This window comes from Hyaena hyaena, unplaced genomic scaffold (assembly GCF_003009895.1).
Source record: "Hyaena hyaena isolate Hyena2069 unplaced genomic scaffold, ASM300989v1 scaffold_53, whole genome shotgun sequence".
NCBI classification, from domain to species: Eukaryota; Metazoa; Chordata; class Mammalia; order Carnivora; family Hyaenidae; genus Hyaena; species Hyaena hyaena.
Window position 1 is genome coordinate 2,896,152 of NW_024080686.1, and position 71,433 is coordinate 2,967,584.

The following is a 71,433-nucleotide window of genomic DNA, read 5'->3' on the forward strand; positions in this document are numbered from 1 at the left end:
AGAATCCCAAGCAGACTCCGCACTGTCAGGGCAGAGTCTGATGCAGGGCTTGAACTCACAAACCATGAGATCATGACCTGAGCTGAAACCGAGAGTCGGATGCTTAACCGACCAAGCCACCCAGGCATCCCGGGAGTATTAGAGGTTTACTGGGGGTAATGTCTGTTGAAACTACAAGACCAGGGGGCAGGAATGGGTGGGGAAAGACTCCACACCACAGGGCAAATCTGAGGCCTGGGGAAGGAGGGAGAGATGGAAACCGGGCAGAGAGAGACGCAGACTGAAATGCCTACCTGAAGTCTTGGCCAACCCAGTCTGGGAGCTGCGGTACAAGGACGGCTCATTAGGGGCGCCTGGGTGTCTCAGTTGGTTTAGCATCTGACTTCGGCTCAGGTCATTATCTCGCTGTCTGCGAGTTCGAGACCCATGCCAGGCTGTGGGCTGACCCCTCAGAGCCTAGAGCCTGCTTCCGATTCTGCGTCACCCTCTCTGTCCTTCCCCCACTCACATTCCATCTCTCTTTCTTTCAAAAATAAACAAACATTGGGGCACCTGGGTGGCTTAGTTGGTTAAGCGTCCGACTTTTGCTTAGGTCGTGATCTCGCGGTTTGTGGGTTCGAGCCCCGCGTCAGGCCCTGTGCTGATTGCCAGCTCAGAGCCTGGAGCCTGTTTCAGTCTGTGACTCCCTCTCTCTCTGACCCTCCCCTGCTCACGCTGTCTCTCTCTCTCCTAGAAATAAATAAAACATTTAAAAAAAATAAAAAATAAACAAACATTAAAAAAAAAAAAGATGGCCCATTAGGGGCATCTGGGTGTCTCAGTTTGTTAAGTGTCCAACCTTTGTTCGTGAGTTCAAGCCCTGTGTTGTGCTCTGTGCCTACAGCTAAGAGTCTAGAGCCTGCTTTGGATTCTGTGTCACCCTCTCTCTGTCCTTCCTTTCTCTCTCTCTCAAAAATAAACATTAGAAAAAAAAGATGGCCCATTAGGAGAGGCTCCCCCTGGGCAGCAATGGCCAGCTGTTAGGGCCCTGGGGTGCTTCATCGTTAGCCGAAGGCTGCCTGGGAAGAACAAGGCCTTGACTCCAACACTGACAGATTCTGAAGGCTCAACGGCGAGAGGATCCCAGCGAACTGCACTCCCTGCGGCAGACTGGCACGCTCTTCGTGAAGGGAGTTGTGACAGGCACCTTCCCTGCTTGCCCCCCGTGGGGTGTGGTCTAGAAAAGACTGAAACTCCAGGCGCACGTGTCTCTTTGGCCCCATAGACTCCTCGCCCTTCGTGTAGGGATAGAGCCAAAGGAGAAAAGAGCGGGACCCTCTCAAGTGGAGGGGACACGCTGCTCTTGCCCTGAACTGAGGATGCTACTGCGTAGACACTGCTCAACTTCTTGGCAAAAGCTCCCACACACCCACAGCCACTAGAGCGCCACCCAAAGTGGACAGAATGTAGTGCAGAGGAAGTCTGAGCGGAAGGAGCCAGTGGTCTTAACTGAGCGTAGTTTTGAAACATCTGAAATTTTGCATATTTTAGAAAAACTGAATCCATAATCCATTGCTTGGTTCTCTTCCAAAACCCTTAAAAGTAAGGGCCCCTGAAACATAAGCCTCATTAGCTTTGTGGTCAATCCATCTCTGCCTTAACTATTATCGTTTGCATTCTGGGAAGTTTCTGGAACTGGAGGTTCTTTTTTTTAATTTTTTTTTTACATTTACTTATTTTTGAGAGACAGAGTGAGATAGAGTGTGAGCAGGGGAGGGGCAGAGAGAGAGGGAGACACAGAATCCGAAGCAGGCTCTAGGCTCTGAGCTGTCAGCACAGAGCCCGACACGGGGCTCGAACCTACAAACTGTGAGATCATGACCTGAGCCGAAGTCAGATGCGTAACCTACTGAGCCCCCCAGGTGCCCCAGGCTTTTCTTTTTCAGATGGTAGCTGAGGCTTCCTACCCCAGGGAAGGGAGGCCACAGGCAAAGGCAGACCACCGAGAGGACAAGTCTTGGTTTAAGTTTTTTTTTTTTAATTTTTTTTAATGTTTTATTTATTTCTAGGAGACAGAGAGAGAGAGAGAGAGAGAGACAGCGTGAGCAGGGGAAGGTCAGAGAGAGAGGGAGACACAGACTCTGAAACAGGCTCCAGGCTCTGAGCTGGCAGTCAGCACAGAGCCCGACGCGGGGCTCAAACCCACGAACCGCGAGATCATGACCTAAGCGAAAGTCGGACGCTTAACCGACTAAGCCACCCAGGCGCCCCTTCGTTTAAGTTTTTAATTATTGCCACGGTAGAGAGTAAATCAAAGTTTTTGAAGAGAAAGGGCCCCAGGTTGCCCAGATCTAGACTTTGGAGCTTCCAAATCCTAATCCTTGAATGACTTAGAAGATAAAGTTGATGCATGAATAGTATATTTGGAAACAGAAACATACCAGGTTCCTCAAGCCATTCTCCAACACCCCAAAGTATTCGTTGCTTCAAGATTCCACAGGCCGAAGGCGGTGGCGGAGAAGGAGGCCGGCCAAGGGGAGGGGAGCAGGAGAAGCGAGAGGGTTGGGTAGATATCACCACGTGATCCCAAGAGAAGGACCCTGGAGCGGCCCCCAAGGGAAAGGGCACAACCAAAACTCCAGATCCATTTGGGGACTTGGCTCTGCAGAGAACCGTGGCCTCGCTTCCGGAGTGGAGCCCTGACCTGGCACATCTCAGACAATTCCCCCACGGGTCCAAACGAGACCGGTAGATCGAGAAGGCTGCACACTGACACACACACTGTTCCCTACCCCCCTCCCGCCCATCACCAGCAGAACGATAGGACAACACCAAGTGTTTCTGAGCTTTCATACGGGTGAAAGAGAGCGGGACCTAGAGAGACCCTAGAGTGGGGACAGGCCCGCATGCACCTGATCTAAGGACAAGAGATGAGGTGGGAGCAAGTTTGCCTTGTAAGATGTCGATAGGGAAGCAGGGAGAGAAACCGCCATTGCCCGGGCATTCTGGGAGTCACGTGGGTGTATGCAAAGGCCCTGGGGCAGGGGTCTCCAGGCCTACCCTGTGCTGGGGTCCAGAACTGGCTGAAGAAACCATGAACTGGCTGAGACAAAGTTTCTGCCACCTATCAGAAGAATGGAAACCCTGCATTGAAATGAGATTCTAGAAACACACAGTTGACTTTTACACACATGCACTGGCGACCTGAGGTCTCATACCTACTGCACAGGGTCACAGCGAGGATTACGTGCGATGGTCACAGACGTCCCTTAGGACATTTTCTGCTGTGTAATAAGCACACCGCAGGTCACGGCAGGACATTTTCCGTCCCCCTTCTACGCCCTTCTCCACTGGGAGATATCACCCGGCTGTGGGAAGCTGACGTCAGGGACGGGAACACCATACGGGGTGTATTTGCCCTTTGGCTTCCAGTTGGGTTTGGCCCACGGGAGGCGCCAACCGACAGGAAAGGGGGGGGTGGGAGGAAAGAGCGATGGGGTGTTCTCGTACGTGGTGGGCATGCTCTCCCCAAAGATCCATGCTCCCCCTCCTCACCCCTGCAGGCCTGTGGGTGGCAAGGGCTTTCCTGACTTTGGTGGCCCCGGGGCTGCTTGCTTCACTCTCTTCACACACCGTTGTGAACGGTCCCCTTCCTTATGCTCCTGTGAGTCACCTCTTTGAAGAGTGCCATCTGTTTCCTGCGGGACCCTAGATGCTGCAGCCCTTCCCCAGCGTCACTTTCAGTGGAGAATCAGGTCTGATTTCCTGCGGGTGTTTACCCCTTCATCGGAGCCCCAGTTCCTTCAACTGTTAAATGAGACTATAATACCCCAGCCTTTCCTACTTCCAAGGGATATTGTGAGACATCAGAATATAGTGAAAATACTCAGGAAAAGAAGGTGGTAACTATGACTCTGATGATTAAAAATGACAATAGTTGTAAGGTTCCTGCCTGGAGCTCTCTTCCTCTCCCCTCTCTTCTCTCCAGCACTGGAGCGGTGATGTCATCTTTGGTGCCCAGCAAAGCTGCTGTCCTTTGTTGTGAAGTCCCACACCTGTGGGAAGATGACACTTTGTGACCAGATATGGCACATAACTCTCGGGGCCGCTGCCACCACCTGTTGACAAACGATGGTCGTGGCCCCAAGGCTGCGCTGCAGGCCCTCTGACCTCTGTCTCCCACTCATGAAGCCACTAGCTGTGTTTTCCGGGAGCTCGACACCCCCGCTGAAGCCCCGTGTGCACCACGGTCCCTCTCCGGGGGAGCAGAGGGTGGGCCAGGCCTAACTCAGTGAGAACCAGTGGGAATTCAGGCTGCTCCACGCTCTGTCAGAAAGAAAACTGTCAGTGGTATCTTCATGGCCAGGTGGGCTGCGACTGCCCGAGAGCTTTTAGTTTCCCGTACCCATATTTTAAAAATATTTATTTATTTTTGAGAGAGAGACACACATAGAGTACAAGCAGAGGAAGGACAGAGAGAGAGAGGGAGACACAGAATCCAAAGCAGACTCTAGGCTCTGAGATGTCAGCACAGAGCACGATGCGGGGCTTGAACCCACAAAACTGTGAGATCATGACCTGAGCCAAAATCAGACGCCCAACCTACTGAGCCACCCAGGCGCCCCTCCCACACCCACTTCAAAACAAGAGCATATATATTCCTTGGCTTCTCCTGCCCTTCCTTCCGGCCTTTTACTCCATCAGGTGCATCCAGTGGTCTTTCTACAAAGCCCGTCCCATCCACCAGTCCTGACGGGGAAGGGACACCAGGATCAGCAAGGCCAATCGTGGCCTCCTTGCGATCAAGACATTGAGGACCCACGTTGTTTATAATCCAAAATCAGTACCTCAGGAGCTACAGAAAGAACTACCATGATTCAGTTGAGGGCTGTGTTCTGCTGTATGAAGCAGACGCCTGCCTACAGTGGATGATTCAAGGAGGTTCATGTTTTTCTTTTTCCTTTCCTAATTGTAAAAAGATCTACAGGGAGGCAGCCCTGGCCTGTTGCAGCTACTCAAGGAGGTGTTCTGACGGCCACTCGCCTCCAGGAATCCATCCCATTTGCCTCCGAGACAGAAAGAAGAGGGTGAGGCCAGGGGCGAAGGGCTAAGTGAAGATCCGGCCTTTTTTTAATTTTTTCTCTTTCAGAATGTGACTCCAAACTCTCACCCAGGCTATCACTAGCACATCCGGATTGCATGGGTTTTTCTGGTCTAGCCTGGGAATCTAAACCTCATTAATTCTATGGTGCCCATGGGAAAGTCTGCCCGGATCTCCAGCGCCGTGATGCACTTGAGCTGCTGGACGTGGACCAAACTTACACTGGGAAATACCTGGGTCAACTGGAATCAGATGTGTCAAATCCGTCGGTGAGGCTGGGCTGGGAAAGCTGGAGTGGGGTGGGGGTGGCAGAGGGAGGGGAAGAGAAAGAAAGGTAGGTGATGGGAGCTGTATGACAACACTGGGAAAAGGGGGGGGGGGGGCGGCGAGCCGTAGTAGCGCCAGACAGCTCGAAAGTAAAGGCTTCCCCGGGCTCATGTCTATCGAGAGACTCCTCACTGAGCGTCCCTTTTTCTGTCTGGCTCGATGTAATGGAAAACAATGTCTGTGGCCCACTCCCTGGGCCTTCTCGTCATAAGCGGCTATGGGGGCAGGAGTGTGAGACTGAGGCCTTCCGGAGGCTTCCAGATTTAAACCAAACCCACAGACATGCGACAGAACTGCCTATAGAGAATTGTATTATAGCCAAGCGCCAGAGTATATATTTATCCGTGCCTGAGGTTCTCATCTCTTTTTAAAGAAAAAGCCACACATTTGGCCGAAAGACAAAGTGGAAAAAATGTACTCTTGAACAAATATTCAGGATCGTTGCTCAGAATGTTTCAAGTGATGAACTGTGGGGGAAAAAAAAACGGGCCTGTGGCAAATTGTTAGCAGGCTATATTTGGGGGTCCAAATCCAAGGCCCCCGCCAACTGAGTTCACCCAGCCCCAGTGTTTTTCCATGTCTATTTATAACTATCCACACATTCACACACAAAAAATGCAGTGGACGTTCGACTCAGTTTCTAGATGACTAAAATGTTCTAATATATCAGATTACAGCACGTGAGAACCCTCGGTGGCGCCCGCGATTAGCCTTACTGGAGAGGGGAGTCATCAATGTGCAGAAAACAACGAAACACGATCCTTTGGGAATTTGCAAGTATGAAAACAACTTTTCGTTTACTTCCTTTTAAAAAAAAATAGTGACTTCACCAACACTTGATCGAGCTCCCACCCTGAGAATGGCTAACTTGAGACCTGCCTATGACGAAGTCACAGTCCCCAGTTCCAAGGAATTGTTGGGGGGGGGAGGGTACAAATACTGGAATAGAGTACATTCAACGGATGATCGGTGCCTTCACACAACTGTGGACAAGGCTACTGGGCACACACTGGGCACAAACTGGGCACACCGCAACGAGCAGGTCGCATCTCCCAGCATCCTTTCCTTCCGCTCCCCTTGGGGGAGACACCGGGTTCGAGGAAAATATGGCGGATGTGGAGCACATGACCTGGGCTGGCCAATCAGGGCTCTCCGTTCCCCCTGGGCACGGTGATTGGCTCCTGAGTGACGATGCTCTCTAAGCTGGACCAATCAGAGAGACGGTCAAGCCTTTGGCTGGGGAAGCGACCACAACCTCTCCTTTTTGTTGGAGGTGAAGGGGGAGGTCGCAGGAGCTGCTTGAAAGCTATCGTGTACCTTTGAGGTGAGTCAGCTTCAGAGGGGGCTGACCGCAGAAGGTGAATGAAGCGACAAAAATAAACCAGTCCCTGAATCCCCAGAATAGTCCTTACCTAACACCGTTTTTATTCTCCATCAGGCGCTTGAGGTAATAAATTCCTGTCGTTGTCGACGTCAGCTTGAGTTGGCTGTTTTCGAACTTCCTGTTTAAAGCATCCTTAGTCATGGAGGATGTACTTCGTGGAGGAGGTGGTCCATAGCGTAAAACTTGACGATGAGGAGGACCCGGACCGGTGAGACGGGAGAGGACGGGGTTATTTACGGTGGCTGAACAGTGGATGCCGCTGGATGAGGGATGAGCCTGTTCCGACCAAGCTGACCCTGGAAAGATGGGGCTGGGCCAGAGCGCGATGCGTCGGGAAGGACGCAGTAAGGAATTTCGCCTTAATTTTGTAGGCAGTGTGTGTGTGGGTGTGATGGGAGATGGCTCCCTGCTTTCTCAACCCCTTCCCCGGTGCCAGGAGTTCCCACCTTACATTAGCATTTGCTACTCAGAGGACTGAGGCTCAAACTTTCTAGCGAATGTAAAGAAAAAAAGAATGTTCCAGTGAAAAATCAGAGACCATATTAGTTTCGTGGGGCTGTCCTACCAAATTACCACAAACTGGGAAGCTTCAAGCAACAACAGCAAAAAAGCAATGGTGCACCTTGCCGGACCCCCGGCCTCCCGTGAGCTCCCCCAGGAGTCCCCCCTTAATACTTAGAATAACTAATTTATTGGGAACTCAGCAATGTAAGATTACTGCCCTAAAAGCTTCCCCTTCAAGTGTAGGCACTCCGCTTGGCTTCTGACGGGGCAAGGATGTACTTGACAAGTTCAGTGAGAAAATAACAAAGGTGGGGCATGCCGGGGGGCCCGAACCCCACGGTGCAGATTCAGCCGAAAGAAGCAAAGCGACTTAACTCAAAGAGAAGGAGCCCTCTTTCTTTCTTTTTAAAATTTTCTTTAATGTTTATTTATTTTCGAGAGAGACAGAGCACAAGTGGTGAAGGGGCAGAGAAGGAGAGGGAGACGCAGAATCCAAAGCAGGCTCCAGGCTCTGAGCTGTCAGCACAGAGCGGGACACAGGGGCTCGAACTCAGGAAGGTTAGATCGTGAGCTGAGCCGAAGTTGGACACTTAACCGACTGAGCCACCCGGGTGTAAGGGACACTTTTTCTAACTCCACACTTGTGTCTTAAAGCTCCGTCTTAGCACTTTCTTGGCTCAAGAAAAGTAGAAGCACGAAAGTTGAATGAATTACCTTGACTCTTGCTATTCTGATGGTCAAGCAAAGGGAGAAAAAGAGAAAGCCACGGAGCAGTGTATTTGAAATCCTTTAGGAGCACAGCGCTGGACAGGAGTGAGCCAACAGGAGACTGATCTGATGCCATCAGGACATTTTGTTTCTGGGCTGATCCGTGGTGCGACAGTAGTTGGGGGGGAGGGGGGGCAGTGAAAAGGAATGACTTAGGTGGACATCACTTAATCTATAAATATAAAAAAAGTAATGACTCTTTTTTTTTTTTTTTATGACTCACATTTTGAGAGGGATCCAGGAGAAAGACTTTGGGTAGATTCTTCTCTGAATCCACTAGGCTAATTTGTTTTTATGGGTCAGAAGTCTAAGCAAGGGGCACCTGCGTGGCTCAGTTGGTTAAGCATCCGACTTCTGACTTCGGGTCAGGTCATAATCTCATGGTTCGTGGGTTCGAGCCCCACACCAGACTCTGCTGGCAGCACGGATCCTGCTTGGAATTCTGTCTGCCCCTCCCCCACTTGTGCTTGCTCTCTGTCTCTCTGTGTCTCTGTCTCTCAAAATAACTAAACTTTTAAAAAATTGCCATTGCATTTCTTAGAAGGTCTTCCTTAAAAACAAAACAAAAAAAGGCTAAGCCAGTTGGGACATGGTTTCTTAGGGTTTCGGAAAGCAACCAGAATATATTATTCTTCTCTTGTGCAAAATCCCAGTGCCTTTGCACCTGGCATTCTGTGTGCATTTCTTTTTTTTTTTTTTTTTATTAAAGAATGAAGTTCTTGGGGCACCTGGGTGGCTTAGTCGGTTAAGCGTCCGACTTTCGCTCGGGTCATGATCTCGCGGTTCGTGGGTTCGAGCCCCGCGTCGGGCTCTGTGCTGACTGCCAGCTCAGAGCCTGGAGCCTATTTCAATCTGTGACTCCCTCTCTCTCTAAACCTCCCCTGCTCACGCTGTCTCTCTCTCTCTCTCTCTCAGAAATAAATAAAAAACATTTAAAAAAAAAAAAGAACTTCATTCTTTTTTTTTTTTTTTTTAAATATTTTTATTTATTTCTAGGAGAGAGAGAGAGAGACAGCATGAGCAGGGGAGGGTCAGAGAGAGAGGGAGTCACAGACTGAAACAGGCTCCAGGCTCTGAGCTGGCAGTCAGCACAGAGCCCGACGCGGGGCTCGAACCCACGAACCGCGAGATCATGACCCGAGCGAAAGTCGGATGCTTAACCGACTAAGCCACCCAGGCACCCCTCTGTGTGCATTTCTGGTGGTCTGATCTCAAGAAAACTCCTGGAATTGCTCATTTGTTTAGGTCATGGGAGATAAGATCCCCATATAAGGGGATTTTCCAGGTAATTGAAGATTAACCAATTGAGAACTAACTAAAGCATTTGAATTTTGACCATTTGGGGAGGACTCTTCCTAAATGGCCCCGCCCCTCTTGCACCTTCTGAGACTAGGAGGTGAAAAGATGAGTTGGGGTCACTAGTAGGCACGTCACTTACCATGCTGTCATGTAAGGCAATGCTACAGGGGCTGGATGGCACGGTGGGGCAGTCTGGGCTTTTGAGTCTGGCTGACCCGGGTTTGAATCCAGCTGACCCCCCCTGCCCCCCAGCCAAGCCATCTTAATAGAACCTCTCAGCCAGCTTCCTCCTACACAAAGTAGAGATAATAATTCTTCCCTGCTGGGGCTGTTGTGGGGACAAAATGAGATCGTGTATGGACACGACATATGAAAAACTTTTAGGAGCACACCTAACAAATAGAGTGCACTTATCTCATCAGCATTATTACCGACACTCTAAAAAGTCAGCTATTATTATGGCCCGTGCGCCGACTACACCAAGACTGTTGTTTTCATCGAGTTTTATGTCTGTTTTGTATTTTTTAGGTTTTTTTTTTCTGAAGGGGAGAGGTGATCTGCTTCCGTCCTTACTGCCAGACCTCTCCCTGCCAAACATGCTTGTCGAAAATCGCCTTCCTCGTACTTCCTCATTCCATTCGTTCATGGACATCCTCTGGTGACAAAATACAAAGAGGAAAGCACATGCCAAGCAAGAGCTCCAGATGCGGTATTTTGAGAACTGAGGGAGAGGGAATGAACAAGGAATGAGTGTGAAGGAATTGAGAAGGAGGTCAAAAGAGCTAGAGGACAATGACAGAGGACATTCCACGAGCCCGACAGACCCCCTCCCAGAGCGCACACTTGATTTCCCAGTGTCATCAGATAGTGTCATGGCGTTTGCTTGTGGCATGAGCGAAAGGTCTGGAAGAATCTCAGAGGTCCTCGGGGCCATATCCTTCAGGGTGCAGTTATGTGAACTTCGATGCCTCAAAGTCAACAGATCCAAAATACTAAATGTATCACGTTCACACCCACAACAGCCCGTCCTCCTTCCGAGTATGTTTCGTAGGTCAGCAGTACATCCAGCAACACTGCGGGCGCATCTGCGAGACGTTGGGGATCTACCCCCACGCTTGCCCCCCAGCACCCGTAGTCCCAGAAAGACTCTCCTCTCTGGTCACTCCTCTGTCCCCGTCTGTTTCCGCTCCTCCCTCTGGTCAGGGTTCCTTTGATCCTTTACTTAAAACTTGGCTCATTCCTTCTAGTGAACGCAATATGTTCCCTTGGGGAGGAGGGACTCGGAAGGTGGGGCCACAGAATCAAAGGTGCAGAGAAGAACGAGGGCTGGGAAAGGTCAGTCTACGTGGCAACCGGAGGCCACTTGGGTTGGTTGTGATCTACAGTGGTAGTTTTCGTTCAAAGTGCAGTTTGAATCAGGATTATACTGAAATTTCTACGCACGTGGTGACAGAGCATCAGATCTGAAAGGATTAAGTCTCCAACCCATAGGTTTCATTTTGCAGAAATGGAAATTGGGTCCAAAGAACTAAGTGTCTTGCCCAAGACACGGCAGAGTCTAGACTCTCAGGGTCCCTGAGTCCCACAGAGCGTAATGTTTTGTTTTTTTTTCCCACTAGATCAGTGGTCCTCGGCCTGATTCATATTAGAATCACCTGGAGAGCATTTTCCAGAAATACCTGTCTTTCCCCAGGGATTCTGATGTAACAGGCCTTGGATAGAGCTCAGACCTCCTTTTTTAATTTCTTTATTTTTAACCTCAGTTGAAAACAGCTGGACAAGAGCTGGACTCACCCTTTTTCCTGGCTGAGCCTCTTGAACCTTCTGATTCAGCTCCTTGAAGGGAACTAAAGAAAATAAAGCCTATTTCAATTCAGATGAAAAGCAGCAGTCGGTGAATCGGAAAACTTTCCAACCAAAATGACGTTAGAGATAACGTAGTCTGGTGGATTTCAAAACACTTTTAACTGTGGGTCCCTTTCTCGAAATGAATTCTGAAGAGGTAGCCCGCTATTTCAACAGTTAAGGCTGGAACTCATTGGGTTGCTGTGGACTTGGGGGCGCCAGAATGGGCACTGGGGACAGCAGACAGAAGCCAGAAGCACCCTCCACCCCCCATTGTAGGGGTGAGAGGAGTGCGTCAGCACCTGAGTGTCCCTGCCCACGGGTCCGGGGAGCTGGAGAGCCTGGAGGAGAAAGGGAAGGCTTGGGAGTTACCGTTCTTCCATCCTCATGGGCTGGAGGTTATAAAATGTACTGTTGATTTAATCACAGCTTTGCGGGGACTGAACCAGTATATGCTACTGTCCACAATTTAAGAAACATTAATGGGGGGGCACCTGGGTGGCTTAGTCGGTTAAGCGTCCGACTTTCGCTTAGGTCATGATCTCGCGGTTCGTGGGTTCGAGCCCCGCGTCGGGCTCTGTGCTGACTGCCAGCTCAGAGCCTTGAGCCTGTTTCGGTCTGTGACTCCCTCTCTCTCTGACCCTCCCCTGCTCACGCTGTGTCTCTCTTTCTCCTAGAAATAAATAAAATATTAAAAAAAAAAAAAGAAACATTAATGGGTAGGTGCGTACATTTCTCGGTACAGTTAATTACATGCTACTGTCCTTTTTATTGTATAGTTAACATTTTATTTAAACATATCTCAATATTTTCATTGGATAGTAAAAATTTTTATGTCAGCGCATCCCGACTTTGGAGATTTTTATGAATTGCTCTTGGCAGGGCTACACAGCACCCAGTGGACATGCGACCTTTATAACCCTGAACTTGATGACCACCTTCAGAATTGAGCAGCATATTGAGATTATATATCTGCATTTCCTTTTTGGTTAAACTCCTAGTTTAGCTCTCCCCCCCACCCCCATGATTGTTGTTAAAACAATTGTCTTGGTAATCAGTCAGGAGTTTTTTATTTAAAGAAATTTTTTAATGTTCATTTATTTTTGAGAAAGAGACAGAGCACGAGTGGGGGAGGGGAAGAGAGAGAGGGAGACACAGACTCTGAAGCAGGCTCCAGGTTCTGAGCTGTCAGCGCAGAGCCAGAGCGGGGCTCGAACCCACGAACCGTGAGATCATGACCCAAGCCGAGGTCATGACCCAGGCGCCCCATGGAGCTTTTGATTGATGGTTGTTCTAGCACCTGAGAAAAAGTTACCTTTCTAAGCTAACCTTGCTTAGCTTAGAAAAATCCAAGATAGGAGTGCCTGGCTGGCTCAGATGATGGCGCATGCAACTCTTGATCTCAGGGCTGTGGGTTCAAGCCCCATGTTGGGTGTAGAGATTACTTAAAAATGAAAAAAAATATTTAAAAAAATCTACGGGGTGCCTGGATAGCTCAGACAGTTAAACATCTGACTCTTTTTTTATGTTTAATTTTTATTGTTGAGAGAGAGAGAGCACAAAGTCGACTGAGCCACCCAGGTGCCCCAAGGACCCAACTCTTGATTTCAACTCAGGCCGTGATCTCACAGTTCATGGGCTCAGGCCCCACATTGGGCTCTGCACCGAGAATGCTTGGGATTCTCTCTCTCTCCCTCTCTCTCTGCCTCTCCCCTGTTCATGGTCTCTCTCTCTTAAAATAAACAAATAAACTTTAAAAAAAAAGAGAAAACCCTAAGATATATTCTGAGAGATCCGGTGATTTCGATTCCAATTTATTGCGCTAGTATATGAGGGTTACTCTTTGGCATATAAATAACTTCCGTCTCCACGCTGCGGCGCAGTGTAACGTTCCAAAGACATTTTTGATAAGAGTTCGGGATCCACACCGAGATGAAGACTGCAGTGTGGGACACAGCCAACGCAGAGGACCCAGCTGCAGATGACGGGCTGCAGGGGTGCGTCCCGGGAAGGACGACCCTGCGCACAGGCGGGTGAAGACCGTCACACCGCTGGTAACAACCTGGGCCTGGATATTCCAATGGTTGTACTTTCACTTTTGGCATTCCTTGTGAGATACACCCTCTCAGTACTGTAAATTATGTTAAGAGAATATTAGGTAAATATGGAACTTGAACAGGGAGTCAAGGGAAGGAGCTTGGACATGCTGTGCTTGGGCAGGTGGGGGTGGTGGGGAAGTGGAGTCATTACAATTGACGTATGTCCTTAGTTGTCTGCTTGCAATGGAGGACACATCAGATATGGTGACATCACATGTGTAGTGGGGATGAGGCATGAACAGTTTCTTGATGCCTTTTTCTACCAACTGTGTTTTTAGTTTTTAAGACCGTTGGGGCGCCTGGGTGGCTCAGTCAGTTAAGCATCCAGCTTCGGAGCTTCGGCTCAGGTCATGATCTCACGGTTCGTGGGTTCGACCCCTGCATCAGGCTCTGTGCTGACAGCTCCGAGCCTGGAGCCTGCTTCGGATTCTGTGTCTCCCTCTCTCTGCCCCTCTCCCACTCATGCTCTGTCTCTCTCTGTCTCAAAAATAAATAAACATTAAAAAAATTTTTTAAAAAAGATCGTGAGTGAAAAGTCCAAGAAATCACAAAATCGAAAAGGAAATGACGAAGCCCCCTGTGCGGACTTGCCTTTGGAGGATTGCATGATCCCATCACTCCTGAGCAAGAATCTCTTCCTGCCCTGTGGTGCCAGGGAGAGCGAGCACTACTTCTGAGACTCAACACAGCTGAGATCAAGATGAGCCGCTACCCCATTTTTGAGATTGTAGTGGGTTGGATGGGGAATTCGACTTACCTCCATTTTCAAGGGTTGCCCCAAAGGACTAGAGTCAGAAAGGAAGCAGTCTTTTTAATCTGCAGGAAGGAATGGCTTCACGGAAGTGGGGCTGCCATTGGGAAATTAGATGCAAGATGAGAATTAATTCTGACCCAGTGATACGGTAATAAATAAACTATTAATAGAATGATTTCCATTTTGTTCAGTAACTTTATATCTCTGAACAGAAAGGTCACATTGTTTGGCTCTCCAGTGGCAAAGTTCTGGGGTTCTCTTGATTAATCCACAAGGCTTTCTGTGTGATGACAAGCCTGGCTTTTTTATGCATTTCCAGGCAGCATGTTCAAGAGTGTGTTTCTTGGGTGTTCTTCGCCATCATTTGGAGCCACTATCTTGGCCGGTGTGTGGGGATATCCAAATCGATACAGGAAGAGGAAGGGGTCCCAGAGTTGAGATAAAATCCTGCGTTGTATGGGCTGCATGAACCCAATGTGACCACTTGACATTTTGAGTCTAAAGAATCAATTTCTCAGATTCTGGCAGGAATAGGAGAACATCTTGGATGTTTCTAAAATTCAGTGACCCCTTTAATTCATTCCACTGGAAGGAATAGTTGAGAATTTCTGGGCCTCAGTTTTCCAAGGCTTTCCAGAATGGACATGTGCCATCAGCTCCCCCTGCAGGTCTCAGTCTTTCCTGCCAGGAAATTCCCGGATGTCCGCCATGAAAATGGACTCTGGAGAGAATCTAAATCGTGTTTCACAGATGGAACACTTCCACTGCTCATACTTGGCCCACCTTTCTTCTGGGAGATGCACGTTCTGGGAAAACACCTAGGCGTGAGCTCACATGTACGTGATATGCAGCAGGAAAACACAGAGCCAAACAGCAATTCCAGGACCCATTTAATGGGTTCCTTGCACATGAATTTTTTAACACTCTATTCTCTCTCTCTTTTGTAAACACCATAGCCTTTTGGTAGATGCGTGACAGTTAAAATTCCCCCTGTGAGAACCATGTGCTAAAAAATGACATGAAATTATCAACAATAGCCAAACTATGGAGAGACTCTAAATATCGATCTGCTGATGAATGGATAAAGAAGATGTGTATACATATACATACAATGAAATAATACTCAGCCACCAAAAAGAATGAAATCTTGCCATTTGCAATGAGGTGGATGGAGCTAGAATGTATTGTGCTAAGTGAAATAGGTCAGAGAAAGACAAATACCATATAATTTCACTCACGTGGAATTTAAGAAACAAAACAGATGAACATATGGGAAGTGGGGGGGGGGGGAGAAGAAAACAAACCGCAAAAGACTGTTTTTCACAATGTTTATTTATTTATTTATTTTCAAAGAGGGAGAGATAGGGAGAGATTCCCAAGCAGGCTTTGCACTATCAGTGAAGAGCCCAATATGGGGCTTGAACTCACAAACTTTGAGATCATGACCTGAGCCAAATTCAAGAGTTGCACACTTAACCAACTGAACCACCCAGGGGCCCTAGAGACTCTTTTTTTTTTTTTTAAGTTTATTTATTTATTTGGAGAGAGAGAGAGAACAAGAGGCAGAGGGAGAGAGAGAATCCCAAGCAGGCTCCATGCTAACAGCATAGAGTAAAATGTGGGGCTCAATCTCATGAACCATGAGATCATGGCCTGAGCGAAATCAAGAGTCGGACACTTAACCAACCAGGTGCCTTGCCACAAGGGACTCTTAATGATAGAGAACAAATTGTGGGTTGATGGAGGGAGGAGGGTGGGGGATGGGCTAGATGGATGATAGGCACTGAGGAGGGCACTTGTGATGAGCACTGGGTGTTGTATGTAAGTGAAGAATCACTGATTTCTACTCCTAAAACCAACATTGCAGTGTATGTTTACTAAAATTTAAATTTATGAAAGGAAAAAAATGGGAAAAAAGAAATCACATGCATGCTTAATGGTGTGTTAAATCCACACATTGTTTTTCTCAAAAAGTTTTGGATTGTCCCAAATTTTACATGGTAGTTTTTTTTTTTAAATTCATTCACTTATCCATTCAGCTAATATTGTGGTTGGCATTGTGATATGTGAGTGATATGTGGTAGGTCTTGTTTGGGGTGCTCTGGATAAACAAAGGACTGAGACAGAGTAAGGTTCTGTCCTCATAGAGTTTAAGTACCAGTGGAGAAAACACTTCACAAACAAGTACATGAACAGATGTATGATATAATTCCAGGGGGAGGTGGCAGGCTCCGGATTGGAATGACTGGTGGGGTATACTCTTTTTGAGAGAGTGGTCAAGGTTGGTTCAATCACAAAGGTGGATAAGGTGGGACGACAGTCCATGCCAAGCTGTGGGTGAAGCGTGTGTCAGGAAAGCGAACAGCAAGTGCAAGTGTCCTGGGGCAGACATGAGCTTGTGTGTTCCCAGAACAGCAGCAAGGCCATCGTGACTGGAACAGAGAGAGTTTAAGGAAACAGTGGTAGGAGATGAGATCCAAGAAGTAGGCGGGGCCCTTCTGAAATATATGAAATATATGTAGGATCTTCTGAAATATAGTAAGGAGTTTGGATTTTATTATGAGGTAAGCAGCCATTGGAGCTCTTTGAGAAGTGGAATGATATGATCTGCTTTGTGGCTTTAAAGCTTCGCTGTGTGGAGAAGAGACTCGAGAAGCGTTAAGAGTGGAGACGGAATCTAGTCGGGGAGGTGAGGTGATGAGAGGGGATGGTGGCCGGGGGTGGTCACTGACGTGGTGAGAGGCAGACCAATTCTGCATGGATTTTGAGGGTAGGGCCATGGGACTCGCCGGTGACCCAGACAGGGAAAGAAAGACATCAGAACGACTCAGAGGTATTTGGCCCCAGGACCTCGGCAATTAACTGACTGGGTAGGCTGGGGGGGGGGGGGGGCGGAAACGAGTGTGAGTGGGTGGGTAGAATCTAGAGTCCTGCTTAGACAAGTCAAGTTGCAGACACTTATTAGTCACCATCTGGAGCCGTGGAGCAGGCAGCTGGGTGTGCAGCACACGCGTGACGCAGGAATAACGAGGGGAAGCTATTTATGGGACGAGGAGCTCCAGTCTGGGAGATGCTGGGACATCGCCTGGTCAGTCTGCTCCTTCCCTGCGGCTCCGTTTCCACGACTGTCCAACGGCGGGCCGGCGGGCCTCTAAGGGTCCTTTCTGCGAGGCAAGTGTAAAATAGAACATTGGCGTTTAAGCTCCCGGGCAGCGGGAGTGGGCCGAGCCTGCCGTCTGGGGACAGAAGACCCACACGAGGTAGAAACCCGGTAGCTTATCTTCAGGATCGGAACTGGAAATGGGTCCTTGCAAAGCAGCTATAGTGGCTGCCTGTTTCGAAAGCAGGGGTGTTGGGGGAAGGAAACACTTTAGCAGCAGAGGATGAACTTGCTCAAAGCAGCCCAGCGTAACCCTCGGGGGGTGGGGGTGGGGGGGTAAACCGGCTCCGTCTGTCCCCTGTGCCCTTACCACCGAGACCCGTAGGTAGCACGGGTGTGTGCTGGTTGCTTTGCAAAGCAAGAAAGAACATGTCCATAGAGATCTTTGTTTTGCCTTTTGCTTGACTTCATTGATACTGTCCTAAATCGCCTAGAAAACTTTTCGGTTTGTTGTGTCTCTCGTTTTTCGGACGTAGCCCTCCACAAAGCGGAAAGGACAGCAAGCGTTTGTATTTTGCCTCACGGGTTGACAAAGCGCTATCACATCTCTCACCACATCAGAGCATCAGCAGCGCAGCCTGAGGGGCTGGGACGGTTGTCACCTGACCCCGTTTCGGAGATGGAGAGGGCCAGGCGCGGAGAGGTCGGGCAGCGCGTTCAGACCACACAGACCAGATGTGGATGAGCTCATTTTCGACCCCAGGCTTTGCGAATCACCGATTCTTCCCTCTTTCCATCCCTCCATTCGGTGTTCCAAACCAAGAGGTTGGATAAAGGTGACTTGGCCACATTCTCGAATGCTGCTGTGACACAAATGACTCTTCACTCACTTTCGTTTTACGTTGGAACAGGATCTAAACTGACCCCGGCCTGGTTTTCTGTGTTGCCTTATTAACCTTCCCGTATATTGAGGAGGCAGGGAGGCCCGTGGCGCATCTGCCACAGTGTTTCGGAAGCGCTGCAGGGAGAACACTTAGTCGGTGCCCCATGTCTGGAAGTGCCAGCTTTCTCTTCCGCAAGGATACCGGGCCAAAGGGAAGACGGTCACAGCAGTACGGCCTGGCGAGCGAAGACTGCAATCCAGGCTCGTGCGTTTCAGCGCACAGGGGATGTAGGAAGAGGCGGCCAGGGGATTCGGGTCCAGGACTGGGTCCAGTTCGTGTGGCCGCCCAACAACTTATCCCCACGCCCCTCCCCCCCAACAAGAAAAGATTAAAACGACTTTTTGACGGCTCCCACAACAGTTCTGCAGCCTCCTGAAGTCCGGGAAGATCTAAGCACGGGAGGTGACTCAGCAGGCGGGACTGGAAGTCCTAGAGACCATGTCGCTCCGTGGTTGGTGGTTGACCCGGCCGTTGTCGGGGTCTCAGGTAGAGCTAGCCATCCAGAAATCCTCGTGGGGCCTTTCCGAGTGGTTGGGTTCCTCATAGCGTGGAGACTTCCTCCCCAGGCAAGGGTTCTAGAAAGCGAGGACAATGCTGCGTTGCCTTTAAATCAACCCCAGGAGCCCTGTGTCACCGCTCTGGCACATTCTGTCGGTTACAAGCAAGTCACAAGCCTAGAGTCAAGGGTAGGGGACATAGGCCCTGCCTCTTGATGGAAGCGTGTCAAGGTCACACTGCAGGAAAACACGTAGAATGGAAAGCACTGTGGCAGCTATGGTTGGCAAGTACAGTCTGCCATTCTAGTGAGGACACGTGACCTTTGGGCTTTACCAACAATTAGCGAAGGCGCGTGCTCACCAAACACCATGAAAATCCGGCTGGGGGTATGGCTTATGGCCAGTTACAACTGGTTGGGTTTGAATCTTCTCTCCCAACCAACCAACCAACCAACCCAGGAGCCAATCCAGGAGCAACCGTCTAAAGCAACACCTAGTAAGTGGCCGATACCGGGCTAAGAGACAAGGATATACGACGGTGAATCCAAAATATCTCTCTACTCAAAGAGCTCCTAGATCTCAAGCTCGTGTACAGAAAGCTGGCTGGGGTAGAAGATTAAGCTACAGATTCCTATCCCCCTCCCCCCATTCTAATTCAGTTAGTTCCAATGGCACCTAGGACTCCGACTGTAACAAGCCCTTTGGGTGGTTCTCATATAAGAAGTCTGAGGAGGGCACTTTGAGACACAGCAATATAGTGGCTTCTGTGCTGTCCAGCTAGCCACAGCTGAGTAGGATCTTACTAGGGTCTGAATGTCAGCCCTGAGGGCAGGAGGGCTTCTACCTTGAACTCTCCTAGTCCCGGGTGTAATGGCTGCTCCTTATATCCGCTACTCTCATAGTTTTCAGAGTTTTCTTTACTTCTTTTTAGCCAATCTTTTGTAACTTCAATCTCCCGTTGTAGTTAATAGTTCTTCACATTTAACTTTGCCTGTTCATATTGCTATGTGATTGCTCTACAGCTGTCCAACAAATATTCGCGTCTTTTTCTCCACCTTTATGGGAAAAATATATTTTTCTCCCTGACTGATGGTGGGTTTGGCCATGTGGCTTGCTTTGTCCGATAGGATATGAGCAGAAGGGGCAATGTAGCAGTTCCCAGCCTAGGTCTTTTTTTTTTTTTTTTTTAAAGTTACTCTCTTCTTCACGAACAGAGAACTAATTTGAATTTTTTTTTTAATGTTTTATTTATTTCTAGGAGAGAGAGAGAGAGACAGCGTGAGCAGGGGAGGGTCAGAGAGAGGGAGTCACAGACTGAAACAGGCTCCAGGCTCTGAGCTGGCAGTCAGCACAGAGCCCGACGCGGGGCTCGAACCCACGATCTGCGAATCATGACCTAAGCGAAAGTCGGACGCTTAACTGACTAAGCCACCCAGGCGCCCCCCAGCCTAGGTCTTAAGAGGCATCATATATACATACTTGCCCCAAGGACCAACCACCCACCTCCCCCCGCCCCCCCCCGCCCCGGCCTGGGCCCTCAGATTAGACTGACCCTCCTATCCAACAGACCTGTGACCTTGAGGGTACATTATTAACGTTTTATTTTATGTATTTATTTTTAAAGTTTTATTTATTTTTTTTGAGAGACACAGAGACAGTGTGGGTGGGGAAGGGGCAGAGAGAGAGAGAAAGAGAATCCCAAATAGGCTCAGGGTTGCCAACACAGAGCCCGATGTGGGGCTCGAACACACGAAACTGTGAGATCATGACCTGAGCTGAAACCAAGAGTTAGATGCTTAACTGACTGAGCCACCCCAAAGTATTAACATTAACATTGTTTTGTGGGGACACCTCAGTGGCTCGGTTGGTTAAACATCTGACTTTGGCCCAGGTCATGATCTCGAGGTCTGTGGGTTCAAGCCCTGTGTCAGGCTCTGTGCTGACAGCCAGCTCAGAGCCTGGAGGCTGTTTCAGATTCTGTATCTCCCTCTCTCTCTGTTAGGAAACAGAAAAGACAAGGGGCACCTGGCTGGATCAGTCTGAAGGGCATGTGACTCTTGATCTCGGGGTTGTGAGTTCAAGCCCCAAACTGGGAATAGAGCCTACTTAACAAACAAACAAACAAACAAAACTTGTGATTTGAGAATTTTAGGCCCCCTCTCCCCCGCCCAATTCTGCCTAGTGGATTCAATGATTTCTTTTCATGTTTACAGTGGCACGAAATGAAAATAACGCGCCCTTCACACTTTAAACATTTCATAGTTACGTGTAGAGATTTTTACATTTCACATTAACACGTTCAACCCGTCCATGGAAAACACTGGCAGGGAGAATGCTATTGATGTTTGCACTTCGCGAAAGGGATTTTACGGAGGGCGCCCTACATCAGCTTTACGGCAGAGGACAAGTTGGTGGAAAAATTAAATTTCCCCTTTCAAGATCTGTCTCCCATGTTGTGGCGGCCATAGCAGTTTCTAGAAGAAAGGTCTTGGTACTGCTGCCAAATTGTAACTTCAGGAACACATGCCAAGCGAGCTGCTTTCCACAGGGACGACTCACCCAGCTGGCGTCACCCTGCATTGCGAGCCATTAAAGATACCTCGGCTCTCAGCGCTGACGTCAAGCAGAACGAGGCTTCTACACAGCTGATGGCTTGCCCTGCGTCCCGAATTAGAAACATGAGCTTACCCGCAGAAGAAGTGCCAATGACCCTGACAAACGAATCCTCAAATGCTCCTCATGATCGCTTGTTTAAAAAAGCTCCAGTGATTTTTCATTGTCTCGGGCCGCTGTGGAAGGCTGCCTATTAAGGGGGAAAAAAAATGGACAAAAATCAAGCAGAATATTTCCCAAGGCAGGGTAGAGAGACCCAAGTACAAAAAAGGATAAGAAGCTCCAGCACTGAGAAGAAGAGTTGGAGATTCACGATCAAGAAGCCACATTTTTGGGAAAGTAGGTTGTGTGCTGTTTTATTTTTAAATTGAGATGCCATAAATGACACACAGCGCCCAGCATGAAGTGTGTGCTAACCTCTGTCCCCGGGTTTCATGTGTCATATTTCAAAGAACTAATGACTTTCTGAATCTGCTGTGACAGGTTGTTTTCGGTGAGTCTGCATAAAATATCTCAGATCGAGTTCCTTAATTGAATATAAAAATACATATTCCAGATTTTAAAAATCAAGATCTTGGCGTGCCTGGGTGGCTCAGTCAGTTAAGCATCTGACTCTTGATTTTGGTTCGGGGCATGATTTCACCATTCATGGGTTCGAGCCCCACACTCAGCTCTGTGCTGATGGTGCAGAGCCTGCTTGGGACTCGCCCTCTCTCTCTTGCTTTCTCTCTCTCTCTCAAAATAAATAAACTTAAAAAAAATAAAAATGAAGATCTAAACAGTTATACCCCAGTTTTATGTATCTCCTATTTATATATGTATATATATCCTATCTATGTAGCTATGTATGTATATATGTATGTATGTATGTGTGTATGTATGTATGTATGTATGTATCTATCTAGTGAGACTTATAATACAAATTTCTAACTACACTTTTAAGGGTTCATTGCTCAGCTAAAATAGCCTTATTAGTGAATTACAAAACCAAACCCAGAAACCGGCCCTAGGGATTTAATACAATAGCTTCTCTTCACCCAATGTCTTGACCCTGCACGCATTCATACCCATAGGGACTGGTCACGGAAAGAACTATCAGTGGTAGAAAAATGGAACTAGGCAGTATGGCTGTCACAGTTTGATAGCTAATATGTGCCCCTGCTTCTGAATAGTTGTCCCCAAATTAAGACATGTTCTTGTGGCTACAGCACGAGCCCAAAGAATTCTAGAACTTCAAATCACATAGCCTGAGAAGGGGATCACCTTTGTTTCTTAATATCTGATTTTTTTAATGTTTATTATTGACACAGAGAGACAGAGTATGAGTGGGGGAGGAGCAGAGAAAGAGGGAGACACAGAATCCAAAGCAGGCTCCAGACTCTGAGCTGTCAGCACAGAGCCTGACGCGGGGCTCGAACCCATGAACCGTGAGATCACGACGTGAGCTGAAGTCGGACACCCAACCGACTGAGCCCCCAGGTGCCCCAAGGATCCCCTTTGTTTCTAAAAGGAGTTTGGGAGTGAATTATACTGTCTTGGGTCCAGACCCAGGCTCTCGCACTGACTAGCTGCGCAGCCCTGGGCAGGCATGTCGCTAGCCCGCTGAAACTTCCGCTTCCCCATTTCTAAAATGAGGATGATGATGCCTACCTGACAAGATCACATGGAAATTAAACTGTTTCTATTTCGTGCTCTAATGATTAGCCTGTGAGAAGCATTCAAGAAAAGTAGCTCTTAGGAGTAGCTGATAGTTATAAGAGTAATGTAATGTAAGACGACTCATAAAAGGGTGACAGATCTGGGTGTGGCTTGGAATTGCTACCATTCCCTGCTCCACTAAGGACATAACATTTACCTGCACCCCAATTGTCCTTTTGTGCGGCATTAAATCCACCAGCGCCAGGGAGCAGGATGGTCCTCTGGAAGGATCGGGACTCTATTTTCAAAGTTAGATATAAAAGGAGAGCCTGCTGACAGACGGCTAAGTTGGCTTGGTTGACATTTTCTACCTAAGTTATCATTAGAGGATTGGAGACAATTTTGCAAAGTAGTGGACACCATGTTCAGCTTCTTCGGAAGGCTGACAAATACTGAGCAATATAAATAGCAAGTCAGCACCATGACCTTATCTCTCCTTCACCAGATTATGATTTGAATAAGTAACCATATGTTAAATGAGACAATTTTTCAGAGGCTGTTAAAGAAACCAACATTGCAATGTTTCTTTCAAGTCTGATTCTTTTTCCCCCACCACTGACACACTTTGGTTAATCCTAATATTACCCCTTAAGTCAACCAGAGGCTAGGAAAGAGGCGATGTAAGAATATTTTCCCAAATGGGAAATGAGCATAAAGTGTGGATTCTTTATATGAGCTATGCCACAGTCCTAGAAAAGATCAAAGATATTGTGGATACTCAAAATCGTTTTACTCACAGGAAGAGGCAAAGTTCTGTGTCTTCAAAATCTTAACATACACTCTTTCTCACAACACATAAGGATTATATGATTTCTTACCCCCACTCCCCCCCCTTTTTTTTTTGAGAAAAAATGAGTAGAGATTTAAAAAAACAGTGCCAGTTTAGTGAAATGGTCATGACACGTGTCCTGTGATAGACTCACCTAGTCAATCACCCTTGGCTAAACAGCAAGATGGTTCCTGAGTTTATATTTGATTTCCTGCATTCCATATTTGCTAGTAGCACAAATTCATTGCCAAAATGCTTTACTGATTACCATGCAGCTAGATAAATCAGCTTAATTACTTTAATAGCTCAACTTATTTTATTTTTTATTTTAGAGAGAGAGTGAGTGTGAGTGGGGAAGAGGGGGCAGAGGGAGAGAGAGATAATCTTAAGCGGGTTCCACACCAATGTGGGGGCTCAATCCCACAACCCTGGGATCATGACCTGAGCAGAAATCAAGAGTCTGATGTTCAACGGACTGAGCCACCTGATGCCCCTAAATATTCTAAGTAATGAAATGTAATTGGTGAGGCTTAGTTATTATGTATTAATATTTGGGGAGGCTACTATAATAAAAGTTTATAGAACTTTGTTTAATAGAACTTTCCTTGAGCAAGAAACATTCTCTGTGCAGTGTGAGAGCTATGCCAGCCACATTTGGCCATTATTGAGTCAAATGTGATGAGTGTGACTCAATAGTTGAATTTTACATTAATTATACTTTAGATTTAAATAGCCACATAGACCCTAGTGGCGCCTGTATTAGATGGTGAAGGTTTACAGGGTGAAGCTTAAAACCAAAATAAGGGGTGCCTGGGTGGCTCAGTTGGTTGAGTGTCCGACTTGGCTCAGGTCATGTTCTCATTGCTCATGGATTCAGACCCCATGTCAGGCTCTGTGCTGACAGCTCAGAGCCTGGAGCCTGCTTCTGATTCTGTCTTCCTCTCTCTCCCTGCCCCTCCCCCACTCGCACTCTATCTCTCAAAAATGAATAAATGTTAAAAAATAAATAAAAGTCCTGTTATATAAAAAGTATCTCATCCTATATGAATTGGAACTTCAGTCTCTCTCACTGAAACTCGGAACTTTGTAAGAAATAAGAGGCCTGCTGAGACCAAAGTACCAAAATGATGCTTAACTTGTTTTCATTATAATGTGATTTCCAGACACATCAGGCCAGAAACCAAGAATATCTTCATTTTCTTTTTTTTTTAATGTTTTATTTATTTCTGAGAGAGAGCGAGAGAGACAGCGTGAGCAGGGGAGGGTCAGAGAGAGAGGGAGACATAGAATCTGAAACAGGCTCTAGGCTCTGAGCTGGCGGTCAGCACAGAGCCTGATGCGGGGCTCAAACCCATAAACCGTGAGATCATGACCTGAGCCGAAGTTGGACGCTTAACCGACTGAGCCACCCAGAGGCCCCTAATATCTTCATTTTCTGCTACAAAAGGAAGAGATCACCTAAGCATAGCTCACATTGCTTTAACTCCCATGTAATTAATGAACTATTTTTTTTTTAATTTTTAATCTGTATTTATTTTTGAGAGAGAGAGAGAGACAGAGTGTGAGCAGGGGAGGAACGGAGAGAGAGGAAGACACGGAATCCAAAGCAGGCTCCAGGCTCTGAGATGTCAGCACAGAGCCCAATGCAGGCCTTGAACCCACAAACCTTGAGATCATGACCTGAGCCAGAGTCTGCTTAACCGACTGAGCCCCCCAGTTGCCCCAATTAGCGAACTGTTATTAACCTCAGACAGTCGGAACATGATAACCAGGATGAGTATGAATATGTTTGTCAGACATTCGTTCCTTTGTAATTATTTTACATTATTTAAAAACTTTTTTAGTTTATGTATTTTGAGAGAGAAAGAGTAGGGCAGGAGCAGAGAGGGAGAGAAAGAGAGAATCCCAAGCAGGCTCCGTTCTGTCAACGCAAAGCCTGACTCAGGGCTCGAACCCACGAACCTTGAGATCATGCCCTGAACTGAAATCAAGAATTGGAAGCTTAACTGACTGAGCCATCCAGGCGTCCCTCTTTGTAATTATTTTAAAAACTTGAGGTCTGACTTCTTAATGTTCCTGAGAAAGGGACATATTCCTTTTGAGAATCACACCGAGCTGGAAGTTGAACTGACCATTCGACATGGGACATCTACCCCCGCCCGTTTTCTGTCTTACTTTCCATTCCAGGCATGGAAACAGCTTTTCAGGAAGACCTGTTTTGGGTCATTATCAAGCGACAATATTAAAAGCCCCAAGCAGGAGTTTGGTGGTTGGAAATGAGCACCCAGCCTCCGCTGCCCCTGTGGCTTCGTGTCCAGGTTGTTAGACTCGAGCACGCCCTTAGGGACCATTGTCTTGTTTGCCCCACACCTCTGCCACCTTCCAACGGAGTGACTTGACGTCTGCAGGGAGACGCACGGTGACAGACTCATGTCCTCATCTGTCATTCCACACAGGGGCTCTCCACTCAGACGTAAGGAGATCTGTGTCCAGCTTGCCTCCTTGATGATGCGCCTGGCTTGGCTTTGCGTGGTTCCCCTTCCCCGGAAGGGAAGATTTCCCCCCGGAGATTTCTGGAGGCAGCCAACAGAAGCCTTCGTGTCCAATTGAGTCCACTTGGGTCTTGTGGATCGAGACAAGGGCCGCAGGGCACTCCCCCAGAGTGCGTTCCCTGCCCCCGAGGCGGCTGGCCAGGAGGGCCGTGGGCACACGCTCGCTCTGGGGCTGAGAAAGGCCTGGGCATGTTCAGAATTGGCAGGAGTTGGGGTACAGGAGGCTCAGGGTGCAGATGAAGGCATGCCCTCAGGGACACAGCAGTTGCAGCAAAGTGTACTTATTATCTACAAAACTGGCTCCAACCTATCCAACTCTCGGGCATCACGTTAGTTATAAAGTGGCTTAACAGACAGCTCGTTAGGCCCTCCTGACAGTCCTGAAGTCAGCACGTCACGGGACAGGCCACGGCAGGTGTCACAGCGGATGTGCCCCAGTTGTTTTCCTAAGGGGAACGTGACCCTGGGAACCGCCATCTACTTCTTTGGGAACTGAAACTCATTCGGCTTTGGCCAGAGCGTTCGCTGAGCAACGGTGTGCAGGGGTGCCAGGGATGGCTCCATCCGTCCCCCCGCGTTAGCACCCAGCTCAGCCCAGGGCCTTGAAAGAAGCCGTGTGCCCCTTACCGTGTAAGGAGACCCTCTGATGGCCTGATAAATATCCATTCAATTACAGCCTCAGCTAACATAGAATTCAGAGCAGCCTCATTTCTCTTAGATTTGTTTTAACTGATCAAATACTTGTATAGTAACATGCTATGTGCCAGGCCCTGGACATTAAAAATACTTTAAAAATAAGTAGTTAAAAATATTAATGCATTAAACATTTTTATGTTTATTTATTTTTGAGAGAGAGAGAGAGAGTGTGCAAGCAGAGGAGGGGCAGAGAGACAGGGAGACACAGAATCTGAAGCAGCCTTTGGGGTCTGAGCTGTCAGCACAGAGCCTGACGCGGGGCTTGAACTCATGAACTGTGACATCATGACCTGAGCCAAAGTCGGACGCTTAACTGGCTGAGCCACCCGGGTGCCCCCAAAAATATTAATGCATTTAATCCTCATATAAGGACTCATGCATTTGATTAATTTTTTGGACACAGAGTAGATAACAACTCCTTTCCAGGCCAGTAGAAAATACCAAACTAAAATAGGCCACGGATGTGTTCTAAAGCATGTCAAGCCTCTGCTTGAAATGTAAAGTTTTAAAATTATTTTTAATTTTATTTATTTTGAGAGAGAGAGCGAGCACACACATGGAAAAGCGGGGGAGGGGCAGAGAGAAGGAGAGACAGAATTCCAAGCAGGCTCCGCACCATCAGCGCACAGCCTGACGTGGGGCTTAAACCCAGGAACCAGGAGATCACGACCTGAGCCGAGGTCAAGAGTTAGACACTCAACTGACGGTGCCACCCAGGAGCCCCTAAAATTTAAAGGTTTTAGGAGCAAAACATCCTAACAATAGCTTCAATATAATCTATACATTTTCCAAAATGACTGACCCAAAAATTAAAAATAATTTCCTTGCCACTTACTTCCCTCTTTAAGTCCCTCCTACAAGGAGGGAGAAAACGGGTATTTACTGACGTTTATTTTAAGCCAGAAGCTCTATTCCCTCTCACACGAACGACACTTCAGTGGGTGTTAACCCTGAGCTCAGAGAGGTTAAGTAAAGGATTATCGGCTTATGCTAATAAACGGGAGATCCAGGATTGAAGCCGGTTGGCCCACCTCTCTGAGCGTGGGAACTTTGGCTATCTTTGCACACCTTCTTCTGTGCTCGGAACCATTGCATGCTGCTTCTTTGCTAGAGCTGTGGCTAAAGGCAGGGAATATGCAGTATTTGTCTTTTAGATGCCGGAAACAGAACTTGGTCTACAGAAAGGACTCAGATGTTTGCTGTTTTATAGACCCCTGCCTGTAGTTAATGTTTATTGGACACAAATCCATCACATAATACGTCTTATGATTTCCAGTTACTGAAAATTTCATTTTCATCTTTTATTATTATTTTTAATGTTTATTTATTTTTTGAGAGAGAGAGAAACAGCATGAGCAGGGGAGGGTCAGAGAGAGAGGGAGATATAGGATATGAAGCAGCTCCAGGTTCCGAGCTGTCAGCACAGAGCCAGACGTGGGGCTCGAACTCACAAACTGCAAGATCATGACCTGAGCCAAAGTCAGACACTTAATGGACGGAGTCACCCAGACGCCCCTCATTTTAAGCTTTTATTTTATTTATTTATTTTTTAAATATTTTTTATTTATTTCTAGGAGAGAGAGAGAGAGACACCGTGAGCAAGGGAGGGTCAGAGAGAGAGGGAGTCACAGACTGAAACAGGCTCCAGGCTCTGAGCCGGCAGTCAGCACAGAGCCCGACGCGGGGCTCGAACCCACGAACCGCGAGATCATGACCTAAGTGAAAGTCGGACGCTTAACCGACTAAGCCACCCAGGCGCCCCTCATTTTAAGCTTTTAAAAAGCAAAATAATTCCTGTTATTACTAAAGCTTAAAAATGAGGAAAAGTTTGATGATAACACATCCACTAAGGGTGATTCTTAGATCTGTTTTGAGTGAGGCACATTTGTGATGTTATACGTTCTTTATCTGTCCTGTTCTAGTATCGGTGCAACTTCATCTAAATCAAGAAGTCCATCAGGAGCACATTTCGGAAGATCCATGCACTTTTTAGTGTAAAGAAACTGTGAAGCATCAGAAAGAGGCTTTTTTTTTTTAATTTTCAAATCATTTATTTATTTATTTATTTTGAGAGACACAGCGACAGCGTGAGTGGGGGAGGGGCAGAGAGAGAGGAGAGAGAGAGAATCCCAAGCGGGCTCCGCACTGTCAGCACAGAGCCCAACTTGGGGCTCGAACTCACAAAAACAGGAGATCGTGACCTGAGCGAAACCAAGAGTCATCTGGCTAACCGGCTGAACCACCCAGGCGCCTTCGAAAGGAGGCTTCCTAACCCCTGGGAGAATAAAGAAGAACAGAAGGATTAGTAGTGGGATTTATTTCTTTATAAATAGATTGATTATGGGCAACAATGAACACTTAAGGGCAACAAGCCCCATGAAAGTCTGGTGAACTCTGAAAATAACTCATTTCCATCAATTTTATTTAATGTTCTTTGCTTTTCCATTACAACAGCTACCTCTGGGAGCACCTAGAATAAATTCTAGAAGAAATGTGCAAAATAACTCAGTTACAGCCTGATGTAGACTGAATGGCATTCTTTTCTTTTCTGTCTACACAGCACCTACGCTGCGTGACCGAAATCGCCTGGGAGCATTTCCCAGCCCCAACCACATACCCATTCCACTCCCGAGCATGTGTGTTGGCACATGCTCAGCTTAAGGACCAAGGGGCTACATTCTCAGTCTCAAATTTCAGGACACGGTAACCAGTGGAACTGCTACCCTGTGTAGACACCAACTCCCACGTTTTAAAAAGACTGCAGGTGGGGCGCCAAGGTGGCTCAGTTAAGCACCTGACTCTCCATTTCAACTCAGATCATGATCTCATGGTTCATGGGTTCAAGCCCCACGTCAGGCTCTGTGCTGACAGTGAGGATCCTGCTCGGGATTCTCTCTCTCTCTCTCTCTCTCTCTCTCTTTCCCTGCTCACTCACTCTCTCTCAAAATAAATAAACATTAAAAAAAAAAAAAAGACTGCAGGGCTTTGCCTCCTCTTCCCAGAGCTTCAGGCTATAAATAGATAGACGAGAAAGAGGTAAGAACATTCTCTTCAGCAGGGATCCTGACAAAAGGCGCAGAGAACATAAGGAAGCTTTGGGGATGACGCAGCCATACATCACTGGGGCACATTCCTTTTTTTTTTTTTTAACTTTTAATAAATGCTTATTTATTTATTTTTAAAATTTTTGGGGCGCCTGGGTGGCTTAGTCGGTTAAGCGTCCGACTTTTGCTTAGGTCATGATCTCGCGGTTTGTGGGTTCAAGTCCCGCGTCAGGCTCAGTGCTGACTACCAGCTCAGAGCCTGGAGCCTCTTTCAGTCTGTGACTCCCTCTCTCTCTGACCCTCCCCTGCTCACGCTGTCTCTCTCTCTCTCCTAGACATAAATAAAACATTAAAAAAAAATTAAAAAAAAAATAAAATAAAAATTTTTAACATTTATTTATTTTTGAGAGAAAGAATGAGTCAGAGCACAAGCAGGGGAGGGGCAGAGAGAGAGGGAGACACAGAATGTGAAGCAGGCTCCAGGCTCTGAGCTGTCAGCACAGAGCCCAACGCGGGGCTTGAACCCGCGAACCGTGAGATCATGACCTGAGCCGAAGTCGGACGCCTAACTGACTGAGCCCCCCGGGCGCCCCGTTGTCCTCATCACAGGAAAGCGCAGTGCGGATGAGTGAAGGTGAGAGCCCCATGCGAGCCCAGCTTGTACCCACGCAGCGCAAACCATGTCACCAAGCACACATCGGAAGGCCAGTCTAAGAAACACGTCCTCTGCCGGGCATCAACTTGGACTGAGTGTTATCTTGGAGTCAGGTATCGACTTAGCGTCACAGACTCTGAGAACCAGAAAGGGCTTTGACGACAGGCTGCGGAGGAGCAGACGGGGCGACCCGCCTCAGGAGCTGGCCGAGGGCTGGGCTGGGGCTGCCCCACCCGGGGCACCTGCCATTCCGGGTTCTGCTGGCTGTTCGGGGGGGGGGGGGGGGCTGGGCTCTGCAGATTCCACGGCCCCTGCCCCCTGCCGGCTGGATGGGTTCCGAGAAAGAAGCAACGGGAAGAGAACGGCCGGAGGTGGGAAGGGACTTTCTTCCTCATTCTAGCGCCGGCCCCTGTCCCTGGAGCAGCAGGGGACAGCAGTGGCTCTGCTTCCCGGATTCTGCTGGCAATCCCAGCGGCCGCCCTGGTTGCCCCCTGGGAAGCCCCAGGACCGGCGGCGGCTGTAAGGTGTCAGGGGCGTGCGCACCTACGAGGCCACAGCCCAGCTGGAGGTTTGAGTACCATCTGCTGGGCGCCTCTGTCCCCCCCAGAGGCCCAACGCTGGTGTGGCATCTCTTCCGGAGATGTGTGCCCTCTCCTCTGAGCTCCTACATTGTGGTGACCCTGCTTTATCCCCACGGTGGTAGCTACTTCCTGAATTATCGTTTTTTAATTTTTTTAATTTTTTTTATTCATTTCTGAGAGAGAGAGACAGAGCATGAGCAGGGGAGGGGCAGAGAGAGAGGGAGACACAGAATCCGAAGCAGCTCCAGGCTTTGAGCTGTCAGCACAGAGCCCAAAGCGGGGCTCGAACCCACAGACTGTGAGATCATGACCTGAGCCTAAGTCGGATGCTTAACCCACTGAGCCACCCAGGCGCCCCTACTTCCGACTTATTGATATCTATGACGTCAGTGTCCCTTTTTTGCTACTTCAATCTTATTGTATTTTTTAAAAATGTTCATTTGAGAGAGTGAGCGAGTTGGGGAGGGGCAGGGAGACAGGGAGAGAGAGAATCCCAAGCAGGCCCCGTGCCGTCAGCGCAGAGCATGATGCAGGGTAAATCTCACAAACGGTGAGATCGTGACCCGAGCTGAAATCAGGAGTTGGATGTTGAACCGACTCAGCCCCTCGGGCGCCGCCTGGCCTTCATGCGTTAAGTCGCCTCTGCTGTAATCGCTTACAACAAAACCCACCCCGGGTTTCTGGCCAGACCCCGACGGACCCAGTGCTTAGTATCCAGAGTCGGCTCGTCTGGCACACTTATGTCTTATATCTGAGCTATGTGCTGCTTCCGGATCCACAGGTCCAATGTCACAGACCATTGTGATGTCCTGAGGAGCCCCAAGAAAATCAAGATCTCTGTAGGCGAGGCGACAGCTAGAACAGAAGAATGGACACAGCCTGGATGTTATGCTGAATTCTTGAGTTGGCCGCTGTTATTTTCTTCTTTCCGAGTTATTCTATTTAAATTTTAACATGTAAAAATTAGCATCAATTCACTTCATCCACCAGAATGGGGTCTGAACATTTCTTTTTAAAGTTAAAGCAATTCTTGGGGCGCCTGGGTGGCTCCATCCGTTAAGTGTCCGACTTCAGCTGAGGTCGTGATCTTGCCATTTGTGGGTTCGAGCCCTGCGTCGGGCTCTGTGCTGACAGCTCAGAGCCTGCTTTGGATTCTGTGTCTCCTTCTCTCTCTGCCCTTCCCCTGCTCAGACTCTGTCTCTCAAAAATAAATAAACATTAAAAAGAAAAAGTTGCAGCAATTCTCTAGCAGCATCTGTTTAACTGAAAGCAAGTGAAGAAACGTGAACAATTGTTGACTCTCCACTAGATGGCAGTCATTACATAAATTTGAGGTAGACTCCAGTTAGACTAGGCGCAAACACAGGGAGTCTGTGTGAGGCGCCTGGGTGGTTCAGTGGGTGAAGCATCTGACTTCAGCTCAGGTCATGGTCTCGCGGTCTGTGGGTTCAAGCCCCGCGTCGGGCTCTGTGCTGACAGCTCAGAGCCTGGAGCCTGCTTCTGATTCTGTGTCTTCCTCTCTCTCTGCCCCTCCTTGGCTCACGCTCTGTCTCTCAAAAATAAATAAACATTAAAAAATTTAAAACAAAACCAAATGACGTATGTGTGGATTATAAGCAACTGGCGACAGTTGGGAGTGGGTCAAAGGGACAAGACGTTGGTTTGAAGCGAGGCAGCTTTGACAGCGTCCTTCTTTCACCCCCTGACCTGTGGCAGAGACGGCCAAACCTACGAGCTCGGATGATCTTGCTTTCGTGGTCGCTGTGGCAGGGAAGAGCTGCAGGAAGAATCATGCCTGGTTTTTTCACCACGTGTCACCTCTCAGAGCCACCTGGCTGGAATTAGTCACGGGTGTCACTGGGAGGCAAAGTCTTTCTGTGCCCAGATGGGAGGATGGTCAGATCTCGGCGAACCAGCACTGCCTACCGCACCCCACATCCTTCCTTCCCTTCTTCAACAGCAACCGAGCTCCAAGGCAGTTGCTGGGGGCATGCCTGTCTGCCCCCCAATAATGACTACATTTTTTCAATCGAAATGGTTAAGCTGTTGGGGCTCAGTTAAGTGCCTGACTTGGGTTCAGGTCATGATCTCGTGGTTCGTGGACTCGAGCCCTGTGTCGGGCTCTGGATGACAGCATGGAGCCTGCTTGGGATGCTCTCTGCCCCTCCCCCACTCACACTTTCTCTCCTTAAATAAATAAATAAATAAATACACTTATGTAAAAGGTTAAGTTGTAAAGCATGAAGAAAACTACCTGGAAGGTGTCTCAGCCCCTGACCCCCTCGATAATCATACCAGCTCTGAACTATCTACAGACCCCCCCCACATGTTGAGAAATAAACTGCATCTTTTCTAAGCCACTGGTTTTTGGGGCTTTTTCTGTTACTTGCTGCTGCATTAAACCCTAATAAGGCACTCCAATGCCAAGTCTGTTACAGGTTCCTTTCCCAGGAACGCCCCTCCTCCCCTTCGATTTTCAGCATTAACTGAGAGTCCCCCAGCCTGCCTGCCTTGGCTCCGGCTGCCCCACCGGGTGAACCCCGTACCATGTGTCCCCGGACATCGCAGCCTGCACCCGCTTCAGCTCCTGCTGTCCCACCGGAGCAGCCCAGAACAAAGCACCCCAGGAACCCCAACCCACACCAGCCCCAGCTCCAGCCGGAGTCACCGGCATAGTCCACACCGGGCATGACCGGACACAAGAGCGTGCCTTCGAGTTTAAATGGAGTAGCTGTTCTGCCTCATTCATTAAAACAAACACAGGAGGTCAAGCAAAATGGGGCAGAGGAATATGCTCCAGACAAAAGAACAAGACAAAACCTCAGAAAAAAACTACATGAGATGGAGATGAACGATCTACCTGATGGAGTTCAAAGTAATGGTCCTAAAGACGGCATCGGACTGGAGAGGCGTGGAGGAACTCGGCAAGAACATCCACAAAGATCGCACGTATCAAGAAGAACCAATCAGAGCGCAGGACTACAATAACTGAAATGAAAAATACACTTGAAGGGCGCCTGGCTGGCTCCGCTGGCAAAGTGTGCGAGTCTTATCTCGGGGTTGTGAGTTCAAGTCCCAGGTTGGCTGTAGAGCTCACTTAAAATACACTAGAGGCAGTCAACAGTACATTAGCGGGTGCGGAACAGATCAGTGATCTGGAAGACAGAGGGATGGAAAGCACCCCCAGTGAACAGCAGAAAGGAAGCATTGTTAGAAATGAGGATGGGTGAAGGGGCATCATTAAGCGAGCATCATTAAGCAAGCAAACATTCACATTGCAGGGGTCCCAGAAGAGAAGGGGGCAGAGAGGTTATTTGAAGAAATAATAGGTGAAAAGTTCCCTAGCCCGGGGGAAGAAGCAGACGTTCAGGTTCAGTCCACACAAGAAACCGAGGACGTCCACACCGTGGCACCTGATAGTCACGCCGTCAGAGAGGAGAGAGAAATACGGCGACTCCTCACCTAGAACAATAGAGTTAAAAGCTCCGAGGGCAGGCGTGGAAATGTGCATTAAAAAGCCCTCCATGGGACTTCACGCTTACGGCGCTACTTGGTACCAGAATGACAGATCTTAAATTCCTTAAGGTGGCTTAATGCAAGTCCCAATTCATAATGAAGTGCGTGTGCATGTGCGTGTGTGTGTGTGTGTGTGTGTGTGTGTGGTGTGGGGGAGCGACGGGCGGGCCGGGAGGAGTGCTTAAGGCTGATGGGCCCCACAGTCCGGGGACTGGTCAGGAAAATGACAGTTTTCCCGAGGGTGGAGGGCGTGGCCATCAGACAGGGTGACAGAGGAGGTGCGTGAACAGTGCTGGTGACAGTCTTACATTTGTGGTGCCGGATGCCTGTGATTCACTACCCAAGTCCCTCTGTGAACTGAAGCCTGTCGTGGGGACCGTTCCCAAAACCTACCACGAGACATCAACTAGACAGCCTAAAACACGTGGCATAAACCGTGTATTTACCCTTGACCGAAATTGCGTTTTCAGGACGGTGGCACCCTTTCAAAGCCCAGATATGTCACGACTCATCGTTTGGGGTAAGTTTCATCACCACCAATCACTCTCAGACCAATATACAACTTGAACTTAACGAACCAACCACCAGGTTAAATAATGGGAATAAGGTAGCAGTTTATTTATGTTCTTTTTTTTTAATGTTTTATTTATTTCTAGGAGAGAGAGAGAGAGAGAGACAGCGTGAGCAGGGGAGGGTCAGAGAGAGAGGGAGTCACAGCCTGAAACAGGCTCCAGGCTCTGAGCTGGCAGTCAGCAAAGAGCCCGACGCGGGGCTTGAACCCACGAACCGCGAGATCATGACCTGAGCGAAAGTCAGACGCTTAACCAACTAAGCCACCCGGGCGCCCCAGTTTATTTATGTTCTTAAATGTCCTACCTTCAGGGCGCACTAGTCTTGGAACTCTTCTCTTCAGAAAGATAAACTTTAAATACAGACCAAAACAGTGTTTCCAGACTTTGCCAGAGGCCCCGCGGGGCCGACATCCCCGAGCACCTGCAGCGCTCTCCCTGGGCGAGGCGGGAAGCCCCTTGCACCGGCAGGAAGACAGAGAAAACTCAGGAAGGCCCGAGCCTTCTGAAGGCCCGAAGCCAGTTCGGTTTTCCAAGCTCGTCGCCGCAAAAGTCACCCTTTGCTCCTGAGGGGGCAGCAGAGGCCCGGAGTGGCGGGCTTCCAATTCAGAGTCCTCCCGGAGGCGGGCGCGGTGCTCCGGAAAAGCCTTCCTTCTCTCCCTCCTCCTTGCACCGTTCGCTGCTTTCTCCCCCTTCTCTCGGCTCGACTCTCCTTCCTCTCTGAGCGCCCACGTCCTGTCCCCGGCCCGGCCGCCCGCACAGCCCGTCCACCTGTGAGCACAGCGGGGCCCGAGGCGAACAAGCTGCCGGCTCTGTCCTCAGTGGTCAGGGAAGCTGTCAGAGCAAGGGACAGAAGCGGGAAGGCATGGCCGGGTCGTCGGCACGGATGCCTGCAGCCGCGCGGCCCACGGCAACGGGCTGAGCCAACTCGGAAACACGGCAACAGGGCGACTCGCTTTAAAGACTTATGTGACTTTATTCTGATTTCGAGTTTTAATTTAAAAAAAATTTTTTTTAACGTTTATTTTTGAGAGACAGAGCATAAGGAGGGGTGTAGAGAGAGGGAGACACAGAATCCAACGCAGGCTCCAGGCTCTGAGCTGTGAGCACAGAGCCCTACGTGGGGCTCGAACCCACGAACTGCAAGGTCATGACCTGAGCTGAAGTCTGACGCTTAACCACCTGAGCCACCCAGGTGCCCCCTCGGTTTTGATTCTGGTAGATAATCAAGGAGCAGATTTCTGAAAAGTAAATTCTTTCTGAGAGAAAGAGAGGAAGCAAGTGAATGTGGAGCAGAGAGAGAGAGTGAGAGAGAGAGAGAGAGAGAGAGGCAGGGCTCCTCTGAAGGGGGCTGTCGTGCTCGCCTGACCCGGGGCTCGAACTCACGGCCATGAGATCATGACCGGAGCCAAAGTCAGACGCTTCAATGAGCCACCCAGGCGCCCACATTTCTTAGATTTTGAGACACGACTTTTCACTCCTGTTCCCACGAGAAATGCCGGTTTTGTCTCAGGGCCCTGGAGCCTTGAGCGGCGCGACCACTCGTGTGACCTCGACGCCAGTTGATACACGCGTCCCTGGTGCCAAACCCCGGGTCCGAAGGGAGGGACGGGAGGCGTCATAAGTGTCTCAAGTGTAAAGCCACCCTCCTGAAAGTGGGGTCCTTGCGCAGGGTCCTCCCTCTCCCGGGGCGCGGGGCGGTCGGGCTGACGTGCTGGGAGTTAACAACATGCAAAACTGGTGCAGGGTGGTCATTTTTTTTCTTCCAGCGAAAATTCAGCGTCTGGGTCGGTGTTTCTGCAAAATCAGGGTTTGTTTTAAAACCCCTGGGAGTTAGGTTGAGCGAAATCAGGTCACTTCTCTTACCCACCAGCAAAACCCCGCGGGACCGCGAGGGACACAGCCGCCGTGGCCGCCTCACTCCCGCCGGGAGGGCCCAGAGCAGATGAGGGGGGCGAGGGCAGGAAGCGAGGGGGCGGGGGGGGAGGGCGGGGGGAGGGGGGCGAGGGCAGGGAGCGAGGGGTCGGGGGGAGGGCAGGAAGCGAGGGGGCGGGCAGGGAGCGGGGCGAGGGCGGGAAGGGGGGTGGGGGGGCGAGGGCGGGGGGGAGCGGAGGGAGGGGGGCGAGGGCAGGGAGCGGGGGAGGGGGGCGAGGGCAGGGAGGGGGGGCGAGGGCAGGGAGGGGGGGGGGGGGGCGCGGGCAGGGAGCGAGGGGGCGGGGGGGGCGAGGGCAGGGAGCGGGGGGAGGGGGGCGAGGGCGGGGAGGGGGGCGAGGGCGGGGAGGGGGGGCGAGGGCAGGCCCCGATGGAGACGTGATTCTGCAGAGAGGACAACTCCGGGTAGAAGGGCGGGAGCGCGGCGCGGCTGGGGCCCAGCAGCCGCACCAGCGGGTCCGGGTCGGGGCCTGCGGGACGAGTGACGCCCTTTGGAAAGCAGGCGGGGAGGCCTTCTGCGCCGCGAGTGTGGACCGCGGCCTGGAGGAGCCAGGCGGACGCTCGGCTGTGCCTCAGCCCCGAGCCGGGGGAGCGACGCGGGGCCCCCGGGGCCGGAGGACGGCCGCCCGGGCAGCTGTGAAGATCAGAGACAAGCACCAGGGTGACGGAAGAGACGCTCGTTCCTGGAGGCGCTCCGGCTGCGGGAGGCCTTCTGCCTCCACGACGGCGCGGGGCCACGTGTGGGACGAGCTGCTGGCTTGAGGCCCCGCCCGTCATTCCCGCTCAGGAGGGGCTCTGGGCTCCGGACTTCTCTTAGGGAGACACGTGCACGGGCCGCCCCCTGCCCCAGCGGACCCCCCTCACGCGCGCGGACCTCTGCCGATCGCCCCGCGCAGCTCACAGGCGAATCGACCCGAACAGTCAGCGTCTCGGCATCATTTTTCAGTCTTTTCATTGGTGATTCTTTTTAATGTGGTTGTTTTTTTTTTTACACATGGTTTTAATTTCGACTTTCAAACCTCTCTCAGAGCGAGAGGAGTTTAAAATACGAATCTGAATGACGTTGACAAGCGTTTTTAGACTAATTTTACAATTCACTCACTCGCTGATTTATTCAAACATTTATTGAGCACTTCTTACGTGCCAGGCATGGTGCAAGGCGCTGGGCAGAACAATGATTAAGACAAAGTCCCTCAAGGAGCTCACAGTCTAATGGTAAACTACGGAGTAAACTGAGGCACAGAGTGGTAAATGACTTACCCAATGAGGTAGAAAGAGCTAGGTTCTTGGAAACGTGGGACCAGAGCTGGAGAGAGGGCAGGGTACAACGAACTCGTCAGAAGTAAACCCCCTGATTGAAAAGCGAGGCTGCGTACAGAAAATTACAAAATCTGCCTGCACAAAGGTTAAAAGTTTCTAATTTTCATCATGATTGAATTCATGTCTTGCAAAGAACGAAGCCAGTACCTGACAGCATTTCTACGTTCACCCCGAAGGCCGCAGGGCACGCCGGACCCTCCCGCACACAGTAGGGAGCTTGAAATCCAGAAGTGTCAGATTCCCGCTTCAGCACTGGGAACCAGACTGAAATACTTTAATTAAATCCATGATGTTTAGATGTATAGCATATTCATGATACTTCTACACGTAGAAGTCTGGGAAAAAACTTTCCTCCAATCCCCGTTCAGAGGATTCTAATAAGTTATAGATACCACAGAAATCAGAGAATTTGTCTGTGACTTTCCGTATGTACACTGTTTTGGCTGTACAAGCCTGGGAAGTTTTACTAAGACACAGTATGTAAGCAGTCTGAACGCTATACAGGTATATACAGACGTCACAGCTAGATGCCTGGCGCACTCATCCAAGAGCTAATTGCAGACATGAACCCGCGTAAGGCAATTTCCTGCGTGATAATGACACGTGATCCTTGAAGGGAAGGCCAGGGTCTGCCCAGCATGGTCGGCTTCAGGCCCGACTGCCGGTCTCAGGGATGCTCTTCATGATAGACTTAGTTCAGTGGGCAGGGTGTCAAGTTCACTGACCAAAAGCAGTGAATCCTCATAAAAAGAGTTGCTTTCAAATGTAGAAACCATAATTATCAGTAACTTAAGTAGTGAACTACTCAGAGCCACTACTGGCCTTGATGCGGTCACGGAGAATGAGAGAACTTCATGGATGATTTATTGCTCTGAGAATCAAATGTGATGCATAATTCATCCGTACAGGATACTTCCCCAAAACTCCATACACGAATTTGCAAACGCTATCAGTTGCTCACTTCAAGCAATTCTTCACATTGTTGTGGAGGATTTTCTTCTGAAAAGTAACAAACATGAAAGAAAGTCTCCTGAGTGAGGGTTTGAAAGGTGCACAGGTAACCGGACATATAATTCAAGTGCTTAAAACAAACCCTGAAGACCCCTGGCCAAGAGCCACATTGTTCTGTTAATGGCAGACGGCTAAGGGCCCAAGTCTCACAAGAGTTAAGTGAGGTCACGCGCGCACCTGCCAGCACCTGCCGGAAGGGGGACACCTTCTGTATGCAGAGGCCACACCGGGAGGCAGCACAGGGGGACCAAGTAGATTCTAAGCTTTCGAGATCAAAACTGCATGGTATTTAACTATAAAGTTGTTAGAAATAGTCTAAATTACCCTGTAGTTTCACAGTCTAAATTACCTTGTAATTCTTTCACTCTTGTTTTTGCAGCTAGAAAAAGTAAAAATATCTGTAAGGTCATAATATGCATTCATGTATACATATTAAAAAAAACCATTAGTCTTGAACTTGCCCGATCACAAACTTGGAATACTCACCTTTGTCAAGGTGTTCTGGGTGTTTGTTTTTAGCTGAAGAGGTGCCCGCACCTTCAGACGCTTTGCTACTCGAGTGGCCGTTCTCTACCTCGCATAAATAGACATCGATGGGCCCTCTCGTGCTCCTTATGTGCACTGTGATAGAGTCCTGGCAGACAGACAGACAACAGCATTAAGACACATCAGGAGGAATGCGGGTTTGCTAGTTACATTTTTTCCCCACTAGAACTGCAAGTTTCCATTTGAGGGGTGCTGCTGGAAACTTAAGTCTGGGTGCTTTGCTTTCTATCACGTATCTGAGAAAACCACGTACGTGGCTTCAGTCACTTCAGCACTGGCCGATAATCCACGGGCCGACTCCTGCAGTGTAAACAACTACTCGATCGGAATCACGCCGGGACCCCTTCGGCACTCAAGAGCCGTTTTCCTCCACTCAAGGGGTCCACCCCTCCTGGGAGTCTGTGCCTGAGGGACCAGAATCCACGTCTGGCAGAGAAATCTAATCCCCTGTGGTCTCAAATAATAAGGGGGTGTTTAGACTTTCTGACCACTGAAGAGGTACCGAGTTAACTCAAAGAGCCCTTCTTTTGTCCCAGTGAAAATGAAAGATGAAATACAGACAAAATATACCTTAGTAACTTAAAAAATATGTGAAAGGTACTGCATATAAAGGACTATTAATTACGATTATTCACACATTTTTTGGCTCCGGCTTTCTAAAATCACTCAGGATTATTTTTTCTGTAAGATAACAGGAAATAGGGTGCTTCTACTGACAGTTATGCTAACTTACTATTTTTGTGTGTGTGCCAGAACCCAGAAATGAACCAATTTATGCTAAATTCTTAAGAAAGGGCTCCAGGTATAAACAACTCCTTGTTGATCTGACTGGAAGGGGGTTCAGCTGTGACGAGGTCTGTTCTCTGCCCCTTTCATGCGCTGCACCCGGGCTGGGTACACACAGCAGGGCTCCTGCCCCCCACACCTCCCTGTGACCTAGAGGGGCTGGTGACATGCAGCCCATTGGGGGGCTCAAAAGCTCGTGTCAGCTGCTCTATGGCTTCTTGGTACCAGACACGTAGGCCACAGAGCGTATCCCTGCGCTTGGCTCCAGATTGCCAGGCCGGGTCTGGTTTGAACCGTATTATCTTGTATCACAATACGTTCCTCAACGCAAGAAACTGCTATGTTGCTGAACTGACAGCGGCGGACGACTCCGTATGCCAGCAGGTCAGAGTCGACAGACGGTTTCTGTAAAGGGCTTCTTGGGCCACACGATCCCTGTGTCACGACGACACAGTCTGCCATCACAAAGCGAAAGCAGCCAGAGACCATATGGAAACAAACGGGCAGGTGGCTGTGTCCCAGGATGACGCCTAACAGCCGGCACGCCAGCCCGGCCCGGGAGTCCGTCTGCGCTGGCCCCGGCTCCCCAGTCTCGGCCTGGCTCTCTGGGGGCGCTGGGCTCCCCTGCACGCAGCATGCTCCTGTCTACGGCCCCGCTCCTCCCCTGCTGCAGAGAAGGGCTGCCCAGGGGGCCCGTGTTCCTCCGCCTTCAAACTGGACTCTCAGTCACGGGTGTGACCGAAAACCTTGGCAAGGTTTGGCAACCGTGGCCTGAAGTAGCTTGTAGCACAGGTGGGAGAGGCCGCGGCCCCGTGGGTCACTGCAGAACGGACTCTCATGTCCCCAGTAAGGATGTGTTGAAAGATTAGCGGTTATTTTAAAAAGTTTAAACATCTCTCAAACAACTTTTATTAAATAAAAATGTTTCTTAGGAGACTTGGAATATATCCAAACCTAAATAATGAGAACGCATCACCAAGAAGTCACAACTTGAGTGTGACTAGATTAATATCTGTCCCCTAAATGACTTGACACACTGTCAGGTAACAGCGGGGGTGCTCACTTGCACACTGGCCTGGTGGGGGTGAAAGGGCAGGTGAGTGGTAAGAATATTCCTCAGTGTGAGGGACGAAAGCCCCTAGAGCAATGCGGAGGCGTCACTATGAGCACCGATGGGTCTATCGGGCCATCAGGACTCATGGTTGGTCCCAAGAAAGGCCACATTCCTCCGTTCTGATTCCATCCTTACCAAGCAACCTCCTGATGACAATTATCTTTCAATATAAACTCTGCAAGGGAAAGAGTGCTAAGCAGCTCTTAAGAATGCTTTCATTTATACGGCAATTTTACATCATAGCAACTGAACCACTGAGGGGCTCCTGGGGGGCTCAGTCAGTTAAACATCCGACTTCGGCTTAGGTCATGATCTTACGGTTCCTGAGTTCGAGCCCCACGTCGGGCTCTGTGCTGACAGCTCAGAGCCTGGAGCCTGTTTCAGATTCTGTGTCTCCCTCTCTCTCTGACCCTCCCCTGCTCAAGGTCTTTCTCAAAAATAAAGAGTGAAAAAAATGAAAAAAAAAAAAAAGATTAAATGTACCACCTAATGTTCTTGTTTATCCTTAAGTCTCTTATGAGCTTGGTTAGAGCCAATTTCTGGAGCCCTGACACCCAATGTGGAACTCCAACAGTGCGGCCCACTGGAGACCCCGCTGGAGGCCTCGCGGTGGGCCAGAGCGTGGCATGGGCACTACAGCGCGTTACCGTGCAGCGCGGGGACGTCACAGAACAACGGTCAAGGACGTACCGCGAGGCCAAACCAGCTGGGCTTGAGTTCTGGTTCCGTCACTTACTGTGTGATTATGAGAACGTTAATCTCTCTGCGCTTCCGAAGTCTCACCTTCAAGAGGATGATAATCCTGACTCCTTCGTCTGCCGTATTGTTCAAAACAAGCTAAACCACGTAAAGTGCCTCAAGCGACATCAGATATGCAACCAACATGGCAGCCAAGTTACTACAACTGCAACAGCAGCCGGGGCAGTCGGCGCCCCTCCCCCCGCCCTTCTTTAGAAGGTCTTAAACCCCTCAGGGACGCCTACTTCTCTGGGAGCCGGGACGTCCAGTCTGGTTTCTGCCGGGGCTTTCACCGCGATGACGATCTGCTCGTGGAAGGCCTGGATGCTGTGAATGTCCTGGTACGTCACATACGCCAGCATGAACGTCAGTCAAGGGTCTCTAAGCAGAATGCTGCTTACGGAGGAGGAAACTGATCCTGACAGTATGTGAACATCAGGGTCATGTTCGAATCTCCGTAGCTTCTACGGGATACAAACTCACACGTGAGGAGAGCAATTAGTCAAAAAATCATTTCATATCTGATTCTTACTATCTCACAAACAATTCTTGAAACTTTACACAATGCTTTTACAATATTTAAAACTCAAAGAACTCCTTTCTTTAAAGCCTACTCTGGTGATTATGATGACAATTTCAGGAGACACTGTCTACAGACACGACACATCACTCACACTCACACTCACACACACACACACACACACACACACACACACACATACACACACCCTCTCAGGTGAAGGTATTTAACTGCTCCCTGCCCCCAGTTCTCTGTTCACTGCTAGATCTAACCATGAGAACCTTTGGGGAAAAAATATTCAGTTTTGATGAGAAATCTCCAAAACCACAAGGTGGAAAAAAAATCTATGAAAAAAAAAGTGGATGCACTCAGAGAGCAGGTGTTCCAGGACTAGCTTGCCCTCACGGGATCTCCCACATCCAAGGTTATTTTCCATCACATCCAAGATTATTTTCCATCTCCCCACGTGAATTTGTCTCCTCTTGTTTTACTGGGTTACTGAAATGTTACCAATTATATGATGTACTGTGTTTCCCGAACATCTTCCTGCTTACTTCACAGACTTTCAGACGCGCAGCATTTATTCCCTCCTGATAACTGTACTGTGAAAATCAGGCTCCGACTGATGGAGTTTAAGTAAACTCGAAGCACGGAGCAGCTCAGAACCGGTGCTGCCTCACAAAGGTGCTGTGAGAACAGAGCAGTAGATGGGTCTGGGAGACCCAGGAGAAGCTCGCCACCAAAGACAAGTGTGCCCTGCTGTCCCAGGGACACATATAGCTACACTGGGCTTTGTGAACCAGAACGGCAGCTGCCATCTCATCCACTGCCTTTCAATGGCAATGTCACTGTTTCAGAAAGAGACCTCAGTGGGGCGCCTGGGGGCTCAGTCGGTTAAGCTTCTGACTTCGGCTCAGGTCACGATCTCACCATTTGGGAGCTCAACCCCTGCTTCGGGCTCTGTGCTGACAGCTCAGACTCTAGAGCCTCCTTTGGATTCTGTGTCTCCCTCTCTCTCTGCCCCTCCCCTGTGCTTGCACTCTGTCTCTCAAAAATGAACAAACATTAAAAAAAAAAATTAAAAAAAAAAAACCTTAGTTAACAAATTAGGGAAAACCTGAATTTCACAAAAGCCAACACGTATTTTACTATCCTTATGGCATTCAGACTAAAAATCCAAGCAAGAATGTGGCCACTATTTTAATTTGATATTAACATTAACATTAACCTTGGCACATGGTCCCGATGTAGCATTTAACCTGAACAAATGCCACACACAAGAGTAAAAGGCAATTATCTGTCAATGTCTGAAGCTATGCTACTAACCCTTTAGTTACTTTAAAACTTCCAAAGGTCTAATTTCGTATCCTGAATATATTAACGAAATTCCCAGGCTGACCCTACTATTTATAGTAACCTTTGCCTTGGAAGGAGAATTTTTTTTTTTTAAAGGACAGAATTAAAGGATATCTCTCATTTTCTTTGTCATCTGTTAACTCGAACAACTGCTGGGCACAATCCTTAATCAACTCGTCCAAAGCATCTTCCATTGCTGATAAGTCAGAAAGCTCCTCCTGCAGCTTCTTCTGCTGAGGCACCGCTCCAAAATTGCTAAGATCGGATCCTCTTTAAAAGAAAGGTATTTAAAAAAAAAAAAAAAAAAAAAAAAGCTCCCCGTCAGTGACCTCTAGCAGATTCAGAATGATACACATGAGGTTACTGGAACTTCTCCCAAAGATGACATCAGGCATTTCCCAAAATGACAAACAAAACTAGGTCCTCAGCTTCACTCCTGACCTGCCTTAATTCCAGACCACTATCCTTCCTACACTTACCCTGCTTCTCGTCCCCATTTCTGGTCTCTTACACGGGGGTCTGAAAACACCCAACAGACCATCAGAGCTTGATGGAGAGTCAGAGCAGGGGGCAAGCAGGCCACGTGCACAGGGGTCCAGGAGACCTAGTTCAGCTCCGGCTCTGCCACGTACAGCATGGCTTCTGCTAAGTTACAATCCTTGAGTCCCTATGACAAACAAGTTCTGACTAACATGACAGTGACAGCTCCTCTACTAAAACTGAGCACTGTTCCCGCAGGTGCATATTCTATTTGGTTCTAGCTGAACATAATGATGACATTGATTATTCTTAAAAGATGTATTTTCTTTAGCTATTACTGTCTACCTTATCACAGTGCTATGATCTGACCTGGGCCACTGATATTCATGGTTTTTCTTCTTTATGAAAAATAAAGAGGAAAAAGGCTGTTACCCCTTTCCCTTTTGCTGGCTAGTTTTCAAATCTGATTCCAGTTAGTGATATGGAATGCAATGTGATATTAGCCCCTAAAGTGTTATTTAATGTTATTCAGCAAACATGTTCAGACTAGAATTCAATCTGCACTTCTGTACTGCTGAAAAAAACTGCTTCCTTTATGAACCCCTTTCCTCTATCAGCAAAGTTCATTACTTAAAACCATTTCATGACCTTTGCTGGGAGATCTGTCATTTGCCTGAAATGAAATGTATTCACAAGTACTTAGAAACTGGAACTGTTTCTTACTGCTCCAAAACATGTGCCTGTTGAAGCATTAACAGCTTTCTTCTGCACATATGCACACACAGCCGTGTGCATATCTACGTCTATGCTCCCAGTCTTTTCTCCATGGGATCCTTCCTCGTCAAAAATAAAGTCTTTAGCAACTGCCTCTAAGACACGCCTTTTGTTTTTACATTCAGGGCAGCATGGACCCACAGTCCATTGGACTCATAACCACCTGGGGTAGTTAAGGTTAGAGGAGATTCCTGGCCCCTGCACCTCCCCCCCCCAACAAATGAATTACAACCCCTGGGGCAGGAAGCCTCTAAGTGTTTTATCACCTTACATTGCCTTATGACCTTAACGAATTTCCTCCTGATAGCAATAACCAACTGGAAAAAGTTTCCTAAACAATCAGATGTTTAGGATCTTCTTATGATCTTGAAAAGCAAAAGTCTGAAAACCAATTATTATTCCATCTAACTTTTCCAGACTATCAGAATGATATTCTAGGTCTATGGCTTTTATTTAGTCCTAAGTAGGAAAAAATATTTATGTACCTTGTGGGACAACGAATGTACAAAATTTTTATAGAATCCTTTTTTAACAAGAAGCCCTATCTTACTTTGTTTTCTCCTGTCAAAACACTACAAATCCCTAGTTAGTCTCAAACCTAATATTGTCACTTAATGAGAAGGAAAAAAACAAAGCCATGACAAGTTCAAAGCCAACTCACATCCATCGTATATGGTTCTTAGACTTTTTTTCAACGAGATCGATCCCATCTAAGACATTGGTGATGTCGTATACTCTTCGTTTCCGCACGCCCAGTTTTGTGGCGACCTTGTTTAAGTCGAGAATCCCCCCAGGAGCCGATCTGACAAGATCCATAAATTTTCGAGTTAAATAAACCAGAGATACATCAAAACGAGGTCTCTTCAATTTTAGAGTTTCTGGGAAACAAAACAAACAAACTTGTAAAATTCTCTATAGCATTTCTTTCTCAGTTTATTAAAAAAAATAATTTAAAATAATTTATTTCCTCAGTAAGCCTAGACTCCCCCCAAAGTTCTACACATTGGACACATCATAGTTAATCTTTATGAAATAGACTTCTCACGCCGGGTAAAAATGTGTCACCTATGCCAGGGAAGCAAAGGCTGCAGACTTAACAGAGTATCTGAAACACGGAGCCAGGTCCCCCGGACCCGGGAATTGGTAGGATTCTGTGGCATCTTCTCAAACATAAACTGGAAAGTTTGAGTTTGTACCCACATCACTCTCAGGTATAGGATTAGAATTTTTTTTTAAGTTTATTTATTTTGAGAGACAGAGAGGGCATGAGCAGGGGAAGGACAGAGACAGGGAGTGGGGGGAGAGAAAGAGAGAAAATCCCAAGCAGATTCTGCACTGAGTACAGAGCCCAACACGGAGATTGAACTCACAAATTGTGAGATCATGACCTGAGCCGAGATCAAGAGTCAGATGTTTAGCTGACTGAGCCACCCAAAAGCCCCAAGAAATTCTTTATAAAAGCAAAGCCAGAGACTTGGCTTTTTCTTTTCAATACTTAAAATGTTCCCGTACACGTCACAGTGTAACCCTGATGGAAGTTTCTGAAAGAGCTCAAATTACTCTTCCATTAGAATATTTATGACGTATCTTAAGGAAAAGCAGAAGTCTTAAAACTGATTATTATCCCATTTTTAAATACTCACTAGCTTATGTTATCAGAGAAGCAGATGAAGGGGGAAAAAGTATCTTTATTCCCTCCCTCTCTCACCTACTATGATTTTGGGTTTTCATACACACCCTGCGCCCTCGCACGCACACGCACGCACGCACACACACACACACACCTGTCAATATGTATACATGACTTTTACGCCCTGCACACACACACACACACACACACACCTGTCAATATGTATCCATGACTTTCACATCTTGCACCCTCAAACACACACACACACACATACACACACACACACACACACACGGAGCTGTCAATATGTATACATGACTTTCACACCCTGCGCCCTCAAACACACACACGCACACACACACAAATGGAGCTGTCAATATGTATACATGACTTAAAAACAAAAGAACAGACTATCCTCTAACATGTTGTTTTAACTCAACATTGTGAACATCTTACTTGCCAACAAATGTATTTCAACATTATTCTGAAGGGCTGCGTGGCATTTCACTTCATGGAGTATTTGCTTTCACTTACCCCAATCCTAGAAATTCCAATGGTCTCCAACTTTGTTATTTTGCCCAATACTTGAATAAATCTCCTTACAGCTAAATTTCTGTGTGCATCTTTGTTTCCTTCCGGTAAGTTCTGCGGTTTGGAACTGATGGGTAAAAGGGTACTTTAAGGTGTGTGTACAGGTGCCGTTATACCTGCTATGGGGGGTGGCGGCGGGGGAGGGGAGTCCTACTAATTTCACAGTGTGAGGGCCTTGGAACAGAGTATTATTTTCCTTTCATCTTTCCCTAATTTGATACTAAAAACAAGTTCTCATAGTTTGGTGTGCAGAGTAAATAGTTCTAGGAATCATGGAGCTGTCCGTTTGGTGTGGAGAATATGATCTCTCCTTTTTGCTGCTTTCACAGCGTACAGCTGCAAGTATACTTCAGAAGAAATGATCATACTATCTTCAGTCGGCGATCCCTGTATCCAGAATCTCTACAACGTCACGTTCAGTTTAAAGACCACTGGTGGTTACCCCAAGAACAAAAGCATGTATTTGATAACACACATATCTCCTCTGTGGAGGCCACACCTATGCTGCAGATGAAATGGGATTATACATGGACTAAAACTTCATTTACATTAGAAGTCTACCAGAACCCGCTGGAGACTACAAAAGAGAAATTCTAACTTTAGAGGGTTTTTTTAATGTTTACTTATCTATTTTGAGAGCGAGCGAACAAGAGCACAGGTTGGGGAGGGGTGGAAGAGGGAGAGAGAGAATCCCAAGCAGGCTCCATGCTTGGCGTGAGGCCCAACACGGGGCTTGACCCCACGCCTGTGAGATTGTGACCTGAGCCCAAAGCAAGAGTCTGATGCTTACCTAACTGAGCCACCCAGGCGCTTGAGACAGCATAAATCTAATCACTCGAGGACTGACAAAACATGGGTTTACAAGCTCAGGATACTATGTTCCCAGAATGTTAGTCAGTGTAGAAAGAAAAGATGTTAACTGAAAACCTGGATAGGACAGTGGCTGAAGCAACATACACATGATTTAAAAAGGTCTTCAAACTGAAGATGTCCCCTAGCTATTAAGGGACTCTCCAAATGTCCTGAGCTCGGTGCTGAGAGGTGTCTAAGCTACCTGAGAAGATGCTAAGAAACAGAACTGGGGCAGGAAGTAAGGAAGTCCTCGTGAAAGGGGTGCGGGGACAGAGGACACGAAGGCCAAGAGGAAGCAGTCTCCCCTCTCGGCAAAGGGCAAGGGGCTGGGTGACCAGAGGAGCCAGCCCACAAGGAGAGAGTGCCGTGTCCGAGAGCAGGCAGAGTGGGGCCACAGCAGGCAGAGTTCAGAGTTCAGCAGTGGGTGAAGGCGGCAGCCACAGGCCCAGGCGGCCAGCAGAGCGAGAAACGACGTGCAAGGGCCCTGTCCTCCCACCCGGCCCTCCTCTTTTGCCTCGTGCCTTTTAAGGAGATGAGGTGGCTCATAAATGTAATCCAGATAAATGAGGGTTCGGAGTTTTCTCTGTGTGTAACAGAACACTGTGGGAGAATTCCAGGTTGGGTGAGATCGCAAGCCCATTTCTCTGTTGGGAAAATCACAGCGGCTGCAGCGTGGAAGAGCCCAGAACACACAACCCATGCAGGATGCTACCCCGCCGCTGCAGGCGGGGGACCCGGGGAGTCCACACTGGGAGCAGGAGTCTAGCCCAGGGCTCACAAAAGAGGGGAAGTCAGAGACGTGTGGCATTGAATCCTCAATGAGCAAGTTACGTGGCTGGGCCTCAGTGATGAAAAATAACTCCTATTTTATATATAATAAATCTAAACCTATATTTGAAAGGGTTGTGTTGATAATCCATGCAAAGAGCTTCACACAGCTCGCACCGTACCAGCTTGATGTATGTGAGACGTTACTGTGGGGCAGGCAGGGGACACGCTTCAAAGGTAAAATGGACGGACTCTGGGTGAGATTGTGGGGGGGGCAGAGGAGAAATCAGGGCTGATACGGGATCTACACACTGTCTGTCCACTGCGGTTAGGACCACATCAAGAGAAAATCAGGGGTGGGGCCTTCTATGGTTACAATTTCCAGAAGGACAGGGACCCAGAGCAGCAGGCACTGCATTTCCTTTAACTGACTCCACGCCCTGGTCCCCAGCAGAGGTGGGAGACAGCAAAGGGAATCCCAGGAAATCTGGAGGGCAGAAGACTGGTTCTCCTGCCTGTTGTCAATGGCCTTCAATTCTGCTGACAGCAACAAGTAATGGCTCTCACAGAACTTCGAGAAAACACCCTTAAACACAGATCATTCATTCATTCATTCATTCAGAGTGTGTGCGCACATGGGAGGCAGAGAGAGAGAGATAGGAAACAGAATCCCAAGCAGCGTCCACACTGTCAGCACAGAGCCCAATGCAGGGTTCGCTCTCACAAACCGTGAGTTCATGACCTGAGCTGAAATCAAGAGTTGGACGCTCAACCCACTGAGCCACCAAGTCGCCCTGAACCCATTCCATTTTTAAAATGACACTTCCCAAAGCAGCAAAAAATAAACTGACATTTGTGCACCTTATTCAGCCCACAACTCACAAGTTGTGCTGACAATCAACACACAATGTATCTTACTTCAGTTTTGAATCAACTTATACTTAAAATAAATCATTTAAACCATATGAAGCTCAAACTACAAAACCTAAAACCTACATAGAAATCAACTTACTTCTCATGGACACGTACTGTACATTATCTTCTAAGTTAATCCTTATTTTTGATGGCTGGAAAGAAGAAAATACAGAAATTTAAATTAGTAACTTAAAAACAGTGATGCAAATGAAAAAAATGCAAATGAACAGCATTTACTGGATAACACAGAGGATTTTATTCACCCTGGGGTAATAGTTTGGGTGCGAGAAAAGCACTCCTTCTTCCCAAGCTGTATCCACCGTGCCTGTACTCACAACTGGCCATGTTCATAGAGTTAGGTCTCAAACGCTGCACGGGCTTCGGTGAGTATGGAGGTGGCAGTGAACGGGGGGGGCGGAGAAACATGGATGAGAAGTCATGACTGAACGGGCACTGGCCTATCATCTGTATCAGATACTGAGGATGAGAAGGATGACAAAGATGAGGAGGACACGGTCCCGACCCTGGAGAGCTCCGTAGAGGCGGGGGAAACGTCTAAGCCAGCCAACGTTCACCCCTGCCGGGTGAGTGGAAGCGGCTCTAAAAAGTATGCTCGGAAGCTTTCACGGGTGGCCATGCATTCCCATTATAATTAATGTAAAAACGGCATTTATTTCCTGAGTTAAAAATTACTTACATGTATTATTATTTTTCTTCATTTATTTTGAGACAGAGCGAGCATGTGGGCATGGGGGGGGAGGGCAGGGAGGGAGGGAGGGAGGGAGAGAGAGAGGGAGAGAGAGAGAGAGACAGAGAGAGAGACAGAGAGAATCTCAAGCAGACTCCATGTCTAGCTTGGAGCCCAACTTGGGGGCTTGATCCCACGATCTTGGGATCATGACCTGAACCGAAAATAAGAGTCAGACGCTGAACCAACTGAGCCACCCAGGTGCCCCCCCAGCAGCATTTCTAGTAATGGAAAATAACATATGCTCCATAAGTAGAAACTTCGGTACTAGATTAAAAGAAAAACAAACTCTTTTAAATTCTTCACACAACCAGCAAACGAGTACCAGCCCCACTACCAACACTCGCGTCCTACAGGCGTTTGGAAGCTATGAAGTTACATAAACTGGTAGTAAAACAACTGTGATACATTTAGAAATTATTTTTGCAAGAAATAAATAAAACATTTAGATAAAGCCATGGAAACAGAAGCCTGTGCTAGCCTCACGCTTACAACAAACTACAGGGATGACAGGAGCCTCCAGACAGGCTGTGATCGGGTTCGGCTCTCGTCTAAGTGAAAAACCCGCCCCCAAACTGGCTGCAGCAAACCTGGGATGAGGGAAGAATCGGCAGGAATACCGTGCATGCGCCCAGAGGGGGATATCACAGGAGTCACCAGGAAGGGGATCCCCAGCTGGGCCTTGAAGGACAAGCCAGATTTTGCCTGAACCTGCGGGAGCTTCAAGAAGGAGGGAGAGACAGGACTCCCAGTGCAGGACATGGACCGAACAAAGGTATGGAAGCTTCCATCGCACGGCACCTTCTGCACGGCTGCCTGCGGGGTGGGTGCAAACCTGACCTGACACCTCGGGGAAGGGCATGCGAGCCGCCCGCTACACAGACACGAAGTCATGCTGAGGAGTCTGCACCCCGTGTCATGACCGGTGAGGCATCTCCGCAGATTTCCGAATAAGAACGCGGCACAGCAGGCTCGGGGTTTAGGAACGTCAGTGTGGTGGCAATGGCGCGAAGCCTGGGGGGCACGGTCAGCTCTCTGTGCACCTCAGCGTTCCTACCAAACCTTTGGCCCGATGATTCCCAATCATCTAGGACGAGATTATAGCGTCTCTTAGCAAAGCGACTTCGGACAGACTGATTCCACCGAAACGGAGTTCTGCTGTGAAATGAACTCAGCTGTGAGGATCTAAGGGGAAACGTAGACCCGCCGGGGCGGGCACGACCAGAGCCGGGAATGCAGGGTCTCAGGGGAGGGACGTCCCCCACCAGCTCTGCCGATGACAGTGCCTCGCAAACACGGTACCTGGCATGGAAACACTGATGGGCAGTCCTGTTAAAGTCAGACACAGATGTATGTGACCCACAGTCACCGCTATTTTTACATTCAGCCCTTTTGCTGCTATTGTACGAGACAGACTTTACTGTGGCAAGATTCTTTTTTTTTTTTAAGTTTATTTACTTCTGGGACAGACAGAGACAAAGCACGAGCCGGGGAGGGGCAGAGAGATAGGGAGACACAGAATCCGAAGGAGGCTCCAGGCTCTGAGCTGTCAGCACAGAGCTTGATGCGGGGCTCGGACCCACGGACCACGAGATCTTGACCTGAGCCGAAGTCGGACGCCTAACCGACTGAGCCACCCAGACGCCCTACTGTGGCAAGATTCTTAAACGACCAATAATCCATCTTCATCACATTGCTGTGAAATGTATAAACAAATACCCTAAATCGTTATATATTCCTAAGTACCCAGAAAACACAGAAAGGGTTAATGCCGCTGAGCTCAAGGGTGCCACACTAGAGACAGACTTCGGTTCTTCACTGAGAGGAACAAGGCCAAGTCCCACACACGAGTATTGCCCGCATCCTAACTGGCTGCTCAGTATCTGCCACCACGTTCCAGAAGGGCCTCTTTTAGGCGCTCTCAAGTCCTCTTACAGAGACCGCCGCCTCTCTCAGCCTGGCACCGGGATAAGGCCTCGAGGAGGCCCGGCAGCAGGAGGAAGGACTCTCTTCGCCACAAGTGAGCCACACCCCCTGCTGTCTACACCGAGACCTGCGGGAAAGCAGACCCCAAAGCACCCGTTCTTTTTTTTTTTCCTTTTGACTGTGAAAACACCATCTCTTCATCTCGGAGGAATCACAACAGTATCGTGGCCCCTTGGGGGCAGACAGCTCGGCACGTGTAAGTCCTACAGGCGCATGATTCTGGAGACTTCCGGAGCATCCACAGTGATGACACATTCACCTCCTTTATACTGAAAACCGTTCTCGGCTCAAGCCCAGGTTCAGGACCACCAGTTACATGACTGTGTAGGCACTGAGAGGCCCTGGTCTTTGTCTGTAACCCAGTGTGCCGACCGAATTTTACTGCCTATTTTCCAAGCTGCTGTGAATTAGAAGAAATTTTGTAAACTGAAACCCTCTGCTAGCGTAAGAGATGGTTATCATTTTGCGCTCAGAGCGGGAACAGAGCCTGGCACATCTGAGCTCCTGGCAAATATTTGCTAAGATCTGACGTTGAAAGCATACTGTGTTCCAGATGGCTTCGACTAGTAAGTACGTCCGAACTGTGAAACAAGGAGCATTTCAGACCCGGGGACCCGGGGCGAAGACGCCCTCTCGCATCGGCAGGTCACTGAGAGGCGCCGCGGGGCCGTTTCCGCCTCCTAACACAACACCGACCGTGGGGCGACCTCAGCCGCCGCCTCGAACCTTGGTAAACGGATCCCAGGAAGGAGGCCAGGAGCTCTTCCAGGGGAAGGGACTTGACAGGACTCCTTCTAAAGTGGCTTTAAAATCAGAATAGACGTTTCCTCACAGAAAAGTTAGCGAGCTGTTTAAAAAAAGGAAAACGTAGGTGCAACGTGGCCACCCCTGCACTTGGCCCCACGTTACTGAGGTCCCCGGGCCTCGGCCTCGGGCCTGGATGGAGACAAGACCGACCAGGCTCTGCTCTCTTGTGCGGACCCGGCAGCGGAACCAGGACACGGCCTGGACGGGGCCCCCGCAGGGGGAGGCGGCACCGAGGCCCCTCTCAGCAGGAGGGTCCGAGCTCCTCTCCGGGAAACCCGTGTTCTGTTCGCCTTGGAGTCGCCCCAGCATTCATAAGACGCAGGAGCGCCGAGAATCGCTGCGGGCCCTTCATGCGAATCCCCCAAGTTCACGTTTGACTACCGGCTTTACCGCTTCGTTCTCGAGACACAATGTTTTCCCTGCGTCAACCGAGGGGAGGGCAGACGCTCAGGTCGCTCCGTGTGCATCTCAAGGACGTTCTGACACGACCACCGAAAAGTCTGTTCACACTTCACAGCTCTCAGAGAGACTGTCGGGAGAACCCTGGACTCCGAGGGCGCGCCACAGAGAAGGTTCAAAAGGATGCGAGGACTGCGCCGCCCGACACCAGAAGGGAGACCTTCGCCGCGCTGGGACAGGACGCTCACCGGCCACTGCAGATACGCGGGGAGCGGAAGACACTAACGGGCCGGCGATCCGCGATCTCCCTACAACGTACTGACGGTGGCGCCTGTTCCTCCCTGCAGCGCACAGAATGAGAGAGAGAGAGATCGAGAGAGGGACTGTGAAACAAGAAGGAGCCAGGACTTAAGGGCTTTAACAGTTCTCAGCTTCTCCAGAAGTTCGGAGTAAGAAATGACTTCCGAGAAAGACCAAATCAAAAGCATAACCTAACGGGGAGAGTGTGACTGCACAGCTTTGGGGTGAGACGGCAGGTAGGTCAAGGCCAGCGCCTCGGAGCGCCCTGCGGTCACACACAAGGCCTCGACGGAGATGAAGGACGAGGCCCACAGATCCTCCAAATCAAGGACAGGGCCTCTCGGGAGACGTGGGGCACCGTCCACCAGCCATTCCAGCAGGAGCCCACGGCAGAGAAGGGTTTATCGTGAAGAAAGCTGGGATTTTGTCTGCTGACTGGGCCACAGTGGGACTCAGCGCAGGTCCACACTGTGTCTGAGAACGGGATCAGCGAAAGCACGGTCAGCTTGGACTAAAAGGGACACAGGTGGGTGACATCGTTAAGAGGTTACTCAACACCCCAAATTCTACTGCCAGGAAGCAGGCTGAGAAAATTACTCTGCTACAAATAGGCATTTCCTTTCATGGAAAAGAAAGGAAGACACACAGTGGAACCCACAGCCCAGAGAGCTGAGCTGGGAGAGAACCGTCCCCAGGCCCTGGAACCCAACCAAGAAATTTCTAACATTTGCCAAGCTGAGTCTCGGAATTGCTCTGGACCAGTTACTCGCCTGTGGTTCCCGTCTCCTCCTCAAGGTACAGGGATGTCTGCAGCAGTTACCCTGTCTGTCCCACCGCCGTGGGCTGGGTGTGGAGGGAGGGGGATCAGATAATGGTCTTTTTAGTTTCACTGGCCTGAAGGTCCGGAGGAGCTGGACTCAGCTGGGTTTCAAGAACTAGATTCTGATTTTATTCTTTGAGTATAAAATCTGTTCTTTTGAGGCTCAGCCTGTCCCAGATTTGGCCAACGGGAGCCTTTTCAAAGTGATTCCTGGGCAGGTCACTTACTCCGGACTTTGTCGGCATCTTTATGACGGCAGTCGTCACATTTCTCTGGGACTAAGCTGCCCAGGTGCCAGCGCGGAGGTGGCGGCCTCTCGTTCTGCCCCACGGTGGGGGCGCTGTGTTTCCACTCCTCCAAGTGTCGCTGAGGGTTCCCTCTCCAGCAATTTCCCTCAGGGGTGTCTAGGACAGCTCAGTAGTAGTCATATCTCAAGACTGGCGACCTAAGAACTTTCTCTTTCAATCCCCAAACGGTTTCTGTGCCCCATGTGTTCAGACTGAATACTTAGCCCGTTTGTAGCTCAGCTGGGAAGCGAATGGAAAAGGTAGAGGCTGCCAAACTCAAAAAATCAGTACAGGTGATCTGGGCACACATGGCTTTCTAGAACCAGAAGCTCTGAGTGATCTGGGTGCACACGGCTTTCTAGAACCGGAAGCTCCAGACAGGCAAGTCGGCGCATTCGAGGCTATTTTCACTAGTGCTCCAAGTCCCACATATGAAGACCACACAGTAATTGAAAACTTGAGATCTCGGAGGACAAAGAAAGGAGAAAAGGTCAGTTGTATGGACTAAAATCTTAAGCACTGCCTGTAAACTGGTTAAGAACTTCTATACAGATGCCTCCTTCTACTGACCGCCTGTTTGGGGGAGTCATATTCCTTTAAGGGCTCTTTGGAAACAGACCTGTATCCAAGGGGTTTGCATTCAAATCTTCCTTACTTTTCAGTGTGCAGGCTAAGTTCCACCTCCAACCAATCCTACCTTCTCCCTCCTCTAAATTCGAACAGTCTTCAAGCCATTTACCAGGGGAACATCAGACACTCAGATATACAATAACTAATTTGTGCATACACTTAAAAAACCGAGATGGTTGTTTACACGACCATTTTACAAGCAGAAAAATAAACACACGGTCAAACATTTAAGAGCACCTACTTCATCCATCCAAGAACTATACCAAATCTTTGTGTGAGAGGTACCACACCGCTGTGGACGTAACAATGAAGTGGACAGAGTCACTGCACGCAGGGACCTAAGAGCCACCCTCTGCAAAGGCAGGGTAAGCACGGGGTGCTTTAGGAGCCCCAAAGGAGTGCCTAACTTGGTCTTGAGATGTCAGGAAAGGCTTCAGACAAGGGACCTATACATCTAGACCTGAAGACCAGGGCAGGTAACAAGGAAAAGTGGGCTTTTTTGGAAGGGAGAGTACGGACATGTAGGGGTACAAAAGAATATGTAAATTTAGAAATCTAGGGGCGCCTGGGTGGCTTAGTCGGTTAAGCGTCCGACTTTCGCTTAGGTCATGATCTCGCGGTTCGTGGGTTCGAGCCCCGCGTCGGGCTCTGTGCTGACTGCCAGCTCAGAGCCTGGAGCCTGTTTCAGTCTGCGACTCCCTCTCTCTCTGACCCTCCCCTGCTCACGCTGTCTCTCTCTCTCCTAGAAATAAATAAAAAATATTAAAAAAAAAAAAAAGAAGAAATCTAGTAACAACATAACAACAGGCAGTTCAAAAAAGATAAAACCAGGAGCTTGATTATATTAAGATGTTTCTATTCCGAGAGCACTAGGGAACCATGATCGATTAAACCAAACAACACGATCAGAATTAAGCTTTAAAGACTATTACAGATCGTTATTATGTGGAGAATATACAGAAAGGTCTGGGGGCTAGACCAGAAGCAGGAAAACATTGCAACGATCTGAAAGATAGATGGTTAGAGGTGACAAATATTGGTGATTCATTTTAATTAGATTGGGAGGGGAGAGGGGGTCAGTTTGGAAAAGGGTAAAGGCAAGGATGATGCCTAAGATGCTAGTTCGGGCAATATGATGGGTGTGGTGACATTTCTGAAGCTAAGAAACAGCAAAGTTGTTGCCTGCTGAGGCAAGGTGATAATGAATTCAATGCTCATAGGAGTATGAGATCTAAGGAGAGGCGTCTAATGCACAGTTGGAAAGCTCGGAGCTGGATTTATAGATCTGGGCGTTATCATGATATGGTAACCGAAACTACCAAAGTAGATAAGAATATCGAAGGCTTCAAGGGATGTGTGTATCTTCTGATATTAAACACAAAAGTAAGTGGTTTTTCCATGGTGAGAGTTCAGAGCTTGTATCAAGTTCTCAGAGATGAACACGACCAATACAGACGGTACCAAGAAAGAAGTCCTAGGAGCGGTGAATGAGGTCCCACACGAAGAATGCATAGGGAGGGTAGAAGAAAACCCCAAATAACACCGGCGTGTTAGGAATGTGAAGAGGAGGAGTTTGCAGGGGAGCACGGGAGACACCAGATGACTACATGGAGCACCACGAGAACGTAGCACCAGAGAAGCCACTCAAAAGTGAGTTTCCAACAAAGGCGAGACACCAGTCGTGTCAAAACTACAGAGCTAAGGAGTCAAACAGCTGCCGGAACTGACAAGGTTATTGGCGACCTTGCTTAGGACAGTCTTGGCGCTGTGCTGAGGCCAGAGGCCCCCCGCCCCCTCCAGTGGTAATAACAGCGAGCAGGTGGACACGGTGAATGCAAACAGTTTTTCTGGAAAAGTCTGGAGGGAAGAAGATACAGTAGATGAGAGGGCGGCTAGAATTAAGGGATGTCTCTTTTAAGAAGGGGAAATATTTAGGATGCAGTTTTAGTAGTCAAGAATCCACCATCAGGGGTCGGACACTGTGAGGCTAAACCGAGGCTTTCCCAGGTACTCTCTAAGCCCTGGCAAGTCTCTTAACATCTCCAAGTCTATTTTGACAGAGGACAGGAATAGTACTCTCTCCGGGCTGCGATGAAGAATTAAAGGAGCCTATGCTCACAAACTATTTTTGAGGACTGAGCCGCTGCGGGGATTAGGCTATATTAACCTCAACAAGTGTTTCAAGCAGAGAAGTTGAAACTATGGGGAGAAACAGAAAACGATGAATTCACCAACACCTCTGAGAACCAAGGAGAATACACTGCTTCTAGTCTGGGGCAAGAACAGAGGAAATTAACCTTACGCAGGGAGGGAGCGCAATCTTCCTTACTTTGCTGAATGGGCAGCTGTGGGGTGGGGAAACGGAGCGTGGACAAAGTTTTCACTGGCCGAAGGATAGTAAGAGAATGAGCGAGAACTTAAAAGGGGAGGGGGGACCCAAATACGTTGCAGATATATGGCAAGAATCCAGAGTTGGTGGAAAAACGTGACTTTATAACGCGAAGCTGGGCCATGTTCTCCAACAGTGCTCCGTAGCCACGAGGTAACAGTCAATCAGCCTGACAATCCATTTGGGAGCAAGTGTTGAACGGGAAGGCGAGAGAGTTTAAGTGAACGACCGATCGGCCTGCGGGAGAGAGCCGGGGAGACCGGGGAGCAGCCAGGAACCTGGCCCGGGGTTGGGGGCGGCTCCCGACCCAGACGACGGTGGCCCGGCTTCCCCGCGAACGAGGGCAGGCGGCTGGGCCCCAGAGCCGCCCCGCGTCGGGGGCGCTCCGGGCACCAGTCACCCCCGGGGCTTACCAGCAGGCCCTCCACGTTGATGGGGTCGCGGCACCGGCGGCGCACCGTCTCCTCCGCCGGGTCCACCAGCAGGTTGGGCAGTTTCCGCGCCGGCCGCTGCTGACTCATGCTGCCCCGCCGGCCGCCCCGCGCCTCGCACCCCGCGCGCTCTCCCGCCTTCTCCCGCTCCGGCCGGGCGCCGCCCCCAACGCGCCGGGGGCCGGGGGCCGAGCACGAACGGGGCCTTGCGCCTTGCTTGGAGGCGCCGCTGCCGAGGCCGGCCCGCGAGCGAACGCGCCACTGCCCCACGACCTCGGGAGCTACAGGGCGGACCGGAGGAGAGCGGGGTGACCCACGGTTCTCAGGACTCCAGGCCCGCCATCTTCCCGCATGCGCAGTGCGCCGCCGCCAGTGCGCATGCCTGCCGCCGCCGCAGCGCTCCCGGGCACGAACCCTCTCCCACGGCCGGAGCGCGGGAAAGCCCGGACGTGAAATCCACGGAAGGGATGGCAAAGCGGAGGAAGAGGTGGAGCAGGAATTTCAGAAGGAGGGAACGGAGCCCGAGGAAAGAGGCGGCGGGGGCGCGTGTTTGGGGGAGGGGTGGGAACGCGGTTGTCGACACTTGTTGAACTTCTGAGCGCACGGATGTTCATTTATCTTGAGTTCCCTGTGCACACCGCAGGCACCTACCCGGTGTTGATGCTTAGTAAATGTTGGTAACCAAACCATGGTGCAACTGTCTGCTTACAAGCTTCTTTCTTGCTTTCCTTTCTTTTTTCTTCTTTCCTTTCTTTCATCTGATGCATAAATGATGATCTGCTGTGTCAGATATCGTGGTGGGCACAGGAGGTATCCATTGGAGTTTGGCACAGACTCAATTTCATATTCCAATGGAGGAAACAGAACATTTAAGACACTTAAAGTATTGGGGCGCCTGGGTGGCTCAGTCGGTTAAGCGTCCGACTTCGGCTCAGGTCATGATCTCACGGTCCGTGGGTTCGAGCCCCATGTCGGGCTCTGTGCTGACAGCTCAGAGCCTGGAGCCTGTCTTCAGATTCTGTGTCTCCCTCTCTCTCTGATCCTCCCCTGCTCATGCTGTCTCCATCTCTCTCTCAGAAATAAATAAAACGTTAAAAAAAAAAAAAAACCCACTTAAAGTGTCAAGCTGGAGTCATAAAATGTGTTCTCAAATACTGGCTTCTCTCATTAAGTTTACAAGACCTTAAAACGTGCTACGGTTTCCTCATTTGTTAAATGGGAACAATGTAAGTTTGTCGTGAAAATGAAATTAATTAGCTTTCTTAGAACAAAGACAAGCAGCTATTTGAGTTAAAAAGGCAATACAATGTGGTTCTGTACAGGATAGAGGGCAGCCTCTGAGCCTTGTGGTAGCTCCCAGCCTGAGGTGGGGTAAGGCAGGCTTCCAGAGAAAGTGGACTTCCCACTAGATTATAAACTCCAGGCAGGGGCATTCTACGATCTTTGTATGTCCAGCATCTAGCACAATGCCTGACAAATAGCTCAGTAAATGTTTGCTAAACGAATGACTTGAAATAAAGAATAACAGAAGGGCTAAGTGTCTAAAAGATTGGATTTTGTTGCAGAATGGAGAATTTCCCAGAGGGGTTAAAACATGCCTTTACCCACCAGAGTCCCTGAGAGGGCAAGTCCTGGAGACCAGAAATGGATGCTTTTTAAAAGATTTTGTTTAATGTTTGCTTATTTTGGGGAGAGAGAGAGAAAGAGAGACAGAGCATGAGCAGGGCAGAAAGAGAGGGAGACACAGAATCTGAAGCAGGCTCCAGGCTCTGAGCTGTCAGCACAGAGCCCGACACGGGCCTTGAACTCCCAAACTGTGAGATCATGACCTGAGCCAAAGTTGGACACTTAACTGACTGAGCCACCCAGGTACCCCCAGAAATGAATGTTTTTAGTCCAAAGACATAATCCAGCATTTGCTATATGTTTGGCATTCTGCTAAATGTTCTGCATATATTTTTGTATGTGAATCTTGTATCAAAACTGAAAGATGTTTTCCTGCCCAATTTATAAATTAGGAAAATGAAGACTAGCAAGATTGCAAAAATTACCCAGGGTCCTGGGTAAGGCAGTGGTAGAGGCAGGATTTGACTCCATAGCTAGATTAGTTAATTTGGTATGCCAACCTTCGAGAAGATAATTGGAGACCGACTAGATTTTGTCCAGCTAGAGGTGCGGTTGGGTGAGCAAAGGTGGGATGTGGGTCAAGATGGGGGTAGCAGGCACCCCAGGCTGAAGACAGCATGAGAACAGTCGTGGAGGGCCAGGCAATGACACAGCCTTCCAGACACTGTACCTGTGACTTGGCTTCAACATGAGACTTAATCATTTGCACATTGTTTGACCATGAGCCTGGCATGGAGGTGCTGAAGGGGAATCCAATCTGTCAGGGGCCTTACCTTGTGCTCTAGCAGTCCCCAACCTGGGGAGACATGTAACTAGAACACATAACTAATAGAATGTGTATCACGCACTATGGGAGCACAGAGGAAGAAGAAAAAGGAAACTGAGGTAGGTGTAAATTACAAGTGTTTTTGTACATATCTCCCTGTGAGGTAGATATTTCTAGAATACTTCGCAGATTAGATACAGAGGGGGCCCTGTGGGGACTCACAGGACTTCAGTCACCATATCCTTCCCTTTATCAACCACGCCCCACAGTGGTGCCCAGACATTATTCCCCACATAGAAATCCATCTCCCGTCCTGTGGCTCTATGTGTTTCCTGTGGCAAAATGTTGGACATTGGGACTTTAAAATCAGGTCTGAAATAGAGCCGAGTGCAAACATGGCCTTAGGAGTGCGGAAAGAACTTACCTTTCAAAGGATGCTGTATTTTCCTTCTATAGTAAAATTTTCTCCCCATGAGTCTGTGAGGAAGTGGCCGTGTCCAAGAGGACTTCCTGTGATAACGGAAATGTTCTGCGCTGCCCAATATGGTAGCCACCAGCCATGTGTAGCCATTGAGCCCTTCAAATATGGCTAGTATGTCTGAATTTTAATTCAGTGTTTAATTTAATTCAAATATTAATTTCAATAGCCACGTATCTGGTGGCTACCATATTGGATGGCACAGGTGAAGAAACTAAAATATGTGGATATCATCTAGGGCACTGCTATTCTGAGTGGTCTGTTGTGGTCTGTGGACCACAACATCACCATCACGTGGAAGCTTGTTAGGAATGCAAATTTTCTGGCCCTACCCCAGACCTACAGAGTCAGAAACCCTGAGGATATGGGTCTACTCTGCAAGGCACTGGTCTAGTCCAAACCCTTATTTTTCAGATGAAGAAACTGATTCCTAGCCCCTTTTCAAGTGCCTGATACTCCAGCTAAACTGAAGGCAATATAATCTTTCTAATGCAGTGTTTTGGGAATGAGGATCAAATCCAAAGGTTACCATTGTAACCCAATTCTTTGCTAGATGTTACAACTTTCTGCATGTATCTGTCACTCCAGCATAGGCATTTTTAGATCTTAAACAAAAGCAGTCTAATTGGAGGGAAGGACGATGAATGAGAGGTTGTCATAGACACTGAAAGGGTGGCTGGTGATGGCCCCAGAGGTGCCAGCAATAGTAGAATGGAGGAAAGGATAGATTCAAGAGGTAGAAGGGACAGAGAACTTGGAGGTTGATTGGGTTTAAGGGAAGGCTTGGACTGAAGGAGGCGATCCGGGTACTTGAGGTCCAGGAATAGACCAGCTTTGTTCAGGGAGCAGGAAGTCCAAGGTGGGGTGGGGCCAGAGGGTAGAACCAGGAAACAGCCAGGGTGACTGACAAATATTATCACAACTGTTTTTTTTTAATGTTTATTGATTTTTGAGAAGGGGGAGGGGCAAGGGGTGGGGTGGGGGGACAGAGGACTTGAAGCAGGGTCTGCCCTGACAGCAGAGAGCCCCAATGCGGGGCTTGAACTCATGAACCATGAGATCACGACACTAGGGGAAGTCAAAAGCTTAACCAACTGAGTCACCCCAGTGCCCCACTACCACAACTGCTTAAGGATGTATTGCTTTTGTTTTTAAACTAAACAACGACAGAGCTAATTAAGAGAGTAGTCAGGGAGATAGAAGGTGAATCTGGACTATGAGTGTTTTAGAGATTAAAAGAAGAGATGGGTTTTTTCCCCTCCCTTCTCCTTCCTTCCTTTCCTCCTTCCCTCCTTCCTTCCTTTTCTTTTTCTCTTTTATGTTTTCTTTTCTTCTTTGCTTGCTTGCTTGCTTTCTTCTTTTGTTCTTTCTCTCTTTTATGTTTTCTTTTCATCCTTTGCTTGCTTGCTTTCTTCGTTCCTTCCTTTCCTTTTTCTTTCTTTCTTTTTTTTTTTAAGGCGGAAGAGACTTAAGTTTCTCAATGTTGATAACAAGGAGCTAGGAGGCAGGGAAGGGCTGAAAACCCAAAGGGTGAAGGGGACAAGTCTGAGGGCGCTCCTGGGGGTGTGATACAGAAGGACGGAGGGAAGCAGAGGTGAGAAGAAGGACCCCCCCTCTCTCAGGGACAGGAGAACAGTGTAAGGACAGAGGCAGGCAGGCCTGGAAGGTATTTTTGGCAGGAAGTGGAGGGAGTCCACGGTCTGTGAAGCCAAGGTCACCCGCTGATAGTAAGGGGACATGGCAGAATTGCAGATTTTAGAGACAGTGCCAGTGCTTAGCCAAATTATAGACGGATGGGGCAGGTGAGGCGCCCGGCGGGGTGGGGCGGGCGCAGGGAGTGCCTGGGGAGCCACAGCAGGTTGTGGCTCACACTGGAGAACTCTGCTGTGGTCCGTGGCAGGCTCGCAGTTTCTCTGCGTCCATCCCCTCCTACAAGGGGTGGAGGAAGAAGGGGGTCTGTGCACAAGATGGCAGAGGAGAAATGGTGCCAGCAAGGACTGCTCCCCGTGAGGTTTCCGTGTATCGTGGTCAGTGTCACACAGAACCTCAGAGCAGGAAGCGGTCCTGGCGATCATTTAGTAAAAACCCTGTCCGTTCACAGGAGGGCACACAGAACAGAGGTTAAGTGCCGTGCCTAAGATGGGCTCCACAACTCCAACGCTGGCCTTTTCCTTTCCAGATCCGCGCTCTCTTAGGAAGGCGGGAGGAGGGGCGCATGGGGGCTCAGTCCGTTAAGCTCGTGACTTTGGCTCAGGTCATGATCACGGTTGGTGAGTTTGGGCCCTGCATTGGGTTCACAGCTGTCAGCACAGACCCTGTTTCAGACCCCCTGTCCCGCCCCCTCTGCCCCTCTCCCCCCGTGCTTGAGCATGTTCTCTCCCTTAAAAAGAAATAAACACTTAAAAAAAAAAAGAAGGTGAGATGATGTGCCAGGAGACACTCTTGGCAAGAGAGAAGCCTCGATGAGATGGACAGATGGACGGACAGTGGAAGAGGAGGAGGTGGCCTGGAAAAAGGGGCAGACAGCCCTAGGCCCGTGTGGGTCCCACGGCAACCTCGACCGGCCCTCGTTGGCAGGTGACCTCACTTTCAGGACCCTCAGTCTCCGTATTTGTAAGCTGCGGGCGACTGTCCTTGCAGCTGTGGTGTGTGAGGGGCAAGGGACAGCAGGCTCCATCTTCAGCACCTGCAGCAACTTCACGTGTCCACAGCGTCTCTTCCCACCCAGCCTCCAAGCTGCCTCTGCAGTGACTGCAAATGGCTCTAAAATGACATCAAGTGGAACAGAGAGAGCTGCAGTTAACTCTTTGTTTTGAGGTTTTGTTCAGAATTTGACAAGCTTCACAGAGAGCTCCCAAGAAGACGCAAGCCCATGAAAGTCTGGGCCCAGCCTCACGGCTTCGGTCCCTCCGCTTAGCAACCAGGTTTGCCTCCTGCTTCAGAAAGGAAAACAAAAAAGCCAACGCAGTCAAATCCACCCACAAGGGTAAATCCCCATGAAGGCTTGTCAAAAAGTTGCTGTGGGAGAGATGATCTATGGCCTTGCGGCTCAGTGAGCTCCAATGAGAAGCAACAAAGGGCAGGGGATTCGGAGTCTCCCTCCTCCCGACTCCCACTCCGCCCCCCCCCCCCGCCCGCCCTCATCCTCATTGTTCTGAGGCCTTTATCACTGCTTCCTAATTCATGTCACCCTCTTTCATCCCCCCCACCTACAAGGGACTCCAAACTATCACTGTCAAATCAACAACCGCCTTTTAGGGGGGTGACTTGACCTCACATTGAGGGAGAAATCAGAATTTCTAAGGCACAGATCTGATCTCATCCTTCCTCTGCTTGAATCTGTCGGTGGGCATGCATCACTCGAGGTTGGCATATCCCCTGGTCACTTTCCTGCCTGGCTGTCTCCCCCACCGCACTTGTGGGGGCCACAATCCACGCCTCCGCCCCCATCCTGAGTCCTTTCGGGGCACTGCTTTCTCTGGCCACAGCCACAGAGATCTTCATTCCTTTTCTCAAAAGCTTTCTTCCCCCCTCACTGCTGAGCCCCCTCCCCCCTTGTTTTCTTTGCCTAGAACATTTGCCTTTGATGCTTCTCGAGCAAACCTCTCATCCTCACCGCAGACACTGTTGCCTGAGACAGCCTTTGCTGAGCCCCCAGATGAGGCTAGCACCCCCGTGGTGTTGTCTGATGAGCCCTGAGACCGCTATAATATTTCACTGTCCCTAGGTACATTACATCATAAACAACGAAATGGCACTTGGGAAAAAGAGTCTCTTCACTACCCTCACTTTGTTGTTTTTTTTTAAATTTTTAATATTTTATTTATTTCTGAGAGAGAGAGAGAGAGAGACAGCGTGAGTAGGGGAGGGTCAGAGAGAGAGGGAGACACAGAATCTGAAGCAGGCTCCAGGCTCTGAGCTGGCTGTCAGCACAGAGCCTGACACAGGGCTCAAACCCACAAACCACAAGATCATAGCCTGAGCTAAAGTCAGACACTTAACTGATTGAGCCCCCCAGGCATTCCTATGCTCACTTTGAAATGTGAAGCCTGAAGCACAGCACAGCACCACGGAATAAAATACTATGTTGCCACGAGACTTCCTAGCACACTTTTGACAATGGATTTGTTCTGATTCAGCATTCTCAAGTTACTGATGAGTTTAGCCACTTCTGCTCTTCTTCTTATTTAGTATTGCTTAAAGATTGTAGGTTTAAATCATTTTCTCTAAATTTTATTGATTGATTGATTGATTTCTGAGAGAAAGAGGGCACGAGTGAGCAAGGGGCAGAGAGAGGGAGAGATGGAGGGAGAGAGAATGTGGAGCCCGAAATAGGGTTCGAACCCACAAACCATGAGATCATGACCCGAGCCGAAGTCGGATGCTTAACTGACTGAGCCACCCAGGTACCCCAAATTAGTTTTATTTTGGAGAAAGGATACTATATCATCAGGATTGGGAATTCTCATAAATTTAATTAATAAAGAATACACTTCAAGAAAACCTATTCCTAAGCTGTCATATTTTTGATAATTCATCTTGCACAAATCTGCAGCATTCTAATTTGTTAAACATCTTATCATAGCAAAGTTTCGTTGGAAATAACTTAGAAGCATTATTTGAATTTTTCTTTTGCATATTCTGTGTGTAGGGATATGCATTATACATATCCATTTTAATTAATTGTGTGGAGAAAAGAAATGTAATCATCTAACTTGGAATCTTTGGTGAGGTAGTTCCGTATCATTTATATAATGAAAAAGGTAGATCATACCTCCCCTGAAAGACAAAAAAGTTGCTAAGTATTAGAGACTAACCACATTGCTTTCAGACTTATAATACCAACAATTGAAAAACAGCTTTAAGTTTTTGAGAAATTTTGGTCAAGGAAAGTTAAATTTAAAAATATTCATTTTGGGGGCACCTGGGTGGCTCAGGCTGTTTAGTGTTTGACTCTTGATTTTGGCTCAGGTCATGGTCTCATGGTTCGTGAGATCAAGTCCTGAGTGGGGCTCTACGCTGACAGTGTGGAGCCTGCTTGGGATTCTGTCTCTCTCCCTCTCTCTATGCCCCTCCCCTCGCTAAATAAACTTTAAAAGAAAATCGTGTTTTGAAGTGATACATTTATATGGCTCAAAACTCAAAAGGTACAACAGACTAAATAGTGAAAAAATTGGGGCACCGGGGTGGCTCAGTCGGTTGTGTCCGACTTGGGCTCAGGTCATGATCTCACGGTTCGTGGGTTTGAGCCCCACATCCAGCTCTGTGCTGACAGCTAGCTCAGAGCCTGGAGACTGTTTCCGATTTTATATCTCTCTTTCTCTCCGACCCTCCCCTGCTCACACTGTCTCTCTCTCTCTCTCAGAAACATTTAAAAAAAAAACATTAAAAATTTTAAAAAATATGTATATAAAACAAAAAATAGTGAAAAAATCTTCCTTCCATTCTGTCCTTGAGCAGCAAAGGCCTATTTTGGGAGGCTACGTTATACCAGTTTCTAATGCAGTATGCAGGGATGTTTATGCCCACATATTTATCTGTTACTTCCCCTGCCCCTTGTTTGCACACTAATAATCCTATTATTAATTTTTTCAACCTGGAAAAATATCTTGCAGATTGTTTAATGTAATAAAGGTTTTTCTCACTCTTTTTATGTGTGTGGTGTTGCCCTGTGAGTATGCACCATAGATCCCCCCTGCTGTGCCCCCATGGCTGGGCACTGAGGCTGCCTCCAATATTTTCCTACCGTGAATAACACTGGGTATAGGCTAATCTTGTGCATGCTTCCTTTCACACAAGTGTGAGTATATCTAAAAGATAAGTGGCTAGGAGTGAATTACTAGGCTCTCAGAGATGCAGTCATGATTTTTGAAAGACTTTTTTTTAAGTTTATTTATTTTTGAGAGAGAGACAGAGTGCAAACAGGGGAGGGGCAGAGAGAGAGAGGGAGACATAGAATCTGCAGCAGGATCCCGGCTCTGTGTTGTCAGCACAGAGCCTGATGCAGAGCTCGAACCCATGAACCACAAGATCATGATCTGAGCTTAAGCTGCATGCTCAACTGACTGAGGTGCCCCTTTTAAACATTTTTAATGGTTATTTATTCTTGAAAGAAAAAGAGAAAGAGAGAGAGAGGGAGAATGAGTGGGGGAGGGGCAGAGAGCGAGGGAGAGAGAATCTGAAGCAGGCTCTGCGCTATCAGTGCATGCTCTACATGGGGCTTGAACCCACAAACTGTGAGATCATGACTTAAGTCAAAGTTGGATGCTCAACTTACTAAGGCACCCAGGTACCCAGAGGTAATTTTTGGAGAAAAAGAGAATGAAGAAGTAAAGCGCGATGGGTACCAGTATCTACAATGACATTGTTTGTATTATTTGCATGGTCTTCAGTTCTATGTAGTTTTGTTCTGTAAATGCCATTAGCGATGATGATAGTGGGTTTTAAACCTTGCTATACTCCGGTTTCTCTTCAGATCGTATAAATCCTTTGCCTTTTAAACCTTGCTGTACACTTGGCAGAGTGATTTATTTCTATACGTGCTATTGGAGCAGAGCATCTCAAACTTTTATATAATTTCATCTTTCCTGATTATGAAGGCCCAGAGCTAAATTGTTAGTGTGAGCCTATGTTGCAACCGGATTTTAAAAGAAAGTCTCATCAAAGTGGGTTTATTGCAGTCTCTTCCACCTGAATTCTATACAAGCACAATCTAGTTTGCTTACTAGTGTCTTATTGTTAGAAGTGCTCTACTTAAATGTTCACTTTCCATGCACTAGCCCCGTGAAATATATCAGTTGCACCAACTTTGCTTTGTCCCTCTGACTCTTTTGTTTATCTATCTGCCATGCATTCGATACCAAGCTAGCAGTCGCCTTACAAGCTGGTCTATCATTTGCTGAAGTGTAGCGTCTCGACTTTCCACCAGGCGGAGCAGTTTCACCTCAGGGAGTCCATTGGAAAGGGCTTCTGGATTTTGGGTGGTCAATATCCTGGCTAAAATGGAGGTGGGCGGGGCACCTGTAGAAACGAGACAAACTCTACTAGTAATGGTTGCGTTGTGTTCCTCATTCCTGCCCCTTTCTGTATTCATAAGCTGAAGACCTAACCCCCAGCACTTCAGAACGTGACCTTATTTGGAGAAAGGGTCTTTGCAGAGGTAATCAAACTAAAATGAGGTCACTGCAGTGGGTCATAATTCAATGACTGGTGTCCTCAGGACAAAGGAAGTTTGGACATACATATGGAGGGAAGACAGCTGTCTACCAATCAGAGACTGTGGGATGGGAACAGATACTCTTCACAGAAAGCCACCTGCACTGACACTCAACTGTGGGCTGCTAGCCTCCAGAATGCGAGATGATACATTTCTGTGGTTTAAGCCACCCAGGCTGTGGTACTTTGTCATGGTGACCCGAATAAATCAATGCACCTAGCCGTTCACATTTGGGGAGAATTTAAGCAAGCTGAGTTTAAGCAGTTACTACACTAGAGAAACATTTTCTCCACAGAAACCGATAGTTAACACAGGCCAGGTTATAGAAATATTTGTTGTAAGAGAATAAACTTGAAGTAATTTAGAAGCGCTCTTTATATAGAAACACGTGGTATGCTGATAACAAATGATTCTAAACTGCTTGACATACACAGATGGAGGCTTCAAAAGGCTTCATCCTAATTCCACTCTGCGGCATTTTCCTTGGGCGGTTGTGACAAATGTGATGGCAAGCGGAAGCTCTTGGTACCAGGGCAGGAAAGGAAGGGGACTCTGTATATATTTCTATGTGCGGCTAGATAAGCAAATATACATAGATATGAAAACGTGTGAGACAATAAATGTGTGTCTGGGTGAAGTTGTGTGAAAATGTGTGCATGGTAGAAAGCACGAGGTATGCAAAGAGTTGGCTCTGAAACAGAAACACGGGCATGAGGAGAATGCACGTACCAAGGGGAGAAATGTTTGTGTGACAAGGCATGTGAGTGTGCATGTGTGTATGTGAAAGGGAGAGAGATATTTGGTATCTGTGGAAAGAAACGCATATTTGAGAGACACGCATGTATTTGAAAAAGAGCCATAGGTATGTCTGGAGCACGTGTGCTGTATGCATTTAGGGACGCAGGTATGGGTAAGGGATACACGTGTTAGCACATGTATAGACTTGTAACGGGGGAACGTGTGTGGGACGATGTGTGTGTGTGATGGAGTGTGTGTGTGACGGACAGAAGAACGTATGTGGGTGTATAGGTGTGCGAGAAGTGGATGTGTGTGATTCTTCCGGATACTGCTGGTCAGAGAAACAAATGTGCCCAGAAGCCATGTCTAATTGCCTTCCTGACCCCATGGCCTCTTCAAGATCCTTGCTTACTGAATGGGGTTGGGGATTGACAGCTCCTTTGTAAGTTTCACGCCGACCGCCACAGATTTTTAGTTCACTCTCATTCTTCTCAACCCCATGTTAAACTAGGTTGATTCTCCTCATTTAAGAAAATACCTTGAAATTAGTTTTTCAGGTCTTGGTTCAAGTTCAGTAAAGACATATAAAGTAAGTGCGTCAGGTTCAGCTCAGGAAAGACAAATCTAATCACTTGTATTTGTGTGCTAGTGTTTAAAGCCATAAGCTGCAAACAGAGAGATGGTTCATCAGGCAGCAAAATGACACACAATTTTTTCATCGGATCTCTTTCTTGTCTAATTAGTTCTTAGTTCGGTGGAGCCTACGCATTGCTAAAATTTGTTGTAGATTTTAAGAATAGGATTAAAATGGTTTCTCCAAAGTCACTGTAGTCATTCAGCTAAGTAAGGTATGGGACATCTTTCTAGGAATAGTTCCCTAGTAGTGATCTCATATTTGCTTTGATTCTTCTGATGGGCCAAATTATATTTTTGTCTTTATTAAAAGTGACTTACTTTTTAGTGTTGGGTTTCAAAGAAAGGAATGACTTTATTTCAACAAGAAGTCGGCAAACTAACTACTGTCCGTGTGCCAAATCCACTCAGTTGCCTCTTTTTGTTTGTTTTGGTCCTAGAAAATTTTTTTACATGTTTATTTATTTTTGAAACAGAGAGAGAGAGAAGGAGCACAAGTGGAGGAGGGGCAGAGAGAGGAAGACACAATCTGAAGCAGGCTTCAGGCTCTAA

The 71,433-nt window shown here is 48.4% G+C and overlaps 1 protein-coding gene across 3 annotated transcripts; it reads right to left on the reverse strand.

Annotated features, from left to right (window-relative positions):
- Positions 1 to 38,205: 38,205 nt before the first annotated feature.
- Positions 38,206 to 59,784, reverse strand: E2F6 (E2F transcription factor 6). 3 transcript variants are annotated; one of them, XM_039231059.1, is made up of 7 exons: positions 59,407 to 59,784; positions 50,742 to 50,779; positions 46,533 to 46,673; positions 44,732 to 44,887; positions 42,987 to 43,101; positions 40,044 to 40,191; positions 38,206 to 39,545 (listed from the first exon to the last, which is right to left on the reverse strand). In XM_039231059.1, the coding sequence occupies exons 1-7, from the start codon at positions 59,512 to 59,514 to the stop codon at positions 39,496 to 39,498; spliced, it is 756 nt and encodes a 251-aa protein (XP_039086990.1). In that variant the 5' UTR covers positions 59,515 to 59,784; the 3' UTR covers positions 38,206 to 39,495. The 3 variants fall into 3 exon arrangements, with proteins under 3 accessions (XP_039086990.1, XP_039086989.1, XP_039086991.1); XM_039231058.1 differs by having other exon boundaries at positions 46,533 to 46,749; positions 50,725 to 50,779; XM_039231060.1 differs by having other exon boundaries at positions 50,725 to 50,779; positions 59,407 to 59,424.
- Positions 59,785 to 71,433: the final 11,649 nt, after the last annotated feature.

Bases quoted from the DNA above. Each gene is read 5' to 3' on its own strand.
- E2F6 (XM_039231058.1), bottom strand. From the start codon at position 59,514: ATGAGTCAGCAGCGGCCGGCGCGGAAACTGCCCAACCTGCTGGTGGAC. The intron at 44,888-46,532 runs GTGAGTTGGCTT...TTTCTTTTAAAG, and splicing joins AAGAACCATATACGATGGAT to AGGATCCGATCTTAGCAATT. The intron at 39,546-40,043 runs GTGAGTATTCCA...GTTACTTTTCAG, and splicing joins CCCAGAACACCTTGACAAAG to AAGAAAATCCTCCACAACAA.